Source organism: Aquarana catesbeiana, linkage group LG03 (genome assembly GCF_042186555.1).
Source record: "Aquarana catesbeiana isolate 2022-GZ linkage group LG03, ASM4218655v1, whole genome shotgun sequence".
NCBI classification, from domain to species: Eukaryota; Metazoa; Chordata; class Amphibia; order Anura; family Ranidae; genus Aquarana; species Aquarana catesbeiana.
In genome coordinates, this window is record NC_133326.1 from 721842878 (window position 1) to 721914966 (window position 72089).

A 72089-nucleotide genomic window follows, 5' to 3' on the forward strand; every position below is an offset into this window, starting at 1 on the left:
TCCCAACTACTTTGCACTCATGTAGTTCTGGCTGCTCCCTTGCAGCCATATGGACTCCTTAAGGAGAGAGGATCCCCAAGCCACAGTCACTTCAAACAATAAGGAATTGCGCACAGCTGCATAAGCTGGTTGCTCGCAAAAAAAATTGACCCAGGATTATAGACTTCATCCTTCCCAAGTCTCTATAAAGCCTTTGGGTTCCAGAACCCAAACTGGGTTTTTACCAATCCACCATATGACATTAACATCCCATAGCCCCTCAACCTGAATGGGTGAGAACCCTGGGTGACTCAAAAAAATCTTAAGCTGACCAATTATGATGAGAACCTCAAAATTCCCAAAAGCCGATAAACAATGCTTCCACCACAGTCAAATTACAGGCTTGTTGGAGACTTTTTTAAAAAGGCAGCCACAGTTAGGGATGAGGTTCAAGTTTGTAGCAATTGGGATCTTGCTTTAAACATTAGCTTTTTGGGTTTGAGCAAATGGGCCAACTAAAATGACCTGTTTGCCTACCCACTGCAACAAACCTTCTGCTGTACAAGGTAATATTACTAATGAATGACAGCCAGGATGCTGGTGGCAGCTGAGCAACGAATGGTGCTTTTCCGCTTCCAGTGTGGCTGGGGATGCTAGCTGAAGTCACTGAGCAAATATCACCATGCGATGGCCATATTCGCTTAATGACGTCGCTCGTCATCCCCAGCCTTACTACTTGCATTCAGCTGAATGGGGACCAGTATCCTGCTGTAAATGACAGCACTGAAGCTTAGCTATCATTGAGAGGATGAGGATTGGTGGGAAGGAATCATTGTGGGACATTTAATTTGTGCTGGGAAAAAGTGGGACGTTATTTTTTTTGGACATCATGGGACATCATTTTTTGGATATTGTGGGACTTTATTTTGCTTTGGATATCATGGGTCAATATTTTTAGACATTGTGGGGCATTTCTTTTTTTTTTTTAGACATTATCTTTGAACATTGTGGGGCATTCCTACAGCGCCTTGAAAAAGTATTCATACCCCTTGAAATTTTCCACATTTTGTCATGTTACAACCAAAAACGTAAATGTATTTTATTGGGATTTTATGTGATAGACCAACACAAAGTGGCACATATTTGTGAAGTGGAAGGAAAATGATAAATGGTTTTCAAAATTTTTTTACAAAATAAATATCTGAAAAGTGTGACGTGCATTTCTATTCTTGCCACAGATTCTCTAACAGGTTTTCTTCTAAGATTGTCCTGTATTTGGCTTCATCCATCTTCCCATCAACTCTGACCAGCTTCCCTGTCCCTGCTAAAGAAAAGCATCCCCACAACATGATGCTGCCACCACATTTCACGGTGGGGATGGTGTGTTCAGGGTGATGTGCAGTGTTTAGTTTTCCACCACACATAGCGTTTTGCTTTTAGCCCAAAAAGTTAAATTTTGGTCTCATCTGACCAGAGCACCTTCTTCCACATGTTTGCTGTATCCCCCACATGGCTTCTCGCAAACTGCAAACAAGACTTCTTATGGCTTTCTTTCAACAATGGCTTTCTTCTTGCCACTCTTCCATAAAGGTCAGATTTGTGGAGAACACAACTAATAGTTGTCCTGTGGACAGATTCTCCCTCATGAGCTGTGGATCTCTGCAGCTCCTCCAGAGTTACCATGGACCTCTTGGCTGCTTCTCTGATGAATGCTCTCCTTGCCCGGCCGGTCAGTTTAGGTGGACGGCCATGTCTTGGTAGGTTTGCAGTTATGCCATAACTCTTTCCATTTTCCGATGATGGATTGAACAGTGCTCTGTGAGATGTTCAAAGCTTGTATTAGTTCAAAAGGGTGCTTCTACTAAATACTGAGCAAAGGGTCTGAATACTTAGGACCATGTGATATTTCAGTTTTTCTTTTTTAATAAATCTGTAAAAATGTCAACAATTCTGTGTTTTTCTGTCAATATGGGGTGCTGTGTGTACATTAATGAGGAAAAAAAAAATGAACTTAAATGATTTTAGCAAATGGCTGCAATATAACAAAGAGTGAAAAATGTAAGGGGGTCTGAATACTTTCTGTCCCCACTGTATTTACAGTTATAGTAGAAGATTATTATATGATATAAGAATTGATTTAGATATACAGTGTATATATAGTACAGTTATATTTGAAGATTATTTTAGGCTTTAATATGATGCCATATTGATACATACGGTTTTAGCAGAAGATTATTATAGGATATAATGTGATATAGATTTGATATATATAAAGTTATAGTGGAAGATCCATAATTCAGCTGAATATCACATCAATGAAATATTCAGTCAGAATAATAACATAATATAGGAGATTTGTATGCTGGGGTGGAGCACACAGATGATCTGGGATGAATATACAGGCATACCCCGCTTTTAAGTACACAATGGGGTTTATTTACTAAAGCTGGAAAGTGCAAAATCAGGCTCACTTCTGCATAGAAACCAACGAGCTTCTAACCCTAGATTGTTCAATTAAGCTTTGGTAATAAAACCTGGAAGCTCATTGGTTTCTATGCAGAAGGGAGCCTGATTTTGCACTTTCCAGCTTTAGTAAATAAACCCCATTGTGTACTTAAAATTGGGGTATGCCTGTAAAATGTTTTTATGTGAGATAATAATTCTGGAGGATTATTATACTGTCTGTTACACGCAGGATTATTCACTATTCTCTCTGTCTGTAGAGATTCCGCCTGTGAATAATAGACAGCACAGGATGATGCTGTCCCTGGGGGTCCTCCTAATATTGGCCTTCTTTGTTTTGATCACCCTCACCAGTCTCTTCTTCATTTACTGTGAGTATCTCTATTGTGTTGGTATGTTGAGTTTTTCCAGATTTGGAATCTGATCTTTCATTAAGATTCATTGAACTTAGGCCCAAATCTGAACCTGGGTGTTCAGCCCATCACTAGAAAAAATTATAAAAAGGTAAAAATAAAAAATATAAATCTGTAAATAATTAAAAAAAAATGAAAATGTTGAGTGGAAAAAATGGCTGAGTTTTGACCAGATTTCAGCTCTTGGCACCATCAATGGCCAGGTTTCTGCCCTTTCTAACTTCATAGACTCATTGAATAAGACCTAATCTGGTTCTTCTAATGCCGCGTACACACGGTCGGACTTTTCGTCTACAAAAGTCCAACGGACGCCGACGGACTAAAGCTGGCTGGTAATCCGATCGTGTGTGGGCTTCTCCGGACTTTCAGCAGACTTTTTCAGCCTCAAATCCGACGGACTTTAGATTTGAAACATGCTTCAAATCTTTACGTCGTAACTACGACGGACCCCGAAATCCGCTCGTCTGTGTGCTAGTCCGACGGACAAAAACCCATGCTAGGGCAGCTATTGGCTACTGGCTATGAACTTCCTTATTTTAGTCCGGTGTACGTCATCACGTACGAATCCGTCGGACTTTTGTGTGGTCGTGTGTAGGCAAGTCCGTTCGTTAGAAAGTCTGCTGCAAGTCCGCCGAAAGTCCGCAGGAAGTCTGTCGGACAGGCTGTCGGACTTTTGTAGACGAAAAGTCCGACCGTGTGTACGCGGCATAAGAAGCTTCTGTAATGGCCTTTTCAACCCATTAGAGGGCTTCTTCCCTAATTCTTTCTACATCTCTATATCTTTCTCTTTGTATCTCCCCTATAAGGTGGTAATCCATGTAACTCTCACATCTGCAAGGTGAGTGTCTGAACTTGTGGCCTTAATTTGTGTAGCACTGCCCCTGTAGGGATTGCTGTGTGTGAACTTCCCTGGGCTTCCCCTGATTTTCTTGCTGCCAGTTACTAGGTGTTTTCATGTGACCAACCATCTGCTCGTTATCCAATAATCAATCCAGGGTGTTTGTTTTTTTTGTATTTATTGTTTGAACTTGGATGGGAGAAGGGAATAGTGGGATACTCCAACTGGAACTATTTACAGATGTGGACAACTCTCACTTGGCCTCACCAGGTTGACATCTCTGCTATACCATACTGCACTCGTATGAGAGACATAAGTCCTTTGCTTGCTCTGGCAGCAGACTTGATGAAACTTTTTTTTATCTTCAGGACACTCACTAGCATCCCCGTTGACTGACACCTGTCCACTGGCTCTACTAGCTAAAGGGATGGCTCTCAAGGACAGGCCCCATGACATATATCTGTGCTCACAGTAGGCAGGAACAGATCCTTTCTGGTGTGTCTCCCTTCCAGTCAGCTCTGCAGGACATCTGGGTTGCAGCTTTATTCGGATTCAGGCCTTCAGGTCAACCACCTGAGGTCACATGGCAGCCTGTGAAGAGGAGGGGCAGCCGACCCCAAGAGCCCTTTGGCATATATACAGTCACCCAGCATGCACTGAGGCACTTTCCTTTGCCAATGGCCAGGGCTGTAACTATGCCTATGCTCTCATTTGTCAGGTTTCCTCTCACTGTCCATAATGCCTCAACCTTTTGGACCAGTGTGACACATTCAGACAACATGAGCAGCATCTGAGCACCATGAGCAAACCCTACCAATGGATCCCTGTCCCCTGGTAGGCAAAGAGCATCTAAATTTACCTGGCATCCTTCCTGGTAAGCAGAAAGACCCAAAAACTATACTCTTCTTTTAGCACCTACAGTACCTAGGAGGGTGCTACATTTGCAAGGAACTATTTCTGAATTTGCATAGAGACAAGGTAATGCCCCAGAACTACCTTCTTGCCTAATGTAGTGCCAAGTTTGCATTGCCATGAAAAATAGATAAAAGCAGAGGGATCACTGGCCTAGTGCATTATCCAATGACAGATTTATTAAAAAATGCAACATAAAATATATCTACTCACAAATGTAGATAGTAAATCGCTCATTGCCAAGGCCTCTAGCTAAAGGAGGACCTCAACGGGGTCCCTGCTTCTGATGCTTTTTGAAGGATGTCCTTGGATAGTCCCTGACTATGTTTGCTTGCTTACAGTTGTGATCTGTGATTGGCCTACAGTAATCACATGGTACCTGGATACTTGTACCATGTAATTAGCTGTAGCCAATCACAATCATAAGCAAGCTGTTAATGAATGTTAAAACTAATGCTATACAGTGATCATTACTGTATAAGCAATATCAGTGTAAAAATAAAAATCCCTAATCACCCCCACAGAGTAGATCAGTGTCACTATGGTGACAATGAACTACACTAAAGACAGGGAAAAAATAGTAACAAAAAAAATGAAAAAAAGAAAACAAAATGTTTAGAAAATTGAATAAAAAATGATGTTATGATTTTGATTTTTTTACATACTGTAGTATCCCTGATCACAGCCACACCAGTCAAATGATGATGCTGTACCACAATGGTGACAGAATAAAAAAAAAATTGTGAAAAGAAAAAAAGAAAATTTAATTACATTTTTTCATTTTTCCAAAAATTGTGACCAAAAAAAAAAGACAAATTACAAAAAACTCACCATGCCTCTTACTAAATACCTCAGACTGTCTACTTTCCAAAAAGGGGTCATTTAGTGGGTATTTGAAGTTGTACTGTCCTGGCATTTTAAGGCCTCAAGAAATGAGATTTATATAGCAATGGTGGCGGGTGGTATATTTTTTGGGGGAGCACCAAACAATGCACCCACAGCCACCCCCCTCGGGGGTCACACACCCCCCCATCCCCGGCCGGTCGGTCACCAGCATCACACTTACCCCATCTAGATCGCGGGCAGCGCTTCCTCCGGGCGACAGCTTCCCCTGCGTCTCCTCCTTCTCAGCATCCCGGCGGCTTCTGCCATGCGTCTCCTCCCTCCTTCTCCTAGACCAATAGGATTGCTTCTCCTTTCGGCCAATCAGGAAAACGGGTCTTCCTGATTTGCTGCGAGGTGAATCATGAAGACAATAGCAAATATCAATTTGCTATTGTCACCCAACTGGGTGAGCCTACCATTTTTTGAAGCCAATTAGAGCCTCTAGGTCTAATCATGTGCTTCTAAAAATTCCCATTGGAATCCATGCATCTGACGCCCTTCATGTAGATTAGGGGGCCGGATGCATGGATAGGGGATTGACGCCCCTGCGCCCCTCATTGCGGGCCGCCACTGGTATATAGTCTGTAAATAGTCTTTCAGTACATCAGAATTGGTCAATTTTCAGATACTGAATACAGAGGCGTATTAAAACCTTCAGGGCCCGGTGCAAAAAAAATCACAAAGAGCCTCACTGACCCCCAACCGGGGCCCTTCCCACTGATCCCGTGGACCCTTTATTATGGTCCCACAGTGGGCCACCTTTCTGCAGTCTTGCAGTCCCTCCACGCTGGCAGAACGCCAAAGCCAGTTGCAAGTGCGACCTTAGCGAGTCTGATGGTTCCGCCACTGGTGTTTTTTATTTTTTAACATTTTATTTTATATTTTTTTACAATTTTATTCTTTTGTTTTACAAATTTTTAGAACCCCTGTTGGAGGAGGGGGCACTTTGGTGAAATATCATGGGTCTAAACGGACCTCTGATGTCTCACTTTGAGTCAGAGAAAGGGAATGAGGACAGATTCATGAGTTCCTTTTCTCTGCAGCCTCAGCTGCACAGAATAAATGAGAAGAAATAGCTCTGTACAGAGGCTTCCTGCTCATTCATAAACGGAGGCATAGTAAACATAGTAAACTATGCCCCAGCTAATAATTAATTAATAAAAAAAACAGAGAGTCAACGATTGGTACAGATCACTGACTCTAGTCATTAAGATAAGGAAGGGGCCGGTAAATGACAAATTTACCGACTCCTTCATTGCTCTCCATCTTGACAGATCCCCCGCAACAGCTGGCAGGACGTGGGAGGGGGAAACCCAGCAGTGCTACTTGGGGCGAGGGGAGGCCAGTAAAGCACACAGGGGTCCGGGGCAGCAGGGCGGTGATAGGGAGGTGGTGGGAGCGGCATGTGAGGGAACTGATCCCCTGAATTTCCCTCCTGCAGCAGCCACTGAATGTTTGCGGTAGGGAGAGGAGGAGAAGCAGGCATTCAGCAGCTACATGGAGGGATTGGTTCCTCTTTTTTCTGCCGCCCTCCTTTCCAGGCATACAGGGGGGGCTGCAGGGGACCCCTACACCCCCTGTGCCTACGCCCCTGACTGAATATATACACCATAGTTTGTAGACATTATTATACAATTTTCAGACATATCATAACCAGTAGGGATGAGCCGAACACCCCCCTGTTCGGTTCGCACCAGAACATGCGAACAGGAAAAAAGTTCGCTCGAACACGCGAACACCGTTAAAGTCTATGGGACACGAACATGAATAATCAAAAGTGCTAATTTTAAAGGCTTATATGCAAGTTATTGTCATAAAAAGTGTTTGGGGACCTGGGTCCTGCCCCAGGGGACATGTATCAATGCAAAAAAAAGTTTTAAAAACGGCCGTTTTTTCAGGAGCAGTGATTTTAATAATGCTTAAAGTCAAACAATAAAAGTGTAATATCCCTTTAAATTTCGTACCTGGGGGGTGTCTATAGTATGCCTGTAAAGGGGCGCATGTTTCCCGTGTTTAGAACAGTCTGACAGCAAAATGACATTTCGAAGGAAAAATTCCATTTAAAACTACCCGCGGCTATTGCATTGCCGACAATACACATAGAAGTTCATTGATAAAAACGGCATGGGAATTCAACACAGGGAAACCCCGAACCAAAATTTAAAAAAAAAAATGACGTGGGAGTCCCCCTAAATTCCATACCAGGCCCTTCAGGTCTGGTATGGATATTAAGGGGAACCCCGGCCAAAATTTAAAAAAAAAATGACGTGGGGTTCCCCCTAAATTCCATACCAGACCCTTCAGGTCTGGTATGGATTTTAAGGGGAACCCCGCGCCAAAAAAAAAAAAAAAAGGCGTGGGGTCCCCCCAAAAATCCATACCAGACCCTTATCCGAGCACGCAACCTGGCAGGCCGCAGGAAAAGAGGGGGGGATGAGAGTGCGGCCCCCCCTCCTGAACCATACCAGGCCACATGCCCTCAACATTGGGAGGGTGCTTTGGGGTAGCCCCCCAAAACACCTTGTCCCCATGTTGATGAGGACAAGGGCCTCATCCCCACAACCCTGGCCGGTGGTTGTGGGGGTCTGCGGGCGGGGGGCTTATCGGAATCTGGAAGCCCCCTTTAACAAGGGAACCCCCAGATCCCAGCCCCCCCGTGTGAAATGGTAAGGGGGTACTTACCCCTACCATTTCACTAAAAAACTGTCAAAAATGTTAAAAATGACAAGAGACAGTTTTTGACAATTCCTTTATTTAAATGCTTCTTCTTTCTTCTATCTTCCTTCATCTTCTTCTTCTTCTGGTTCTTCTGGCTCTTGTGGTTCTTCCTCCGGCGTTCTCGTCCAGCATCTCCTCCGCGGCGTCTTCTATCTTCTTCTCCTCGGGCCGCTCTGCATCCATGGCATGGGGGAGGCTCCCGCTCTTCTCTTCATTTTCTTCTTCATCCTCTTCTCTTCTTCCTTCTTCTCTTCTTCATTTTTTTCTCCGGGCCGCTCCGCACCCATGCTGGCATGGAGGGAGGCTCCCGCTGTGTGACAGAGTCTCCCCGTCTGACAGTTCTTAAATAATGGGGGGCGGGGCCACCCGGTGACTCCGCCCCCCTCTGACGCACGGTGACTTGACGGGACTTCCCTGTGATGTCATTAAGAACCGTCAGACGAGGAGACGCCGTCACACAGCGGGAGCCTCCCTCCATGCCAGCATGGATGCGGAGCGGCCCGGAGAAGAAAATGAAGAAGAGAAGAAGAGAAGAAGGAAGAAGAGAAGAGGATGAAGAAGAAGATGAAGAGAAGAGCGGGAGCCTCCCCCCATGCCATTGGTGCGGAGCGGCCCGAGGAGAAGAAGATAGAAGACGCCGCGGAGGAGATGCTGGACGAGAACGCTGGAGGAAGAACCAGAAGAGCCAGAAGAACCAGAAGAAGATGAAGGAAGATAGAAGAAAGAAGAAGCATTTAAATAAAGGAATTGTCAAAAACTGTCTCTTGTCATTTTTAACATTTTTGACAGTTTTTTAGTGAAATGGTAGGGGTAAGTACCCCCTTACTATTTCACACAGGGGGGGCCGGGATCTGGGGGTTCCCTTGTTAAAGGGGGCTTCCAGATTCCGATAAGCCCCCCGCCCGCAGACCCCCACAACCACCGGCCAGGGTTGTGGGGATGAGGCCCTTGTCCTCATCAAAATGGGGACAAGGTGTTTTGGGGGCTACCCCAAAGCACCTTCCCAATGTTGAGGGCATGTGGCCTGGTACGGTTCAGGAGGGGGGGGCGCACTCTCGTCCCCCCCCTCTTTTCCTGCGGCCTGCCAGGTTGCGTGCTCGGATAAGGGTCTGGTATGGATTTTTGGGGGGACCCCACGCTGTTTTTTTTTTTTTTTTTTGGCGCGGGGTTCCCCTTAAAATCCATACCGGACCTGAAGGGTCCGGTATGGAATTTAGGGGGAACTCCACGTCATTTTTTTAAAAAATTTTGGCCGGGGTTCCCCTTAATATCCATACCAGACCTGAAGGGCCTGGTATGGAATTTAGGGGGACTCCCACGTCATTTTTTTTTTTAAAATTTTGGTTCGGGGTTTTCCTCTGGGGAATTTCCATGCCGTTTTTATCAATGAACTTCTATGTGTATTGTCGGCAATGCAATAGCCGCGGGTAGTTTTAAATGGAATTTTTCCTTCGAAATGTCATTTTGCTGTCAGACTGTTCTAAACACAGGAAACATGCGCCCCTTTACAGGCATACTATAGACACCCCCAGCTACGAAATTTAAAGGGATATTACACTTTTATTGTTTGACTTTAAGCATTATTAAAATCACTGCTCCTGAAAAAACGTCCGTTTTTAAAACTTTTTTTTGCATTGATCCATGTCCCCTGGGGCAGGACCCAGGTCCCCAAACACTTTTTATGACAATAACTTGCATATAAGCCTTTAAAATGAGCACTTTTGATTTCTCCCATAGACTTTTAAAGGGTGTTCTGCGGCATTTGAATTTGCCGCGAACACCCCAAATTGTTCGCTGTTCGGCGAACTTGCGAACAGCCAATGTTCGAGTCAAACATGAGTTTGACTCGAACTCGAAGCTCATCCCTAATAACCAGTATAAAAAAAAAAAAATAGTTATAAAAATTCCAGTATATATACATCACAGTTTAATTTTCAGACAGTTAATAATATAAATAAAAATCCACCAAAGTAATAAACATGTCTCACGTTTCAAATGTCATTTTTGATACAGTCCACTACTTGCCCTCTGGAAAGTTTTACTCTCTTCATGATCAGGCCGTTTTTTACTATTCAGCACTGCGCTATTTTAACTGACAATTGAGCGACCATGCGACGCTGTACATAAATAAAATTTAGTCATCTTTTCCCCACAAATAGAGCTTTCATTTAGTGGTATTTGATCACCACTACTTTTTTTTTTTTTTTTGGGTAATAAAAAAAAAAAAGTACTGACAATTTTATAAAAATAAAACAATATTTTTTACTTTCTGCTATAAAACCTATCCAATAAAAAAATGTAAACAATTTAATTTCTTTATCAATTTAGGCCAATATGTATTCTGCTACATGTCTTAGTTAAAAAAAAAAGAAAAATCCTAATAAGAGTATATTGATTGGTTTGTACAAAAGTTATCGTGTCTACAAACTAACGGATATATACTGGAATTTTTATTTAATTTTTATATTAGTAATGATGGCGAACAGCAACTTATAGTGGGACAACGATTTTGCGGCGGACAAATTGACACTTTGAACCCTTTTTGTGAACCAGCGACACTAATACAGGGATCAGTGCTAAAAATATGCACTGTCACTGTACTAATGACACTGGCTGGGAAGGGGTTAAACATCAGGGGCGGTCAAAGGGTTAAATGTGTGCCTAACCTGTGTTTTTGTGTACTACATGTGGTGCTTTTACTAAGGGAAGTGATGGATTTTAATTCCCTGCTTTGCTTGTTCATATAGGCAGAGCTCTGTCCGGTTTCTTTCCTCACTGATCAGCAGGTGCCAGCGGACATCAATTGGCCGGCACCCGCTGATCCACTTGTGCTGGGTCTAATCACAGCACAGCCAGGTAGAGGGCACGTGCCGCTGTCTCACAGAAGAGCCGCTGTGCCACCGCACATCTAAGTGATGCAGTCTCCTCTCACATCTACATTTCCTACATCTCACTGAACTATTTTTATGTGTGTGTTTTTTTTTCCTTCTGCTTAAGGATTGTAGGATGTGGGTCTACCCTGAAGTTTACGGGGAGGATGTGTGGCCATTAGGTTCCTTCCTCCCCAAACTCCTTGGGAGAGCCCCCACATAGTACTCATTGGTCAGCTTTTGGCTGAATACGAAGAGCGGAATCCACCAGACCTTTTGGCCAGGTGTACCTGAGTATGGCACACCCCCTTCAGGAGTCTTGTGCCCCAGGGGGCCAGGGAGGGGTCCTTCCTCTTCAGGAGGGAACCAAAAGACACACTTTTATAAAATATATTTATATATATATATATATATATATATATATATATATATATATATATATATATAGCCTGTTCACACCTATCCATATTCCAGATGCATTTTGCGTTTTTCAATACATGTTTTTGATCCATTGAAGTCTATGGAACCTAAAACCAGAAAAAGTCCCTGGCCCTTCCCATAAAACTCATAGATGTGAACGTGACCTATAGGAAACCATCTTAAATGGACTGTAGTGTGTGTCCGCAAAACTGAAAACGCACTAAAAAAAATGCATAGGTGTGTACTAGGCCTAATGATTTAATGTGATTATATGAAGATCCACAATACCCAGACATCTTTTGTGCAATCTGTTGACCATATCTTTAGGTTTTTACACTGCATTTGCTCATGTGAGTTTTCCAACATCAAAGAACATTTTCTAATATGGTTTTCACATTCCGCCTTAGATAAAAGTGTCGACAAGGAAATGTCACAGCTGAAGAATGGTGAGTGTGTAAGGATTCTGGATTGGTGTTGAGTTGCTTTGGCAATTATTTCCCTCAAATACACATTGTGAAATCTGTGGAGGAGGAAGGTAGTGGAAGGAGATCCTGGATATATAATTCTGTGGAGGAGGAAGGTAGTGGAATGAGATCCTGCATACATAATTCTGTGGAGGAGGGTAGTGGAAGGAGACCCTGCATACATAATTCTGTGGAGGAGGAGGTAGTGGAAGGAGATCCTGCATACAGAATTCTGTGGAGGAGGAGGTAGTGGAAGGAGATCCTGCATACAGAATTCTGTGGAGGAGAAGGTAGTGGAATGAGATCCTGCATACATAATTCTGTTGAGGAGGAGGTAGTGGAAGGAGACCCCGCATACAGAATTCTCCAGAGTAGGAGGTAGTGGAAGGAGAACCCACATACATAATTGTGTGGAGGTGTCAGAGTATCTAATTGACCTGACTGTGTGGACTGCACAGAGGAGACCAGAAACACATGTAAGTGAAATGGTGTTTATTAACAAGTGATAAGTAAAAGGAAAACAGTGCAAAACCCACACAACAACCCACTACAAACAACAATATATATATATAAGTAAATGGATATACCGTAATCGTAAACAAGCCAAGCCAAGGTCATACACAGGGAAGTCAGCAGAAGGGTAAGGACGGGAAACTGAACAGGACAAGGAGAGGATGGATGGATGGGGTACAGGGCAGGGATCCAAGGGAGCCAGGAACAGAAGGGACAGGACTAGGAAGGCCTCAGGATAGGGATTGGATCAGATCAGGACAAGGCAGATAGCAGGCTCAAGGTCAAACAGGCAGCAAGGTCAGAACGCAGGGAGAGAGAGAGATACCAAGGCAAGCCTATGAGGGCTTGCTGGGTATTTGTAAGGCTGTGGTAATTGACCTCATGTCACAGCTGAGCGCAGTGTGAGCTGTTTGCTCCACACTGCCAGAGTGCACCCGCTGGTTGACGCCGGTACTACGGCCCGAGGATGCAACAGTGCCACCAGCAGGAAAGACCTCTTACTGCAGGTCCTAGGTGTTGGAAGACACCTGCTGATGGACACTGGTACTGCGATCCAAGAGACCGATAGCGCCACCAACGGGTAGACCTTCTCATGACAGTACCCCCCCCCCTAAAGGAGCGGCCTCCGGACGCTCCAACAAGGTGCATCTGTTCAAAGTTCATGGCCTCCAACTGAACAGATGAGGGCACATCAGGCCGGGCATCGGGTACATCAACCTGGACAGTGGGTACTGCTGGCATGTCAGAGTCATTAAGCTGGGCAGCAGACGACAGGAACCACTTGAGCTGGGCAGCAGACGGCAGGAACCACTTGAGCTGGGCAGCAGACGGCAGGAACCGCTTGAGCTGGGCAGCAGACGACAGGAACCGCTTGAGCTGGGCAGCAGACGACAGGAACCGCTTGAGCTGGGCAGCAGACGACAGGAACCGCTTGAGCTGGGCAGCAGACGACAGGAACCGCTTGAGCTGGGCAGCAGACGACAGGAACCACTTGAGCTGGAGGGCAGACACCCGAACATCAGGCTGGAGGGCTGGAACATCAGACTGGAAAGCTGGAACATCCGACTTGGAAGCTGGCACATCAGACTGAGAAGCTGGCACATCAGACTGGGAAGCAATCTTCGAGACATCAGGCTGGAAGGCAAGCTGCAAGACATCAGGCTGGGAAGCTGGTACCGCAAACTGGGAAGCTGGCACATCAATCTGGGAAGCTGGCACATCAATCTGGGAAGCTGGCACATCAGACTGGTAGGTAGGCATCAAGACATCAGGCTGGAAGACAAGCTGCAAGGCATCAGGCTGGGAAGCTGGCACATCAATCTGGGAAGCTGGCACATCAATCTGGGAAGCTGGCATATCAATCTGGGAAGCTGGCACATCAATCTGGGAAGCTGGCACATCAGACTGGGAAGCTGGCACATCAGACTGGGAAGCTGGCACATCAGACTGGGAAGCTGGCACATCAGACTGGGAAGCTGGCACATCAGACTGGTAGGTAGGCATCAAGACATCAGGCTGGAAGACAAGCTGCAAGGCATCAGGCTGGGAAGCTGGCACATCAATCTGGGAAGCTGGCACATCAATCTGGGAAGCTGGCACATCAATCTGGGAAGCTGGCACATCAGACTGGGAAGCTGGCACATCAGACTGGGAAGCTGGCACATCAGACTGGGAAGCTGGCACATCAGACTGGTAGGTAGGCATCAAGACATCAGGCTGGAAGACAAGCTGCAAGGCATCAGGCTGGGAAGCTGGTACAGCAAACTGGGAAGCTGGCACATCAATCTGGGAAGCTGGCACATCAGACTGGTAGGTAGGCATCAAGACATCGGGCTGGAAGGCAAGCTGCAAGACATCCTGCTGGAAGGCAGGGACATCGAGCTGGAAGGCAGGCATCGGGACGACAGACTGGGAGGCAGGCACATCAGACTGTAAAGCTGGAACTTCAGACTGCCAAGCTGGAACTTCAGACTGCCAAGCTGGAACTTCAGACTGCCAAGCTGGAACTTCAGACTGCCAAGCTGGAACTTCAGACTGCCAAGCTGGAACTTCAGACTGCCAAGCTGGAACTTCAGACTGCCAAGCTGGAACTTCAGACTGCCAAGCTGGAACTTCAGACTGCCAAGCTGGAACTTCAGACTGCCAAGCTGGAACTTCAGACTGCCAAGCTGGAACTTCAGACTGCCAAGCTGGAACTTCAGACTGCCAAGCTGGAACTTCAGGCTGGAAGGCTGGAACATCAGACTGGAAGGCTGGAACATCAGACTGCAAAGCTGGAACTTCAGACTGCAAAGCTGGAACTTCAGACTGCAAAGCTGGAACTTCAGACTGCAAAGCTGGAACTTCAGACTGCAAAGCTGGAACTTCAGACTGCAAAGCTGGAACTTCAGACTGCAAAGCTTGAACTTCAGACTGCAAAGCTTGAACTTCAGACTGCAAAGCTTGAACTTCAGACTGCAAAGCTTGAACTTCAGACTGCAAAGCTGGAACGTCAGACTGGAAGGCTGGAACGTCAGACTGGAAGGCTGGAACGTCAGACTGGAAGGCTGGGACGTCGGACTGGAAGGCTGGAACATCGGACTGGAAGGCTGGAACATCAGACTGGAAGGCTGGAACATCAGACTGCAAAGCTGGAACTTCAGACTGCAAAGCTGGAACTTCAGACTGCAAAGCTGGAACTTCAGACTGCAAAGCTGGAACTTCAGACTGCAAAGCTGGAACTTCAGACTGCAAAGCTTGAACTTCAGACTGCAAAGCTTGAACTTCAGACTGCAAAGCTTGAACTTCAGACTGCAAAGCTTGAACTTCAGACTGCAAAGCTGGAACGTCAGACTGGAAGGCTGGAACGTCAGACTGGAAGGCTGGAACGTCAGACTGGAAGGCTGGAACGTCAGACTGGAAGGCTGGGACGTCGGACTGGAAGGCTGGAACATCGGACTGGAAGGCTGGAACGTCAGACTGGAAGGCTGGAACGTCAGACTGGAAGGCTGGAACGTCAGACTGCAAAGCTGGAACATCAGACTGCAAAGCTGGAACATCAGACTGCAAAGCTGGAACATCAGACTGCAAAGTGGGAGCGGGTTGGGTTACTGGCAAGATGGTGTGGGTCGGGAAGAATTTTTGTTTCTTTTTTGGTTTAGCCCGTGCAGTCTTGTATGTAGGTGCAGGGCTGTAAGAAAAGAAAGTAGCTGGGCAGAAGGAAGACCAAGGAACTGTAGCTAGAGAGGGGTTTTGTGGGACTGTTACAGTTGAAGGAGAAGAGACAGGTGAATTGAAGGCAGGATAGGTGCGACATTTGGAGACTGGGTGGTAGTATTGGGTAGGGAGCTGGTTAAACTGGGTAGTAGCTGAGGTTGCCATGAGTGACGGGGAGATAGATTTTTTGGAAGGTAGATGATTAATGGCAGGGCTGGAATATTGTGGTTTAGCTAAAGACAGGAGATCTGACCATGCCTGCAGCAAAGGTTGAACAAACGCTGATTTACACACAGCCTGACTAACCAAAGATTGTACTGAATAAATGCAATCAGATAACACCTGCTGGGAACAAGCGGAATAATGTTCATCAAAGGAAGCCGGATCATCCTCTAACAACCATATCAGGGATTCAACCTGGTCACAACTGAAAGGAGGGGAGAAATCGTCACTACCTTCGGGAATGCATGACAAAGCTGACTTTGTACATAATTGGATCAAAGGCTGAACATCCTCAAATAACATATGACCTCGATCTACGAGTAAATGGGCGGTTTGTATCGTTTCCAGCAGTTGGTCTCGGGTCCAATCTTTAAGAGTCTGACAACAATATTCATTATCCTCTGCTGCCAGCAGAGAATAATAGACAATTTCATCAAAGTCCATTTTGCGCGCCCACCGTAACAGGACGGTTTCTCAGTGCAGCCATGTCTGGTCAGGGATGGCCTTGGTATACTGTCAGAGTATCTAATTGACCTGACTGTGTGGACTGCACAGAGGAGACCAGAAACACATGTAAGTGAAATGGTGTTTATTAACAAGTGATAAGTAAAAGGAAAACAGTGCAAAACCCACACAACAACCCACTACAAACAACAATATATATGTATAAGTAAATGGATATACCGTAATCGTAAACAAGCCAAGCCAAGGTCATACACAGGGAAGTCAGCAGAAGGGTAAGGACGGGAAACTGAACAGGACAAGGAGAGGATGGATGGATGGGGTACAGGGCAGGGATCCAAGGGAGCCAGGAACAGAAGGGACAGGACTAGGAAGGCCTCAGGATAGGGATTGGATCAGATCAGGACAAGGCAGATAGCAGGCTCAAGGTCAAACAGGCAGCAAGGTCAGAACGCAGGGAGAGAGAGAGATACCAAGGCAAGCCTATGAGGGCTTGCCGGGTATTTGTAAGGCTGTGGTAATTGACCTCATGTCACAGCTGAGCGCAGTGTGAGCTGTTTGCTCCACACTGCCAGAGTGCACCCGCTGGTTGACGCCGGTACTACGGCCCGAGGATGCAACAGTGCCACCAGCAGGAAAGACCTCTTACTGCAGGTCCTAGGTGTTGGAAGACACCTGCTGATGGACACTGGTACTGCGATCCAAGAGACCGATAGCGCCACCAACGGGTAGACCTTCTCATGACAGGAGGGACCCAAAAGACACACTTATGAAAAAAAATGAATGCTGCCAGGCATTGTGTCTCCATTCACTGGCGATCACACCAACTCTCACACCAGCTTGAAGGAATGGTACATCAGCTTAAACAAAATTGCAAACCTAAAAGTGTTCATCTACGCTATACAAGCCTCTTTAGATAAATAATAATTTTTGCCTATCAAGTGTAGTATCGACTATAGCCTTTAGGGGTGTCTCTGCTTCACAGCTAGGACATTGAGAACCACTTGTATCTATCCAAGCCATTTGGTCCTTGTGGGGTACCCTCTGCTCGGCCTTGTAGGATCGTTGATTCAATTCAGCTTAACCTACTTGCGCTATTGGGCAAAGGCTTAGCCTCCACAGTGAACGAGTTTGCGATCTTCCCTCCTCCCGCCCACTCTGCATTACTACCTTCGGGCAGTAGACACTCTAGGGCCTCTATAAAGGCTGCGAAAAGAGTGAAGACGTCGAGGAACCAAAAAGAAGCCGCCTAAGAACTCCTGAAGCAATATCCAACTCCTTGACGACGGGAAAGAGCGATAAGAAGACCAACAAAATGAAGCAGAACCCCAGAATGTCGCTGCTTCACCCACCACCCCTGCCTTGGCCGGCTCCAGCCTGCCAAGACCAGCCAAGCCGTACCTGCCTGCAAACGGGCTCCCAATCCTGGAACCTTGGATGAAGCAGATGATCGTGGTGCAGCTGAAGGAGGTGGACGGAAGAGTCCCCAACATGACCCCAGAGATCTGTGGAAATACAGAAGATGATCTTGGAGCAAGGGTTCAGCAAAGCAGGTACGCTGCCCGTGCAGACCTTCACAGAAAGTATATTCTTTATCACTTTTGTGTCCTTTCAGGTCTGCAGAAGATACTGGGAGTTGGTGAAGACCTGTGGCCCGGAATCCCCTTTCCATAACTTCATTGCAAACTGTCCCATACCACGGGAGGAAAGGCGGTTGACGGTGGTCATGAGGAACCCCCATACCCAAGGAAAGGACATAGCCACCTACCCCCAGAGGTTCTGCATCATGGTAAAGGACCTGGTCTGAATCCTCGATGCCAACGGCTTCTGGATAGGTAAGTGATCTGTGCTTTGCAAGCTAAGGAAAGACCCTTCGGGGGACCTCCAGCACCTGCAGCCCTGCTTCTCCCTGGGAGCCTCCGCAGGAGTCCTGTTCTACTCCAGCATGCCCCACAACTGTAACAGATGTGGCCATCCTGGACATATGGGTAAGGATTGCACAGAGCTTGTATACAGGTTCTGTCGGTTACAGGCCACAAGACCAAGGACTGTCCAAGGTCCAAAGCCTGCAACCACTGCGGATTGGTAGAGCAAGTCTTCAGAGACTGTCCCCACAAAACCCAGACCTATGCTGGAGCCCTGATCCAGGGTATGTCATCTTCTAGCACTGGGAGGAAACCACCAGAAAACAAGAAGCCAAAGGAGCCTCGAAAGGCCACAGGTAAGTCCCCTCCCTCCCCTGCCTTCGGCACACTCCTACCCACCCCCTCCGTGCCGGAGGAGACCCTGCCTGCCCACCCCGGACCTGTCCTCCCTCGAGGACCTCCCTGCCCTCCCCACTCCCACCCCCACCAGTGGCAAAACAGGAAACCTGAAATGGAAGCCTGAAATCCCAACAGCAGAGGAACCCACCGCCTTCACCAAACGGCCCACCGGGGTCCAGCACGATAGTGCTGGACCGAACCCAGTAGTGGAGGACCTTGAGTCTGCGGGGGAGGAGGAAGAGGAGGAGATCATGGCCGACCCCGAGCCTAACCCCACCCTCAACCTCAACCAAATGATAGAGGATGTTCTTGAGGAGCTGGGTCTAACACAGGACAGGCAGCTGATGCAATGGAAGAGTCACCCCCCCCCTCCAGGGAGGTAAGTTTGGCCCCTTGCTGACTAGACCTTATACCCTTTTTCATTATGGAGGAGAGCTCCATATATTCCATTAAAGTGAGGAGTATCAAGGATAAATCTAGAAGGCAAGCAGTGCTGACCTTTCTTTCTACTCCGCAAAGTGATGTCTACATGCTTCAGGAGTGCGCTCTTCCTCCCTTAATGAGGTACACTCATCTGTCCTCCCAGTGAACCCTCGGTCCCTCCTACTGGTCCAGGGGTGGCGATTGTAAATCCGCAGGGGTACCCATTCTTGTCAGGGGTGGGTGCTTCACGGTTGACTCCATGAGCTAGTCTGTGGCTGTCTTTTGGTCATAGAAGGCTTGTGTGTGGGAGAGCCAGTTAGGCTCATCAACGTGTACTCCCCCAGATAACAATGCGTGGCTGGAACTTTTCCAGACCCTGCGGACCCAACTTGTCACCACCAGAACAGTAGTGATCGACGGTGATTTTAACTTCTCCAATCGAGGAGGACGGGCGCAGCTCCAGCATGAACGTAAAACTTGATGCTACTTCTAGGCTGCTCAGGGAGATGATTTCAGAGGCTTCCTTTCAGGACGCCGTGGGATCCATAGGGAAACTATTTGTGGTGCCGACCCAACTGATCCGTGCATTCCAGGATCGACTTTGTGCTCACTTCAAGGGCAGTCAAGCATTGTGAGTTCTCCATGGTCCCCTGCTTTTTCTCTGACCACAGGGCCATTCACTTTCAGGCTGGCCTGGGCGAGGGCTTTGCCCGCGGCCCAGGTTCCTGAAATCTGAATAGTACCCTGCTAGAAAATGAGGAATTGATGGGGAAACTCTATGAGGGTGAGGGAGGCCTATGCCACCTGGAAGGAGAAAAAAAGATTCTTCGGAAGGGTAAGTGAGTGATGGGAGGTTATAAAAGTTAAGCTGTGCAGCTTCTTTCAGGAAGAGGAAACTCAGGAGACTGCAGGGTTAGTTGCAGTCCCTGCAGGACCTTCATCACTGCGGCTGGGACGTTAGGCAGGACCTGGAAGACACCAAGAAGAGCCTGAAAGGGCACTGCGAGGAAGAATTCAGGCACATTGTCTTCCATGCCAAGGTGGAGAATCTAGAGAAAGGTGAAAAATGCAATTATTTCTTTTTCAGGAAACTTCACTCAGGGCACACACCCTTGTCAGAGCTGTGTGACGAGACTGGAACACTCCAGAAGGGGAAGGAGGCTGTGATGCAAGTGGTCAGCGACTACTACACCAATCTCTACTCCCCGAAAGCCACAGACACGAAGGCGGTCAACAGGTTCCTGTCAGGTATATCTAACTCAGTCAATCCTGCAGGTTCATTGGTCGCCAACGCTCCCTTGGTGTTGGAAGAGCTACACTCTGCCACTAAATCCTTTAGGTGGGACAGGACCCCGGGCTGCAATGGTCTCCCAGTAGAGCTCTATGTAATGCTGTGGGATCTTCTGGGCCCGGACCTGCTCAAGCTGTATGAGGAGATGGTGGTGGAGGACAGAATGCCTCTGTCGCTAAGGGAGGGGACGATCACGATTTGGTATAAGCGGAAGGGGGAGAGATCGGACCTGAAAAACTGGCGTCCGATCTCTCTTTTGAATGTGAACTACAAAATCCTCGCCAAGGTTTTGGCCAACAGGCTGAAGTCTGTCATCGGACGGATCATCCACACGGATCAGACTTGTGGCATTCCTGGCCGCAGGATTCCGGACAACCTTGTGCTTGTCCAGAACATGGTCCAGTACATTCATGGCCACTGTGGGCATGCGACCCGGGTCAGTCTTGACCAGGAGAAGGCCTTTGACCATGTCTTCCATGAGTTTATGTGCAGAGCTCTGCTCAGGTTTGGTCTTGGGGCAATGTTTTGTTCGTATGTGAATGTGATGTGTAATGACATTTGTAGTTTGGTGTTGGTAAATGGATGGAAAAATGACCCCTTTCCGGTTCTCTATGGGGTCAGAAAAGGCTGCCCTCTCTCACCTCTGCTTTTTGTTTGCTGTGTAGAGCTCTTCGCCCAAAGCATCAGATGGAACACAGAGATCAGAGGGATCACCGCACCAGGACCAGACAGACGGGAGGTCAAGTGCTCACTGTATATGGACGACGTGACAGTGTTCTGTGCTGATCGGCGCTCCATCAACACACTTCCAGACCTGTGAGGACTTCGGCAAAGCTTCAGGGGCAAAGGTCAACTGCGGGAAGTTGGAAGTCTTGCTCTTCAGAAAGTGGTTCCTGCCTTCTTCTGCGCCCATTCCATTCAGCATCAAAGCTGACTTCATTAAAATGCTTGGAGTCTGGATTGGAGCTGAGGGCGCAGTCCTGAAGTCCTGGGAGGAGAGACTGGCCAAGATGCAACAAAAGTTTGAACTTTGGAGCCTCAGAGAGCTCACTATCAAAGGTAAAACACTGGTACTCCGCAGCGAGATTCTCCCTGTGTTACAGCTCCTCGCCCAGGCCTGCCCCCCTGGGTTAACACCTGCAAGGCCATCACCAGGGCGGTGTTCTTAACTGGAGCTCCAAAATGGACAGGGTGAAGCGGGCGGTTATGTTCAAGGAACCTCTCAAGGTCGGTAAGGGCGTGCCTGACATCGCCACTCTACTGAGGGTGTTCTTTGCTTGTAACTGCATCCGTAGGACTTTGGTTGACAGAACCGTGGACTCTGGCGGTAACACCATATCCCGTTTTTTCCTCCTGCCTCTTTGGAGGTCACTTGGATGGGACAGTTCCATCCCCTACAACTGGGACACTCCTTGGTATTACTTGGATACTTTATAAGTTTATCAAGGAGCTGGGGCTGCATGGAGTTAAGCCTGGCTTGTGAAAGCCAAAAACTATCCACAAGTTGATTAGAGTATCGGACATTGCTGAGATTGTTCCAGGCCTCCCTTCAGCCACTTGCAAAGTGGTCTGGAGAAATGTTACTTTAAGGAGACTCACCAACAGGCACAGATCTAGTATGGATGGCAGTCCAATGAGGGTAGCCGCTCAGGACATATATGCATGCCAGAAACCTGTGCAGATACAGGCACTGCCCTTTTTGTTTCATCCAGAAAGGAAACTGCTTTGCACATTTTCTGGGAGTGCCCCTTTGCACAGGGCCTGTTAAGGGCCTTGGAACCTGAACTTGAAGACTTTGTACCACAGACTGCAATCACACACTTCGGTGTGTTGAACGGACTCTTCTGTGGAACTCATTCACAGGAGGACATTGACAGCGCCTGGCGGGTGCTGTGCTGTATTAAGGACGCTTTATGGTGTGCCAGAAAGCGCCTCATCCACCAGCGGGAGAAGATGTCCATCAAGGACTGGTGCAGACTGGTTCACTGTCTGCTCAGAGACTATTACTTGATGGACTTTAAGGAGGAAGAGGAGGTCTGAAGATCCCCCCCCCCCCCTGTATCCTTTGGCAGTTCAAAAAAAGCTTCGGGCCTGTGAACTCTCTCCCCCTCCCCTACCCCCCCTTCCTATACCCATCACCCGTTGCCTGTTGAAATGCAATTTGACTGAACGATATATGACCTGCTATCTAGCAACATGTTTTTAAGCTAATACTTTCAGGGTAATGCAGCAACATGCATGACGTGAGGTTTCAGGGTAATAGTACTCTGCACAAAACGTTAGGCATCATACCGCAGGATGAATGTAATTTATTTGTATGCTTGGAACTGTATTGTTATGTAGTGTATTTATTGCGCTGCGTTGCAGTACAGAGTGGAATGTACCCTGTTGAAGTATTTGTTTTTTGTATAGTTTTATGCAAAATAAAGTATACATTTTCAATCAAAAAGAAAATAATAATAATAAACTTGGACAGACTGGATGCATCACAAGTCCATCGATGCTTACAATAAAATGACGCCTTCTGGTGTATGATTTAGAAGTAGAGTATATCCTACTTCTCTACTCTGACTATTGCGCAGGATCAGACTGAAATAGGAACTATTAGATGCTCTACTTTTTGATTACAATAGCATCTTCACTTTGACCAAAACCCTAAAATTCCAGTCACATCTAGATGCCCCTTCTACCCCTATAATCCTAGCAGCACAATGGAATTCTCCTCCCATTCCTCTCCTCTCCTCTACTACCTCCCAGTTTCTTCATACTACCTCCCAGTTTCTTCATACCTCTCAGCTAACCCCTGTTTTTTGTTTGTTTGTTCCCTTATACTTTAACACATTTTCTATAAACTCCCCTTCAGCACCACTTTTCCAGCACTGTACAACTGGTGCCACCAAGAGCCCCACACTTTATCTAATATTGGATGTAAAAAGACTCATTGGTTGCCAGCTTAGCTCCTTCAGCTATATGGGTGGAGGTATATAGGGAGCTTCTGTATGAATGGAACCTCTGGATATCCTGGTTCTCTGAGCTACCATCCAAAGTAAATAAGAACTGGAGGATGCACAGAGGGCACTTGAGCAGCACTCAAATGGGTAGAAGCAAACTCTAGAGGAATATAAAAAGAAAGATAGGTGCTTTTAACTGCAGTAACACCAGTATTTATTAAACAAATGCAATTAAAAACACACACTGAAGGGTAGTGAAAAACTAGCTCATCAGCCCACACAGACGTGGCGGTAGGTCCCCTTTCTTGGCTCTCCTGGATCTTCAGTAGCCAACCAGCAGCAGAGGGAAAGACAGATGCCAGAAGCAAGATGGCTGACAAAGGAGCTTTTTCGCTCCGAAACATGTAACTGCCCCCTTCTGACGTCACCTCTAGTGCATGTGCTCCAAGCTGGACCTGGAATTTGGTCAGCCATCTTGCTTCTGGCATCTGTCTTTCCCTCTACAGCTGGTTGGTCAGCTAGATCCAGGAGAGCTGTGACAGGGGACCTACCGCCATGTCTGTGTGGGCCGATGAGCTTGTTTTACACTACCTTTCTGTGAGTGTTTTTAACTGCATTTGTAAATACCGGTTTTATGGCCCAAAGTGTCAATATTTTGTGTGGCCACCATTATTTTCCAGCACTGCCTGAACCCTCTTGGGCATGGAGATCACCAGAGCTTCACAGGTTGTCACTGGAGTCCTCTCCCACTCCTCCATGACGACATCACGGAGCTGGCGGATGTTAGAGACTCTTCCACCTTCGAGGATGCCCCATAAATGCTCAATAGGATTTAGGTCTGGGTCCATCACCTTTACCCTCAGCTTCTCGGTGTGTTTGGGGTCGTTATGTTGGAATACTACCCTGCGGCCCAGTCTCTGAAGGGAGGGGATCATACTCTGGTTCAGTATGTCACAGTACATGTTGGCATTCATGTTCCCTCAATGAACTGTAGCTCCCCAGTGCCCGGCAGCACTCATGCAGCCCCAGACCATGATACTCCCACCACCATGCTTGACTGTAGACAAGACACACTTGTATTAGTACTCCTCACCTGGTTACTGCCACACACGTTTGACACCATCTGAACCAAATAAGTTTATCTTGGTCTCATCAGACCCCAGGACAAGTTCCAGTAATCCATGTCCTTAGTCTGCTTGGACTAAGGACACAGGCTTTCTTGTGCATCATCTTTAGAAGAGGCTTCCTTCTGGGACCAATTTGATGCAGTGTACGGCGTATGGTCTGAGCACTGACAGGCTGACCCCCCACTCCTTCAAACTCTGCAGCAATGCTGGCAGCACTCATACGTCTATTTCCCAAAGACAACCTCTGGATATGACGCTGAGCAGGTGCACTCAACTTCTTTGGTGGACCATGGCGAGGCCTGTTCTGAGTGGAACCTGTCCTGGTAAACCACTGTATGATCTTGGCCACCATGCTGCAGCTCAGTTTCAGGGTCTTGGCGATCTTCTTATAGCCTAGGCCATCTTCATGTAGAGCAACAATTCTTTTTTTCAGATCCTCAGAGAGTTCTTTGCCATGAGGTGCCATGTTGAACTTCCAGTGACCAGTATGAGAGTGAGAGTGATAACACCAAATTTAACACACCTGCTCCCCATTCACACCTGAGACCTTGTAACACTAACGAGTCACATGACACATGAAATTTGGACATTTTCACTGAGGGGTGTACTCACTTTTGTTGCCAGCGGTTTAGACATTAATGGCTGTGTGTTGAGTTATTTAGAGGGGACAGAAAATTTACACTGTTATACAATCTGTTCACTCACTACTTTACATTGTAGCAAAGTGCAATTTCTTCAGTGTTGTCAAAAGATATAATAAAATATTTTCAAAATTGTGAGGGGTGTACTCACTTTTGTGAGATACAATACATATATATATACTGTATATATACATATATATACATACATACAGTGTGTTTATGTAACGATTTTCTAAAGGTCTTCTGTCTGGCAACATGACTTCACTGTTTGTCTTCTGTCCTCAGCAGTGGGTGGGTCCTGACCTCATGGGTCCTCTTCTGTCCTCAGCAGTGAGTGGACCCTGACCTCATGGGTCTTCATCTGTCTTTAGCAGTGGGTGGATCCAGACCTCATGGGTCTTCTTCTGTCCTTAGCAGTGGATGGATCCTGACCTTATGGATCTTCATCTGTCCTTAGCAGTGGATAGGTCCTGACCTCATGTGTCCTCTTCTGTCCTCAGCAGTGAGTTGGTCCTGACTTCATGGGTCCTCTTCTGTACTCAACAGTGGGTAGATCCTAACTAGAGATGGGCCGAACACACCCCTGCTCGGCCATAAAGAGGGTATGGGGGTCTGGGTACTGCCCTGGGGGACATGTACCAATGCAAAACTAATTTTTTTAAACACAATTGTTTTTTCAGAAGCAGTGATTTTAATGATGCTTAAAGTGCAATAATAAAAATGAAAAATTCCTTTAAATATAGTGCCTAGGGGGCCCCTTAGTGTGCCTATAAAGTGGTGCATCTGTAGCATGCATAGAACAAAATTTCTAAAAAAACAAACAAAAAAAACCCATTTAAAATGTGAAATTACGGTTGCATTTTCCGGCTATTGAAAAAAAAAAATAACTGGACTGGCATGAAGGTGACAGCCCTCCTTTCTTTTGGGTTGAATAGCTGCTCAGTAGCTGGGTGAAAGGAGCAGCAATTTGTGCGAATTTGGGAAAACACCACCGATAGTATCCCACCAGCCCCAGAAAAGAGTGCAGCTCAGTAATAGTCGTTGTGATGCCTGGACTTTGGCCGGGTTGGAGGGAGACCCTTACCTGGCTTCTATTATATGTCCAAGGTACTGGATTTTCTGATGCATTAGGCAGCACTTACTGGGCTTGAGTTTAAACCCATACTGGGTTAAACAGGTAAAGATCAAGTCCAGATGTTGGATATGGTCCTTGAATGTTTTGGAGAAAATTATAATATCGTCCAAGTAGTACAGGCTCCAAATTTAAATCCGCGAAGCACCTCTCCTTCAAATGCTGTAATGTACTGGGACCAATACTCAATCTGAAGGGCATCTGATTATATTCAAATAGTCCCAGGGGCGTGATTAAGGCAGTCTTTTCACGGTCTTGGTTCCTCACTGGGACTTGCCAGTAACCGCTTGTCAGGTCAAGGGTAGAGAAAAACTTGTCATGACCCAGTGCCGTAAGCAACTCCTCCCGCCTGGGCAATGGGTAGGCATCTTAGAGAGGAGACGTTGCTGGAAGTGGCAGCAGAGGAGGAGAGTCAAACCTTTTTACACTATTGGAGCATTTCTTCTTTTTTGGATACTCATTATCGCTGTGAGTGAACTCTTTCCATTGATGACCATCTGCTGTTACTTATTCAATGCTTCCGGAGGAGACCCATCCACAGAAGGGACAACATCCAAAGTAGAGGTTTTTCATGCCTTTTACTAAGGGCTGTCTGGTAAGCCTTTAATCTTCCTATGGTGACGGGTTTATTGCAGTGGAAGTCACGGATTTACCCAACAGGGACTCACATATGTGTATTTATGGACATTATATGACTATTAAGCACGATTTATTTTAGTGTGATAAAGCTTTGTGGTGGGGACAGCCGCGCAGTCAGGAGAGCCCTACAGGAATGAATCAAAGTGCACACACCCTCTCAGTAAACTTATACTGTAGTAGACACGGAACAGAAAAATGTGGGAGCAACCATGGCGGTTACAAAGAGGCATGAACCGCTACGCCTATAAAAGGAGGCCTTGGCTCCTTCACCCCTGCTGGCCATACAGAAGGCCATATGGGAGCTTGCCCCGGATGTGTCTTCCTTGAAGCAAGAAATGTCCACATTCAAACAGAATTCGGCACACCCCTCGAAGAGCAAGAATCCATTCCGGAGGGACGCAGATGAAGCCTGGAAGTACTGGCGGTGTGGATGCTTTGGCATAGTACTAGTTCTATGTCCAGTGGTTCAGCTTATTAATCTGAGGACTTCCCTGCTCCTGTTCCCTACCAATACCACTATAAAGGACCTCTATGTGATGCCCTGCCACTGCATCTCGGAGGCCAATCCCAGGGTGGAACCCGTCTGCGCCCCATTACAGGCAGCCATGACCTCCTTGAACAAGCTGCAATACAAATCACTGCTGCAACAGCTAACCATTCTTTTCCTTAGACATGTGCACACTGAAATATTTTGTTTCGGAATTTCGTTTTCGTCCGAAAAATAAATTTATGTAGTTACTCCCTAAATTTGTTTTTATTTATTTCGTTTTGTTACAAAATGCATTTGTCCGAAAAACCGAAATAATTAAGGTCGAATCCGTCATTGAAGGCTTCTGGTGTCTGTCGAATGTTCTAAGAAGTTATTCTAAAGAAAAAAATTTGCGCTAGGTGTATAAAAAACTGAAAAATGTGAATATAAAACCTATGACATTTGTTTTCTAGGTTCAATCCACTGATTAAGGCTCACCTGGGGTTGGCTGATTGAAAGACCTTTCATAACATTGCCTCCATGTTTGGTTAGGCTCGATTCACACCTATGCATGTTGCTTTTGAGCGTTTTTGGAGGTTTTTTTTTCATGCTTGGCACGTTTTTGAGCAGCGTTTTTGCTGCGTTTTTGCCGCGTTTTTGCCGCGATTTGCGTTTTGCGGTTTTTTTTTTTTTTTTCATTTTTTTTACAGTCTTAAAAAAAAATTACAAAAAAAAAAAATAAAAAAAATAAAAAAAACGGCAAAAACGCACCAAAAACGCACCAAAAACGCATCAAAAACGCTGCAAAAACGGTGCACTTGCGTTTTTGATGCTTGTCCATTGAAAACCATTACATGCAAAACGCTGCTTTTTGCATGAAAAAAAGTCCCCGACCCTTTCCAAAAACGCAGAGATACAAAAAAGCATTGATGTGAACATGTTCCATAGGAACCCATGTTAAAAAATTCCCGTGCATTTCTGCAAAATGCAAAATGCATCAAAAAACGCGCTAGTGTGAATGGGGCCTTAAAGCTGGGTCCAAATCCACTGATTAAGGTTCATCTGGGGTTGGCTGGTTGAAAGACCTTCCAGAACATTGCCTTCATACTGGGTTAAAACTACTGTAGGTCCAATCCACTGATTAAAGCTCACCTGGTGCTGGCTGCTTGAAGGCCTTTTCAGAACATTGCCTCCATGTTTGGTCAAAGATAGGTCAATCCCCTGATAAAAGCTCACCTCAGGTTGGCTGTCTGAGAAAACACTGGTTACATTTTGTTTCTAAGTCTGCCTGCTGTGCCTATTTTATTAGTCTCCCAGCATTTGGATTTTGTATGTATTTTATATTATGGAAAATGCAAGAAAAGCTGTGACACACAAAGTTGGGTGGAGACACAGGTGTGCAGGAACACATTGATGGCATTTCAAAGACAAATACAAATCCAGGGTCTGACTCAGGGATGTGATGTCTTTTATCTGTGATCTCATCCCAGAGCAAGCACTTGTGTTGCAAATTGGAAAATTACTCACTAAGCTATTGCTAGACTTGCTAGGCTTCATGAGCTTGTTGCACAGTTGCAGCAAGTCCACATTGCATGACTCTAGTCTAGATCAACTTTATTTTCAAGCATTCTGCTGCAAGTTCTGATTCAGTTATATTGTCAATAGTCACCTCACCACAGGGGTCACTGTGGTTGAATTTTGATGCTGTAGACTTGCAGAGCTCTTGCTGTAGACTCACCATTGCAACTTTGCTTTTGCTAGAGACTTCCCACTCAAATTTTCTAAAAATTGTAAAAGTGTCAATTAGAACTTCAAGTGCTCTGCAAGTGTACAACTTGCCAGTGAAAATGTGCAGCAAGTTAACAGACTTACAATTCAACACTGCCACAAATGTGTGGCAAGTTATCCTTGCTATCTGGGCTTTTATTATAATTTTACCATCTTGGCTGAACTGTCTGACTATAAGCAAGACAATCCAGCACAACCCTCATAATTCTCTTTCTTGCCCCGTCAGGCTCTTCTAATCCATTATGCAGTGAGAAATGGACACAATATGCACTCAGCTGTTACTACTTGTCTTCAGACTCAAAACCATGGAACTTCTCCAAGAAAGACTGCGAGGACAAGGAGGCCCACCTGATAGTCATTAATAGCGAGGAGGAGATGGTATGAATGCTGAACAGATAGACACTTTACACTGTCAGATCACTCTACTACCAGCAGTATTTGATTACTATGCTCTCAACCTTACCTTGTAAATAGATTTTCCAGTTTGCAGGGCAACAATTTAATGAATGCATGAATGAATGAATGATTTGTAAAGTGATGCAAATGTGAACTGAATCGCCTCAAGGCGCTGGATGCGTTCTGTGTTGTCAGCTTCTTAGTTAATTTAAGCACTGGCAGACTGGGAGTGATTACGGCTGAGGCAGGTTAACTGAATAATTAGCCCTCTGCACACACACGGTAGCCACAACTATAAGTTTTAATAGAAACCTGCACCTTTTATAGAATCTGGTGAAGTTCTGACGTGTATAACATGCTGCCTCATCCAGACAGGAATGTAACAGTTTACTCTACTGTAGCTTCTTCAAAGAGACAAAGTTCTTTCCACACATCTGCTTAAGATCACCACTAGGGATGAGCCAATGGGAGCTGAGCATCATATATAGAGTAGAAGTAGTACTGTTTCTATATGTGACAGCATCCTGATATCACTGGATTCTAAGAAAGTCACGGGTTCTTGCACCCACCTCATTAGTAGGAACCAATGATGTTGCTGGGAATAACCGTCACTTACTCAATAAGCAAGTATACTAGTTACATCAATTATATCACTGCCCAAAATATGACCACTGGCCATGTTTAGGCAATGAAATTGACCAAATATGGCTATAGTCATATGACAGCTCAGGGAAGTTTTGGCATTGCTGATGTATGCTGGGGCATCTTTTGGCAAGTTGCCGGGTGACGGACATCGGGTGGCCTGCATCATGACTGATGGACAAGAGGGACAAATTATTTTATAGCTTTAAATAAAGAGCTTGTCCAACATTTAGGACTTTATGCAAATTGAGTTTGGCTTCGCTGTAACCAGTGGAGCAGGTGCTTTAGACTGTTCAGTGTCTCAGAGGCTCCTGGTTTGAGTATTTCCCTATGTATTCTAGTGGGTTCTAGAATCACAGTGGGTGGAAAGACAGATGGGTGTATGAATATTTATGGTGTTTCAGCCAATCCCTGAGGGGGTGTGCCCAGTAGGTGGCTGGAGAGCCCATCATTAGTCTCATGCCTGGAGCAGTGTGAGATAGTCCTGGGTCTAGTCCTGCTGGAGGAGTCCTTATCCGGTTAGAGCCCCTATGAGCAGGTTGCTTCAGCACTGCAGTTTGTTCAACAAGGTCACAGCTGTGGCATAGTTGGGGTACCTATTTAAAGGTTTTTATATGAGGACCTGGTCTGGGGAGCTCACTGAAGAGTGACTGATGGAAGTTGGAAGGAATTGTCGATCTTTCCTGTGGCATTGTGAGCTTTAATTTCTCCCTCACTGAAGAGTGCCGATGGATATTGGAAGGAGGCATCTGGTGATCCTGCGGCATTGTGGGTACCAACCTGGACTTAGAGCCCCAGTGACTGTGTTCAGTTTTTTTTTTTTACTTTCTTTGGAAGGCCTTGGTATTCACTCTATCAGAGGTGGCCTTCACAAGAAACTGATGCCAGCTATCTTTCCTGCTTCTTTCACAAAGACTGGGGGGGGGTTCTCATGCTACCCTTCACCCCATCCAATTTTTTTCAGCAATAAAACACATACAATTCATCCCCTAGACTATTAATTGAGACAGAAAGAGAGGATAATGCTGTGTGCCTGGCTGCTTCTGCACCAACATTTGGGAAAGAACCAGGTAAGTCTAAGTTTCAGCTCCCTCCGTAAATTTTCGATAGGATAATGGTCTGAAGACTGGCTAGACCACTCCATGTTCTTAACCACTTGACAACTGGGCGCTTAAACCCCCTTCCTAACCAGACCAATTTTCAGCTTTCGGTGCTCTCACATTTTGTCTCAGTCATACAATACTGTATTCATATGAAATTTTTGTCCTTTTTTTCACACAAATAGAGCTTTCTTTTGGTGGTATTTAATCACCATTGGGTTTTTTATTTTTTGCGCTATAAAAGAAAAAAGACTGAAAATTCGGTAAAAACATGAATTTTTCTTTGTTTCCGTTATAAAATTCAGCAACTTCGTAATTTTTCTTCATAAATTTTGGCCAAAATTTATACTGCTACATATCTTTGGTAAAAATAAGTACAAATTGGTGTATATTATTTGGTCTTTGTGAAAGTTATAGAGTCCAAAAGCTTGTGGTGCCAATATCTGAAAATTGATCACACCTGAAGTACTGACGGCCTATCTAATGTCTTGAGACCCTAACATGCCAGAAAAGTACAAATACCCCCCAAATGACCCCTTTTTGAAAAGAAGACATTCCAAGGTATTTAGAAAGATGAATGGTGAGTTTTTTGAAGTTGTCATTTTTTCCCACAATTCTTTGCAAAATCAAGATTTTTTAAAATTTTTTTTTTCACAATATTGTCATATTAGCAGGTTATTTCTCACACACAGCATATGCATACCACAAATTACACCCCAAAACACATTCTGCTATTACTCCCGAGTATGGCGATACCACATGTGTGAGACTTTTACACAGCGTAGCCACATAGAGAGGCCCAACATGCAGGGAGCACCTTCAGGCGTTCTGGAGCACCCAGGCCAATTCTGACATTTCTCTCCTACATGTAAAAATCATCATTTATTTGCTAGAAAATTACATAGAACCCCAAAACATTATATATGTTTTTTTAGAAAAGTCCCTAGATAATACAATGGCGGTTGTTGCAACTTTTTATCTCGCACGGTATTTGTGCAGCAATTTTTTGAACGCGTTTTTTTGGGGAAAAAAAAAACAATTTTGTACTTAAAAAAAAACAAAACAGTAAAGTTAGCCCAATGTTTTTGCATAATGTGAAAGATGAAGTTACCCTGAGTAAATAGATACCTAACATGTCACCCTTCAAAATCCCCATAGGCGACGTTTTAACATTTTTTACTGGTTACATGTTTTGAGTTACAGAGATCTAGGGCCAAAATTATTGCTCTCGCTCTAACGTTCGCAGCGATACCTCACGTGTGGTTTAAACACAGTTTTCATATGTGGGCGGGATTTACGTGTGTGTTCACTTCTGCATAGCACACAGACAGGGCACTTTAAAAAAAAAAAAAAACCTTTTTATTGTTCATTTTACATTATTTATTTTAGTTTGACACTTTTTTCCCCAAAAAAATGTTTTTTGAATGTAAACATCCCTTGTAATAGGAATATGGCATGACAGGTCCTCTCTACAGTGAGATATGGGGTCAATAAGACCCCACATCTCACCTCTAGGCTGGGAAGCCTGTAATAAAAAAAAAACAAACAAAAAAAAAAACGATCCTGGCTTCAATCGTAGCGGTGAGTCGGTAGAAGCACGGGAGGGCGGCAGGAAGGGGGGGGATATCCCCTCTTGCCTCACGTAAGAATGATCAAGCAGAGGAACAGCCACTATGATCATTCTTATGGTGTAGGGAATCGCCGGCTGAAAAAGCTGATATCTGAATGATGCCTGTAGCTGCAGGCATCATTCAGATATCCCCGCACAAAATCAAGGACGTCATATGACGGCCGGCGGGCGGGAAGTGGTTAAAACACATTTTTTTTAACACAAAGTTGTCCATTTATACAATACTTATAACACATAGCATATACACATACCAAAAATGAAACCCCAAAATAGATTCTCCTACTCCTCCTGAGTACGGTGATACCACATGTGTGAGACGTCCACATCCTGGCCACACACAGGAGCCGAGTACATCTGAGTATGGCTGATCATGGCCAAGCATGGCCGAGTATGGCTCAGCATGGCAGGGTATTGCAGGGTATCGCCACATATGGCTGGGTATGGCAGAGTATGGCTGGGTATCACTGAGTATCGCCGAGTATGACTGGGTATGGCAGAGTATGTCTGGGTATCACTGAGTATTGCAGAGTATGGCTGGGTATTGCAGAGTATGGCAGGGTATTTCAGGGTATTGCGGGGTATTGCAGAGTATTGCGTTGTATTGCAGAGTATTGCGGGGTATTGCAGAGTATTGCAGAGTATTTCGGGGTATTGCAGTGTATTGCAGAGTATTGCAGTGTATTGCAGAGTATTGCGGGGTATTGCAGAGTATTGCTGAGTATTGCAGAGTAGTGCAGGGTAGTGCCAGGGTAGTGCAGGGTATTGCAGAGTATTGCAGGGTATTGCAGGGTATTGCAGAGTATTGCAGGGTATTGCAGAGTAGTGCAGGGTATTGCAGAGTAGTGCAGGGTAGTGCAGGGTAGTGCCAGGGTAGTGCAGGGTATTGCAGAGTAGTGCAGGGTAGTGCAGGGTATTGCAGAGTAGTGCAGGGTAGTGCCAGGGTAGTGCAGGGTATTGCAGAGTATTGCAGAGTATGGCTGGGTATTGCAGAGTAGTGCAGGGTATTGCAGAGTATTGCAGAGTATTGCAGGGTATTGCAGAGTATTGCAGAGTATGGCTGGGTATTGCAGAGTAGTGCAGGGTATTGCAGGGTATTGCAGAGTATTGCAGAGTATTGCAGGGTATTGCAGCATATACACATACCAAAAATGAAACCCCAAAATAGATTCTCCTACTCCTCCTGAGTACGGTGGTACCACATGTGTGAGACGTCCACATCCTGGCCACACACAGGAGCCGAGTACATCTGAGTATGGCTGATCATGGCCGAGTATGGCTCAGCATGGCAGGGTATTGCAGGGTATCGCCACATATGGCTGGGTATGGCAGAGTATGGCTGGGTATCACTGAGTATCGCCGAGTATGACTGGGTATGGCAGAGTATGTCTGGGTATCACTGAGTATTGCAGAGTATGGCTGGGTATTGCAGAGTATGGCAGGGTATTTCAGGGTATTGCGGGGTATTGCAGAGTATTGCGTTGTATTGCGGGGTATTGCAGAGTATTGCAGAGTATTTCGGGGTATTGCAGTGTATTGCAGTGTATTGCAGAGTATTGCAGAGTATTGCGGGGTATTGCAGAGTATTGCTGAGTATTGCAGAGTAGTGCAGGGTAGTGCCAGGGTAGTGCAGGGTATTGCAGAGTATTGCAGAGTATTGCAGGGTATTGCAGAGTAGTGCATGGTATTGCAGAGTAGTGCAGGGTAGTGCAGGGTAGTGCCAGGGTAGTGCAGGGTATTGCAGAGTAGTGCAGGGTAGTGCCAGGGTAGTGCAGGGTATTGCAGAGTATTGCAGAGTATTGCGGGGTATTGCACGGTATTGCAGAGTATTGCAGAGTATGGCTGGGTATTGCAGAGTAGTGCAGGGTATTGCAGAGTATTGCAGGGTATTGCAGGGTATTGCACGGTAGTGCAGAGTATGGCTGGGTATTGCAGGGTAGTGCAGAGTAGTGCAGGGTATTGCAGAATATTGCAGAGTATTGCAGGGTATTGCAGGGTATTGCAGGGTATTGCAGGGTATTACATGGTATTGCAGAGTATTGCAGAGTATTGCAGGGTATTGCAGAGTATTGCAGGGCATTGCAGGGTATTAGAGTATGGAGGGATGGCTGAGCATGGATGGATGGATGGATGTGACTGTATTTTTCACAGAGCAGCGCTGTGGGCACTACAGATCCAACCCACAGCGCTGCTGCCATCCACTCTCTCCCCCTCTCCTCTGACACTGTATCGATCGGTACACAGAGGGGAGAGAGAAATCGGCGTCATGATATGACGCCAGTTTGTATACATGTGATCGCTCTGTCATTTGACGGAGCGATCACATGGTAAATGCCCACGATCAGTGGCTGTTTACCATGATCCTTGATGCGCCGGGATATGTTCTCGGGATTCTGGACGCCCTCCATGGACGCCCTTACAGAATAAGTAGACCACGCTGTAGCTGTCTTTCGGCTATGGCCCAGTCGGCAAGTGGTTAATGTGCTTCTTTTTGAGCCACTTCCTGAGCCACTCCTTTGTTGACTTGGCGGTATGTTTTGGGTCATTGTCATGTTAGAAGACCCCTCCATGACCCATCTACAGTGTTCTGGCTGAGGGAAGAAAGTTCTCATCCAAGATTTTACAATACAGGGCCCCATCCATTGGCCCCTTAATGCGGCATAGTCGGACTGTACCTTTAGCAGAGAAACAGCTCCAAAGCATAAGGTTTCCACCTCTGTGCTTGACTGTAAGGATGTTGTTCTTAGAGTCATAAAAAAATCGCAGAGGTGATCAAATACCACTAGCAATTTGATTTATTTACAGCATTCCATAACTGCGCAATTGTCAGTTAAAGTGCTGTATCGCAAAAAAATGGTCTGATCATGAAGGGAGGGGGGAATTTTCGTCAAGTGGTTCATTAGAATTGCACTTATGAGCTTTGTAAACAGACATAGTCACCATCTTAGCTCCATCGCTCCTTCATCTGCTTTGCTCCCATGGGCACAGGCACCTTTTATTCATCGGCAACAAAAGGAAGTGATAAACAGGAAGTCATGGCCCCAACAGCCTATCACTTCCTCCATACAAAATGACATCACAGGAAATGACACTACACAGGAAATGACACTTAAGGGGAGAGCATCCACAGGAGTGGGAGGGAGAAGTGCACATGTCTCATCCACTTGAGGCATGTACACTGCTCTCCGCCCAGCCACATCCCCCTTCTTGGTCGGCATGGAACCCACTCAATACTGCTCAGAGTAACCAGTCACTAGTAAGATCATTCTACTTGTTCTTACAAGCTTGAGAAGATCTGTGGGGACATTGCTACTGGTGTTGTCAATATATGGTACGAGTACACCGACAAGGCAGATATCAATGTCCTCTTATAGAAATAGGTATGTATTCAAAAGGGATAGCATAGCCACAACAGAGATATAATAATATGTTTCTCTCGTTATGCGGACTTCGCTTCTCTAATGTGCATAGACATTTGAAAGCAAGAGCTCAGCGCATTGCGCTTGATACTTACAAACCGACAAAGGCCCCCACACACAGAGAACACGTCTCCGAGCCCATGAGAAGTTTTTCATACTGATGGTTTTAACGCTGGTCCAGATTCAACCCAAGTGTGCTCTGCTAGATCGCTCCTTGGTTAAATCAGACACAGGGAGACAGATGACAACAATCCATAAAATACACATAATAAAATTTCCACAACAGCATGCACGCACTTTTCTTTATTTATCTGTTTTTATGTATATTAATTCATATTACACAGGATCACTCTGCTTGCTGGATAATATCTATTATTTCATATGATTATTCACACAATCTGGTACTGATTATCACTTTTTATGGTTGAAGTATTTGTACTGGATATTGTATACACATATAGGGATATGATAGGTGTGCAGCCCTAAGTTCAAAAGACACTTGCATGTGTATGAGTCTAGGTATACAGTAGGGGTGTGTGTATATATACAGCATATATAATGTTATGAACTTTAATGGCATCCCAGTCTTATGCCCTGTACACACGGTCGGACATCGATCGGACATTCCGACAACAAAATCCATGGATTTTTTTCTGACAGATGTTGGCTCAAACTTGTCTTGCATACACAGGGTCACACAAAGTTGTCAGAAAATCCGAACGTTCTGAATGCGGTGACGTAAAACACGTACGTTGGGCCTATAAACGGGGCAGTAGCCAATAGCTTTCGTCTCTTAATTTATTCTGAGCATGCGTGGCACTTTGTGCATCGGATTTGTGTACACACGATCGGAATTTCCGACAACGGATTTTGTTGTCGAGAAAATTTTATAGCAAGCTCTCAAACTGTGTGTCGGAAATTCCGATGAAAAATGTGTGATGGAGCCCACACACTGTCGGAATTTCCGAAACATGGTTCTATCACACATTTTCCATCGGAAAATCTGACCGTGTGTACAGGGCATTAGTCCTTAGGGTTCAATATTGAGTTGGCCCACCCTTTGCAGCTATAACAGCTTCAACTCTTCTGGGAAGGCTGTCCACAAGGTTTAGGAGTGTGTCTATGGGAATGTTTGACCATTCTTCCAGAAGAGCATTTGTGAGGTCAGGCACTGATGTTCAACAAGAAGGCCTGGCTCGCAGTCTCCACTCTGATTTATCCCAAAGGTGTTCTATCGGTTTAGGTCAGGACTCTGTGCAGGTCAATCAAGTTCCTCCACCCCAAACTCGCTCATCCATGTCTTTATGGACCTTGCTTTGTGCACTGGTGCGCAATCATGTTGAAACAGGAAGGGGCCATCCCCAAACTGTTCACACAAAGTTGGAAGCATGAAATTGTCCAAAATGTCTTGGTATATTGACGCCTTAAGAGTCCCCTTCACTGGAACTAAGGGGCCAAGCCCAAGTTCCTCCACCCCAAACTTGCTCATCCATGTCTTTATGGACCTTGCTTTGTGCACTGGTCCAAATCATTTGGTGGAGGGGGGATTATGTTGTGGGGTTGTTTTTCAGGGGTTGGGCTTGACCCCTTAGTTCCAGTGAAGGGAACTCTTAAGGCGTCAGCACACCAAGACATTTTGGCCAATTTCATGCTCCCTACTTTGTGGGAACAGTTTGGGGACGTAGATAAAATTAATAGATGGTGCTGCGCTCTAAGTGATGGCTAACAGATAAATAAATCAACAATAAAAGTGCTATGTGCTAAAAGGCTGAATATAGGACTCCAAACAATGTACAAAAGTGACAATGCAAACACATACAAATATTGTAAACGATATAATAATGCTACGTGCTGACGAGATGGATATGAACTCCAGAAATCAAATGACAATGTAAGAAAAATAACGAGTGAATAATATCCTATATATGACACATAGAAATAAAGTGCTGGTGACAAAAGTGAAGTCCAGATACACAGAAAGTCCTCAGATGTACAGTAATGAGCAAAGTGAAAACGAAGGGTGCTGCTCCAACTAACACTCTGTGCAAATATGATAATGTGATGGTGGTTTGGTGACTTTTTTCATCAGTGCAATTACACCTCTGTGTGCAATGGCCCCTCACCTTACCGCTGTAAGGTAACAGCATAAACATGTACAATAGAAATCCCGAATCCTGTAATAGGTCACACTGAGGGCTTCTCCTCTGTGCAAATCAATAGCGATGGATGGAAATCTTAATTTGATATATCATAAGACATGTGAGAGTTTGTTGACTTATTAAAAAAAAAAATTGTGTCCAGTGATGATCCTTCTCACCTCTTCATCGGTAGTTAGCACTCGTATATAGGGGTGGTGGTACTGTACTTGTCAGGATAGGAGGGAACTCTGAGTCAGGGCTTCAAATGACAACTGTTGATCGGAATATATCCAATGCAGTCATTATGGTCTGTTTTTCTGTTTTCTTGTTATGTCCTCTGTGAGTTTCCAGGAATGGTCCCTTCCTGTTCTAACATGACTGCGCACCAGTGCACAAAACAAGGTCCATAAAGACATGGATGAGCGACTTTGGGGGGGGAGAACTTGACTGGCCTGCAGACCCGATGGAACAACTTTGGGATGCACTGTGAGCCAGGCCTTCTCGTTGAACATCAGTGCCTGACCTCACAAATGCTCTTCCGGAAGAACGGTCAAACATTCCCATAGACACACTCCTAAACCTTGTGGACAGCCTTCCCAGAAGAGTTGAAGCTATTATATCTGCAAAGGGTGGGCCAACTCAATATTAAACCCGACGGACTAAGACTGGGATGCCATTAAATTCATGTGTGTGTGTAAAGGCAGGCATCCCAATACTTTTGGTAATATAGTGTATATACACATATATATATATATATATATATATATATATATATATATATATATATATATCTCACAAAAGTGAGTACGCCCCTCACATCTTTGTAAATATTTTATTCTATCTTTTCATGTGACAATACTGAAGAAATGACACTTTGCTACAATGTAAAGTAGTGAGTGTACAGCTTGTATAACAGTGTAAATTTGCTGTCCCTTCAAAATAACTCAACACACGGCCATTAATGTCTAAACCGCTGGCAACAAAAGTGAGTACACCCCTAAGTGAAAATGTCCAAATTTGTCCCAATTAGTCATTTTCCCTCCCCGGTGTCATGTGACTCGTTAGTGTTACAAGGTCTCAGGTGTGAATGGGGAGCAGGTGTTTTAAATTTGGTGTTATCGCTCTCACTCTCTCATACTGGTCACTGGAAGTTCAACATGGCACCTCATGGCAAAGAACTCTCTGAGGATCTGAAAAAAATATTTTTTGCTCTACATAAAGATGGACTAGGCTATAAGGAGATTGCCAAGACCCTGAAACTGAGCTGCAGCCCGGTAGCCAAGACCATACAGCGGTTTAACAGGACAGGTTCCACTCAGAACAGGCCTCGCCATGGTTGACCAAAGGAGTTGAGTGCACATGCTCAGCATCAAATCCAGAGGTTTTCTTTGGGAAATAGACGTATAAGTGCTGCCAGCATTGCTGCAGAGGTCAGTGCTCAGACCATACGCCGCACACTGCATCAAGTTGGTCTGCATGGCTGTCATCCCAGAAGGAAGCTTCTTCTAAAGATGATGCACAAGAAAACCCGCAAACAGTTTGCTGAAGACAAGCAGACTAAGGACATGGATTCCTGTGGACCAAGATAAACTTATTTGGTTCAGATGGTGTCAAGCATGTGTGGCAGCAACCAGGTGAGGAGTACAAAGACAAGTGTGTCTTGCCTACAGTCAAGCATGGTGGTGGGAGTGTCATGGTCTGGGGCTGCATGAGTGCTGCCGGCACTGGGGAGCTACAGTTCATTGAGGGAACCATGAATGCCAACATGTACTGTGACATACTGAAGCAGAGTATGATCCCCTCCCTTCGGAGACTGGGCCGCAGGGCAGTATTCCAACATAACGACCTCAAACACACCTCCAAGATGACCACTGCCTTGCTAAAGAAGCTGAGGGTAAAGGTGATGGACTGGCCAAGCATGTCTCCAGACCTAAACCCTATTGAGCATCTGTGGGGCATCCTCAAAGTGGAAGGTGGAGGAGCGCAAGGTCTCTAACATCCACCAGCTCCGTGATGTTGTCATGGAGGAGTGGAAGAGGACTCCAGTGACAACCTGTGAAGCTCTGGTGATCTCCATGCCCAGAGGGTAAGGCAGTGCTGGAAAATAATGGTGGTATTTTGAGGGGACAGCAAATTTACAATGTTATACAAGCTGTACACTCACTACTTTACATTGTAGCAAAGTGTCATTTCTTCAGTGTTGTCACATGAAAAGATAGAAGAAAATATTTACAAAAATGTGAGGGGTGTACTCACTTTTGTGATATATATATATATATATATATATATATATATATATATATAAATTGGGCTCTTTCGCCCGCCAAGATGTATAAGCATTAATTGTCAGCAAAATTTCCTCCCCTCCCCCCAAAAAATAAGCACTAAGTAATCCACATTGTTACCCGCTAAGTAAAGATTCCCACTCCTACCAGTACAAATCAGCTCCATGCTGAAATCCCCACTCCTAGCACAAATCTTTGCCCCCCCCCCCATCCCCTGCAGCTCACATCCTCCCCCAATATGTCCACAGCACAAATACCCCCCCAACAAAAAATAACCCCCCCAGCAGTGGCCGTACGTCCATTAAGGGCGCATGGGAACCGCCCCCTCTATCATCCCACCACCCTATATGACTAATGGATAGTTTCATGCATTGCATGAATCTATCCATGGCTGTAGCCACCCCCCTATCCAAGCCACTGAACCTCCTCTCTGCCACGCAGGAAGCGCGGGTCTAATACCCGCCACCTGATTGGCTGAAGGCAGAAGTAATCCTATTGGACGCCTAGTGGAACAGAAGTAGAGATGCAGGGAAGCATGGAGAACCCGCTGATCGTCCCACACAGCTTACCGCCATCACCCACTGCCTGACCCGCCACCAAGATGGGGGTAAGTGCAAGTCAGACAGCGGGCGGGTGGGTGACAGTGGCTGCATATGATGGGCACAGTGGCTGCATATCATTGGCACATTGGCTGTATATCATGGGGCACAGTGGTTGCATATCATGGGGCACAGTTGGCTGCATATCATGGGGCACAGTTGGCTGCATATCATGGGCACAGTGGCTGCATATGATGGGCACAGTGAGGCTGCATTTGATGGGCACAGTGGCTGCATTTGATGGGCACAATGAGGCTGCAATTGATGGGCACAGTGAGGCTGCATTTGATTTTTTTTTTCAGAATTTTTCAGTTTGATTACGCCAAAAATTTTGAGCACCAGCCGCCACTGCCCCCCAGCACAAATCCTCTATCCCTCAAATTTCCCCTTTGAGCACACATCCTCTCCCCCCTACTCCGAAGCCCCCCTACCAGCACAAGTTGAACTCTCCCATTCCCCCATCCTAGCAAAAATCCCATCCCTAAAATTGCCCCTCCTAGCACAAATACCCCCAATCATCCCTACCCCTCTTAGCACAAATTCCCTCACCCTCTATCATATCACATTTTCTAGAGCAAACTACCTGAATTCCTCCACCTAGGAAAAATCCTCTTCCCCCATCCCCCCTCCCAACACAAATCCCCCCAAGTCACCACTCCTAGCACACCTTCCAAAATGTCCTCTCTATCAGTACAACTCAGCGCCATGCTAAAATCCCCACTCACAGCACAAATCTTTGCCAACCCCCCATCCCCCGGAGCTCAGATCCTCTCCCAATATGCCATCAGCACAAATACCCCCCCTCAGCACAAATCCTCTCCCCCTACTACATATCCCCCCTAACAGCAAATAATTACCTCCAGCATCATCTCCCTACCCTAGCAAAACCCCCCCCTCCCCAAATTGCCCTTAGCACAACCCCCCCCCCCCAATCATCCATACTAGCACAAACCCCCCACCCCACCAAAAACAAATCCCTCTTAGCACAAATTTTATCATATCACATTTTCTAGCACAAACCTCCTGAATCCCCCCTCCCAGCACAAATCCTCTTCCCCATCCCCCCTCCCAGCACAAATGCTCTTCCCCATCCCCCCTCCCAACACAAATCCCCCCAAGTCACCACTCCTAGCACACCTTCCAAAATGTCCCTTCCTAGAACAACTCTTACCCCCTCCTTTCCCCCACATACCCCCTCCAAAAAGGCTCCTTGTGGTGCCCCCCTCCCACCTCAAGTTATACCACAGTGCCCAGGGCGGGGGAGGAGAGGAGGGAATCCAGCAGCACTGCGGAGGGGAGAGACATGGGGGTCCCATGCAGCAGGGGGAATCTGCGCTGCACGGGGTGATTGGAGTGTGCCCAGCACACCCAGTGCGCACGCCTATGAGGGATATTGATATATTACAACATTGAACATCATTTTTTTATGCTCTGAACTTATATGAGTCATATATGACCCAAAAATGAACTGGTAACCCAACTGCCATGTGACCCAATCTGCCATTGTGTGGTATAATAATTCATCTTCTAATAACTACTATATTTTGTCTTTTTAAGAATTTTCTGTGCAGCATTGCAAAAGGCAAATTTCTGTGGATCGGTCTAACAGATCAGGATGGAACCTGGACATGGGTGGATGGAACGCCTTATGACACAACTCCAAAGTAAGATACTGAAACCCCAAATATCAAAACTCTTCTCTCACACACTATATTACCAAAAGTATTGGGACGCCCGCCTTTACATGCACATGAACTTTAATGGCATCCCAGTCTTATGCCCCGTACACACGGTCGGATTTTCGGACGGAAAATGTGCGATCGGAGCGTGTTGTCAGAAATTCCAACTGTGTGTGGGCTCCATCGGACATTTTCCATCGAATTTTCCGACACAAAAAGTTTGAGAGCAGGCTATAAAATTTTCCAACAACAAAATCCGATCGCGTCAATTCCGACCGTGTGTGGACAATTCCGACACACAAAGTGCCACGCATGCTCAGAAGAAATTCCGAGACGGAACAGTTCGGTCTGGTAAAATTAGCGTTCGGAGTGGATAGAGCACTTTCATCACGCTGCAATGTAAAAAATGGTTTAATGCGGCGCACTCTCTTCTTCTTTATAATGTGAGAAGAATGAAGTAGTTTTGCTGCTGATATTCACACAGACTTCACACAAACTTCTTTCTTTATTATTTATCGTGATTCCCTCAATATATTTTGATTTGTCACATCTGACCAAATTTCTTTTTTGTTGTTTTGTTTTTTTGGGGGGGTTGTATTTTTTCAAGGCTAATCTTTGTTTGATTTTAATTTTAGTTTTACTCCATAATATTTTTGTGTGTGTTTTGTGTGTCAAGTTACCACAACACCATTGATATCTTGTATTATTTAATCTCAAGGAGGTTGCTTGGTGTTGGTGTCTCTTGTTAATTTCACATTGTATTTTGAAATGTACCTGAATCCTCACAAACAAACTGTCCTTTTTGAAGGAAAACACACATAGGTGAGTATAATTGAAACAAAAATTCCTTTATTAAGGGCTCAGAAGCAAACAAAGAGGGAGGCAACGCTGGAGAAACATCATGAATTGGCGAAGCCTTGGACCCCCAGGGAAGACATCAATTCTTTTACTGCAAAATTGGTGACCTGAGGAGTCCATATCTAAGGGAGTGCAGTCTGGACCTGGGTCCTGCCCCCGGGGACATGTATCAATGCAAAAAAAAGTTTTAAAAACGGTCGTTTTTTTGGGAGCAGTGATTTTAATAATGCTTAAAGTGAAACAATAAAAGTGTAATATCCCTTTAAATTTCATACCTGGGGGTGTCTATAGTATGCCTGTAAAGGGGCGCATGTTTCCCGTGTTTAGAACAGTCTGACAGCAAAATGACATTTCAAAGGAAAAAAAAGTCATTTAAAACTACTCGCAGCTATTAATGCATTGCCGGTTCGACAATACACATAGAAGTTCATTGATAAATACGGCATGGGAATTCCCCACAGGGGAACCCCGAACCAAAATAAAAAAAAAAAAAAATTACGTGGGGGTCCCCCTAAATTCCATACCAGGCCCTTCAGGTCTGGTATGGATATTAAGGGGAACCCCAGCCAAAATTTTTAAAAAAATGACGTGGGGGGTCCCCCCAAAAATCCATACCAGACCCTTATCCGAGCACGCAACCTGGCAGGCCACAGGAAAAGAGGGGGGGACAAGAGAGTGCCTCCCCCCTCCTGAACCGTACCAGGCCACATGCCCTCAACATTGGGAGGGTGCTTTGGGGTAGCCCCCCAAAACACCTTGTCCCCATGTTGATGAGGACAGGGGCCTCATCCCCACAACTCTGGCCGGTGGTTGTGGGGGTCTGCGGGCGGGGGGCTTATCGGAATCTGGAAGCCCCCTTTAACAAGGGGACCCCCAGATCTCGGCCCTCCCCCCGTGTGAAATGGTAAGGGGGTACAAAAGTACGCGGACATGACGGGACTTCCCTGTGGCATTCCCCGTGACGCCACAGGGAAGTCCCGTCAAGTCACCGTGCGTCAGAGGGGGGCGGGGTCACCGGGTGGCCCCCCCGTTATTTAAGAACCGTCAAAAGAGGAGAAGCGTCACACAGCGAGAGCCTCCCTCCATGCCATCATGGATGCGGAGCGGCCCGAAAAGAAGATGAAGAAGAGAAGAAGATGAAGAAGGGGAGGAGGTGAAGAGAAGAGCGGGAGCCTCCCTCCATGCAATGGATGCGGAGTGGCCCGAGGAGAAGAAAGGAAGAAGATGCCGTGGAGGAGATGCTGGACGAGAACACCGGAGGAAGAACCAGAAGAGCCAAAAGAACCAGAAGAAGAAGGGGGAAGAAACCAAAGGAAGATAGAAGATAGAAGAAAGAAGAAAGAAGAAGCATTTAAATAAAGGAATTGTCAAAAACTGTCTCTTGTCATTTTTAACATTTTTGACAGTTTTTTAGTGAAATGGTAGGGGTACTTTTGTACCCCGTTACCATTTCACACAGGGGGGAGGGCCGGGACCTGGGGGTCCCCTTGTTAAAGGGAGCTTCCAGATTCCGATAAGCCCCCCGCCCGCAGACCCCCACAACCACCGGCCAGGGTTGTGGGGATGAGGCCCTTGTCCTCATCAACATGGGGACAAGGTGTTTTGGGGGGCTACCCCAAAGCACCCTCCCAATGTTGAGGGCATGTGGCCTGGTACGGTTCAGGAGGGGGGAGGGCGCTCTCTCGTCCCCCCCTCTTTTACTGCAGCCTGCCAGGTTGCGTGCTCGGATAAGAGTCTGGTATGGATCTTTGATGGGACCCCACGCAATTTTTTTAAAAAATTTGGCACAGGGTTCCCCTTAAAATCCATTAGGGGGACCCCCCACGTCATTTTTTTAAAAATTTTGGTCGGGGTTGTGGGGGTCTGCGGGCGGGGGGCTTATCGGAATCTGGAATCTCCCTTTAACAAGGGGACCCCCAGATCCCAGCCCTCCCCCCTGTGTGAAATGGTAATGGGGTAGAAAAGTACCCCTACCATTTCAATAAAAAACTGTCAAAAATGTTAAAAATGACAAGAGACAGTTTTTGACAATTCCTTTATTTAAATGCTTCTTCTTTTTTCTTTCTTCTATCTTCTATCTTCCTTTGGTTTCTTCCTCCATCTTCTTCTTCTTCTGGTTCTTTTGGCTCTTCTGGTTCTTCCTCTGGTGTTCTCGTCCAGCATCTCCTCCGCGGCATCTTCTTCCCTTCTTCTCCTCGGGCCACTCCGCATCCATTGCATGGAGGGAGGCTCCCGCTCTTCTCTTCATCTTCTTCCCTTCTTCATCTTCTTCTCTTCTTCATCTTCTTTTCGGGCCGCTCCGCATGCATGGTGGCATGGAGGGAGGCTCTCACTGTGTGACGCTTCTCCTCTTCTGATGGTTCTTAAATAACAGGGGGCCACCCGGTGACCCCGCCCCCCTCTGACGCACGGTGATTTGACGGGACTTCCCTGTGGCGTCACGGGGAATGCCACAGGGAAGTCCCATCATGTCCCCATACTTTTGTACCCCGTTACCATTTCACACAGGGGGGAGGGCCGGGATCTGGGGGTCCCCTTGTTAAAGGGAGCTTCCAGATTCCGATAAGCCCCCCGCCCACAGATCCCCACAACCACCGGCCAGGGTTGTAGGGATGAGGCCCTTGTCCTCATCAACATGGGGACAAGGTGTTTTGGGGGCTACCCCAAAGCACCCTCCCAATGTTGAGGGCATGTGGCCTGGTACGGTTCAGGAGGGGGAAGGGCGCTCTCTCGTCCCCCCCTCTTTTACTGCAGCCTGCCAGGTTGCGTGCTCGGATAAGGGTCTGGTATGGATCTTTGGTGGGACCCCACACCGTTTTTTTTTTAAATTTTGGCACAGGGTTCCCCTTAAAATCCATTAGGGGGACCCCCACGTCATTTTTTAAAAAATTTTGGCCAGGGTTCCCCTTAATATCCATACCAGACCTGAAGGGCCTGGTATGGAATTTAGGGGGACCCCCCACTTCATTTTTTTTTTAAATTTTGGTTCGGGGTTCCCCTGTGGGGAATTCCCATGCCGTTTTTATCAATGAACTTCTATGTGTATTGTCGGACCGGCAATGCATTAATAGCCGCTAGTAGTTTTAAATGACTTTTTTTCTTTGAAATGTCATTTTGCTGTCAGACTGTTCTAAACACCCCCCAGGTATGAAATTTAAAGGGATATTACACTTTTATTGTTTCACTTTAAGCATTATTAAAATCATTGCTCCCGAAAAAACGGCCATTTTTAAAACTTTTTTTTTGCATTGATCCATGTCCCCTGGGGCAGAACCCAGGTCCCCAAACACTTTTTATGACAATAACTTGCATATAAACCTTTAAAATGAGCACTTTTGATTATTCATGTTCGTGTCCCATAGACTTTAACGGTGTTCGCGTGTTCGAACAAATTTTTCTCCTGTTCGCATGTTCTGGTGTGAACCGAACAGGGGGGTGTTCGGCTCATCCCTATTCTAAACTTGTGCAAATACAGGCCTCAATATAGAAGCAGTATAGGCCCAATGTTAAATCTTACATTCGCAATCACGATCAGCGCCCCCGTTACTCCTTCCTCCGCTCACAGATCGTACGTACTACGCACGCGTGTTACGCTTTATAGACACTGCACATGCATGAAACTCTGCCTGCCCCTGACGTTCTTTCTAGTCTATTCCCCGCCCCTTCTCGTTCGTCGCAGTGGGGAAGAGCACATGGCGGAGTCAGAGCAGGTGTCTGATAATTACACCAACGAGGAGGAGGAGGAAAGTCCGGAGGCAGAAACATCCCGATCCAGAAGGTGACGATTTAAGGCATCAAATATGTCCTTTGGGGGAGATGTTGGAGATGGTGGACATCCTGAAGAGGGCCGACTATGACGGGAACTATGGACCTTACCCCAACCCCAATGTCAGAAAGGCCAATATCATGGCGAAAGTGGTCAAAAGTCTGCACCAGAATTTCGGGGTTTGACGATCGAAAGATCAGATCAGGAAGCGGTGGTTGGACCTAAAATGAAGAGAGCACGAGCAGTACAGAAAGATCCGGAGAGTGCTGCAAAAAAGTAAGTAGTTGTGCTGTGTTCCTATTCTTTTTACGTTTATTACGTTTGTGCTGCTCCATGTGCTTTTCTTAACTGTTATCCAGTTTAAAATGTCAACTTTCATGTTCATGGGCACATTATTCGTTCGTATCAAACATTTTTCTTTCGGCCTATAAAACACCATTGTTTTGGCCATATGCATTTGCCCACATTTTTTAGGACCTACTTGTGTAGATGGGTTTGTAACTAGAATGAAATGCAAACTAGATTCTGTGTAAGGAGCAGACACTCAGCAGCTGTTTACACATCTGTACGCTGGAGCACTAGTGTGGGACACAAGAACACCCTTTTTATTAGGGGGCCCACACAGGTGCTCCAGTGTATACTATAGGGGTGTCTCCATCTGTGAAGCTTGTACAAAATAGGTAAGTATTGAAGCTTCACAAAGGACAAGAAAAATGCAACATCTTGGAACTCTGCCAAAACAGACAATTGTACCCCACTTCCAAGCAATGTTTCATATTTATAGTTCTGCCATCAAATATCTGTGTGCTAAGTAGACCTATTTTTTTTACATAGGGGAGAAAAGAGGACACCCCTCATCCGAGGAGACCAGAGACCCCCCACCTCTGGAAGAAGGGGAAATCCACCCAGAACAAGCAGAGCAGGAGGAGGAAGAGGTGGTGAAAATTGGCACCACAACAGGTGAGTGTCTGCGACCACAGGCGCAGGTAAGAGATGAATGCCGGCATATTTATAATACATGGTGTTTTTTGGTTTCTATCTTTTTAGGTGATCGTGATGTTGTGGATCCAGATCCTTTCACCTCGGAAAGTGCACAGATCCTGATCGGGGAGATCATGGGGTGTAATAGGGACTTGGAAAACATCAAGAAAAACATCAATGATGTTCTTCAAAAAATGAAGAACATCAGTGATGTTTTAGGGAGAGTTTAAAACCCCTCAAAATCCCTTTTTTTGTGTCCTACAAATTTTTGACATTTTTTTCAAATTTAAGAAAAGCCAAATTTTGAAGATGCACACAGTGTGTCAACATGTGCTATCTGCCATCACGGGAGATCAATGGACGCGTTTTGGGGGTGCATCCCCTTCCTCAATAATAAAGTAGCTGTGAGGAAGGAGTTGCACCCCCAAAACACGTCCCTTGATCCCCCGTGATGGCAGGTAGCACATGTTGACATTCGGAAATTTGTGTGCATCTTCAAAATTTGGCTTTTCCTGGGGTGACTTCATCCCATCTGAACGCAATATCAAACACAGTTTGTAAATACTCATGTTTGATATTGCCTTCAAGTTCTACCAAATGTGAACTTTGAAAGTTCAAGATTTGTGTCTTTCTTGTTGGTTTTACACATGCCTGTTTTATCTTAAATGGACATTTCTACTTTTTCTAATGTGACCCCAACAATTGTTATGCAACAAACATGTTGGTTTGTTTTAAAAACCTTTTCTAAATGCACATGTGATTGTGCTGGTATTAAAAAGATTGTTATTTAAGAATGTGTGGATTATTGTTTCAACGCTCCAACACTTTTGTGGTGCTCTAATTGGTGTTTTCTGTGACAATGGGTGTTATATCCTAAGGGCAAATCCACTTTGTACTACAAGTGCAGTTTCAAGTGCACTTGTAGTGCAAAGTGCCTTTAGTAAATAACACCCACCAGTGCTTTGTAAGGTTACACAATCACGCCATTTTCAGGACTCATCACATTTCTGTCAGGGTCAGCTAAAACAAACACCAGCAATAAATGCCACCAAAGATTTGAGTAGTTATTTGTTTTTTTTATTTGAAAAAGGTTTCAGACATTGTCTGGCATATTGATGGCCCCCCTACCCGCAAAGTATTAAGGTATCTTAGACGGACCTCACAGGCACTCCGGGAGGGCAAGCCAGGACGGCCACTTTCAAGTGCCGTCAGGGTTGTTTTATTTTGAAGTCCAGCCTTAGGCCCAACTGAGCCAGCATAGTTGGCAGAATGTTGCCGTAAAAAGTTGTGTAGAACACAGCACGCCAGGATAATATGATTCAGTTTGTACTCCGCCATGTGTATGGGTGTAAGAAATAGGCAGAACCGGCTGGCCATGAATCCAAACGTGTTCTCTACCACTCTTCTGGCTCTGGCCAGCTGGTAATTAAAAACCCTCTGGTCCAGGGTGAGGGTCCTCATCGGGAATGGCCGCATAAGATGGTCCCCCAGCGCAAACGCTTCATCCGCAATGAAGACAAATGGGAGTCCTTCCACATTGTCTTCTGGAGGTGGCAAGTCCAAGCTGCCATTCTGGAGATGCCTGTAGAACTCCGTCTGGGCGATGACTCCACCATCCGACATCCAGCCATTCTTCCCCACGTCCACATACAGGAACTCATAAGTAGCCAACACCACCGCCAACATCACAATACTATTGAACCCCTTATAATTATAATAGTACGACCACGAGTTGGGTGGTGGGACGATGTGGACGTGTTTCCCATCAATTGCCCCTCCGCAGTTAGGAAAGTCCCACCGCTGGGCAAAGTGGGAGGCCACAGTCTGCCATTCCTGTGGCATGGAAGGAAACTGTGGAGTCAAACCAAAAAAAAAACAATTATTAATTTTGCACATAAACAGGGAAAGCAGATTAGACACAAACATTCTTGGCCAACATCAAGATAACATTTATTTGAGGGAGTTTTTAAAGACCAAAGTATAAGGTACACCTATCAGATCCCCCCCCCTCTCATGGGCCATTTCTAACATTATAGGGGGGGAGTTCTTGGACAGGTAACCCTCTCCACTTCATTGAGAGACGAATGCCTAAATAATGGGTATTGCTTTGAACAGCCCCTCCTTAGTTACACTATTGGCAGCCCACTGGACAGGTAAGAAGTGTCATAATACAAATATATAAATACACATTGTACACATTTTAGCACATTTGGGCATTCTGCTGTTACCTATCAAGATAATAATAGGATACAAAAACTTTAAACAGTACCATTTGAAAGTATACAGGCAGGCCCTTGCACTACATGCTTTGGGGAATTCATCCATAAATCTGAGCACAAACGAGATGGGTATAGTGTGTATGGGTTTGGCAAAGTCAGCAGATAGATGATTGAGGATAGATAGAGAATTGGTATCAGCTGACTTAGCAGTTGGGGGGAGGGAGGGTTAGAAATGATTTGGGGACACACAAAAAAGCCTCTGGCACTCTGCCTGAATTTAAAGCACAAATCACATTTATAAACATTTTAGGGGGTATTTAGGGTAAAGCACTACTATGGAGCTGATAAAATACATTGTTAAGTGAATACATGAGGTGAATATAGGACCAGGAGACCATACTGGGGAGGTAAGTGAAGGCAAATATGTATGAAGGACGAGGAGTACGCATACGCAACATGGCTAGAAAATGGTCGGCTGCTCAGAACGAAGTAACAGAACGCACTGAAGAACAGCAAGGCCTGTGAAGAGCGACCTGAAAAACAGTAACGAACGAACAAGAACACAATGAAAGAGTCACATGTAGCTTGCTGCACGCACTGAAGAGCAGATACAAACCCACAAGCACAAACTGAACAGCAGAAAATGATCTGAAAACCACGAATCTGAAAAAGCGCGAATCGTCTCTCACCAAACTTTTAATAACACGAGATTAGCAAAAGGAGCCCAAAGGGTGCCGCGCTTGGTTCTGAACTGGCCTTTTCTAGTCTCGTCGTACGTGGTGTATGTCACCGCGTTGTTGGCGATCAGAAATTCCGACAACTTTGTGCGACCGTGTGTATGCAAAACAAGTTTGAGCCAACATCTGTCGGAAAAAATCCTAGGATTTTGTTGTCGGAATGCCCGATCAATGTCCGATCGTGTGTACGGGGCATTAGTCCGTAAGGTTCAATATTGCGTTGGCCCACCCTTTGCAGCTATAGCAGCTTCAACTCTTCTGGGAAGGCCGTCCACAAGGTTTAGGAGTGTGTCTATGGGAATGTTTGACCATTCTTCCAGAAGAGCATTTGTGAGGTCAGGCACTGATGTTCGATGAGAAGGCCTGGCTCGCAGTTCATAAAAAAGTTGTTCCATCGGGTAGAGGTGCAGGCCAGTCAAGTTCCTTCACCTCAAACTCGCTCATCCATGTCTTTATGGACCTTGCTTTGTGCACTGATCCAAATCATTTGGTGGAGGGGGGATTATGGTGTGGGGTTGTTTTTCAGAGGTTGGGCTTGGCCCTTTAGTTCCAGTGAAGGGAACTCTGAAGGTGTCAGCATACCAAGACATTTTGGACAATTTCATGCTCCCAACTTTGTGGGAACAGTTTGGGGATGGCTTCTTCCTGTTCCAACATGACTGCACACCGGTGCACAAAGCAAAGTCCATTAAGACATGGATGAGCGAGTTTGGGGCCTGATAATTTTTAAATAATTATGTCATTTTAAATGTATTGTGATAATGACTTATGGTTCTCTTTATAGAGTTATTAGGATATAATAAAGAGTTTCAGGGTTTATACTTGCCTGATCCCATCTCTAAATTTGCTCAGAAAATGATCTTGCTGTTGGGTTTTTATTGTCTGTTTCCCTGCTGGGTAGATTCATCCTCTTTATTTTTCCTACAGCAAAAATGAAAACACAAAACGTAAATAGAGTCACCCCCCCCCCCCCCCCCCCAAAAAAAATATATACCTTCTAAACCTTTTGAGTCTGGTATGGATATTGAGGGAAATCCTCACAAAAAAAAAATGTTCACGTGGTCTCCCTAATAATCCATTAGAGAACCTTAATCCAAGCATGGAATCTGTTTGGCCAGGAAAAGGGGAAGACAAACGGTTTCCTCCCTCCTGAACCATACCAGCCCACATGATTTCAAAAAGGAAGGGTGCCTTGCCAGAAAAGACCCCTCCCTGGCACAGAACCTTGTCCTCTTATTGCTGAACCATGGCCAGTGATTGTAGAGGGGGAGTTTATCAGAATCTAGTAAAAATATGGAGTCCTACACATACCGTCCTCCCTCCATGTGAACAGTAACTGTATAACCCAGAAAAAAGACACCCACATGTTTTTACAAGTACTTTTTAAGAGAAATGAAAATCCCCTAAAGAGTCCCTCATTGCAAATCCATCATCAATCATTATGCCCGGCGCTTGCCACTTTGCTGGAATTATCGACCTGGTCTTGATCATACCCAATGGCACTCCCTGAGCTGCCATCAGCTATATAAGAGAAGGAGTGGGGAAAGCAATGACATTATTGACCAAAATATGGCCAGTGAGCATATTTGGGCAGTGATGTTGCTGCTATCCCCGTCCCTTTGCTTACATAGCCAGAGATTCCCGCCCATGTGAGTGTAGCAGTCTCCCTGACCTCTAAAGGCTTGGTGGTGACCCCCAGAGTCAGGAAGAGCTGACATTCCTCCTTAGGGAGCAGGTTACTAGGCATGGTGGGTATAGTGCAAGGTGGAAAGATGGGCGCCAGTCACTTTTAAAAATGAATAAATAGAGTTATTTTTCTCTTAACAGGAACAGGGGGAGAGAGGGTAGGGCACAAGACACCCTTAGGCAAACACAATAGCAAATTGGCAGACTCCTTGGACAAAATTAGAATTAGACAGACAGCAATACAGGAAAATGGTCTTTAACCTGAATGCAGCAATCTGTATCTTGTAGCAACTGCTGTCTCCTATGGCAACAACTTCACTCACAGTATCCCACTGTAGATCCTCAAGCTCAACTCACAGTATCCCACTGTAGATCCTCAAGCTCAACTCACAGTATCCCACTGTAAATCTTCAAGCTTAGCTGCCAGCTACCTGCTGGACTTCTCAAGCTTCACTCACAACTACCTGTTGTATTCTTCAAGCTTCACCCACAGCTACCCACTGGGTTCCATGGACTCACAGCTACCCGTTGGACCCCCTTAAGCTTTACTCACAGCTACCCACTGTACTTCTCTTCAAGCTTTACTCACAGCTACCCGCTGTACGTCTTGGATGAGTTCTCTCCTGAAGCTTTCCCACTTACTCCACAGTCCCCGGCTGATGTAGAGTCTGCTCTGGTACTCCTTTAAAACTCCATCCCTTTGACACCTGTCTCTGGTAGTAAGAGTGGTTGACCCTCTGGCAACTTTTTCTCCTATGCCTCTTGGCAATGATCAGGCTCCCCTTGGGCTGAGCCCCTATACACGTGGCTAGGCCTCAGGCTTCAGGTCCACACCTCTGCTGTTGCTCCACACACATCCACCCAGGCCGTAGCCCGGGTAGAAAAGAACCCCGATCACCTGACTCTCTCCAAATAAATAGACTATCCCAGAAGCCTCAGCAGCCAAAAAAACTCCTGCTGATTGGCTGAGAAAGCACATTCACTCATAACCTGAATTAACTGTAATCTACCATAAGGTAACAATGCCACCTATTGACAAAAGAGAGAATCACAGTTCCATTCAAGCTTAGGAGAAAAACATTTGATAAAGCTACAAATTAGCCAGGCTAGTTACCACCTAGCACAACTAAATTTACTAGCAGCACTGTTTAGGACAAGGGTGCTACATGAATGATGTGCCAAAGGTGGTTGCTAGGGATGAAGTGGGTGCCAGCACTTGCTGCTTCTTTAGAAACCACAGTGTATATATATATATATATATATATATATATATATATATATATATATATATATATATATATATATATATATATATATATATATATATATATACCGTATTTATCGGCATATAACACGCACTTTTTCCCCCTTAAAATCAGGGGAAAATCGCAGGTGCGTGTTATACGCCGATCCCCTGCTATCCTGAGCTTCAAAACCGCCAACCGTGATTTGAAAATGGCGCCGCCGGCGCTGAAATACACAGAGCCGGTCCTCGGCTCTTCTCGGCCACTTTTGGCTTCACTCGAGCGCCGCCCGAACCTAGCCGAGTGTACTCGGCTAGGTTCGGCTAGCTCCGCTCACAGTCACGCCCATCCTGTGCGGGACTACGAGTGGAGCCGTAAGGGAACGAGAGCCGTCGAGAAGAGCCGAGGACTGGCTCTGTGTATTTCGGCGCCGGAGGCGCCATTTTCAAATCGCGGTCGGCGATTTTGAAGCTCAGGATCACAGGGGATCACAGGATCGCAGTTTCAAACTGCGAGCTGCAAGGCTGCACTGGGGCAAGGCTGCACTGGGATAAGGCTGCAATGGACACTGGGGAAGGCTGCACTGATGCACTGACAAGGCTGCACTGGGGAAGGCTGCACTGACAAGGCTGCCCTGACAAGGCTGCCCTGACAAGGCTGCACTGACAAGGCTGCACTGACAAGGCTGCACTGACAAGGCTGCACTGGGGCAAGGCTGCATTGAGAAGGCTGCAATGATGGGCATTTAAATGTAAGTTTTTTTCCCTTAAACTTCCCTCCTAAAAGTTTTTTTTCCTTAAAATTCCCTCCTAAACTTGGGGTGCGTGTTATACGCCGGTGCGTGTTATTTGCTGATAAATACGGTATATATATATATATATATATATATATATATATATATATATATATATATATGGTAGAAATAACACTTCTATAGATGAAAACACCTCAGACCATCAGACCAGAGGTTTAAAAATAAAGATTGGATTCCAACTCACTCCGCAGTATGGTGGGGGGATATAATCTATAACAGGGGTCCCCAACTCCCGGGCCATGGACCGGTGCTGGTCCACGGCCTGTTGATAACCAGGCAGCACAGCAGAAGATGATCGGTGACTGCGATTCGCACAGGGCTATCACAGACTGCCACTCACCTCCTGGTGTGCGGTCATGCCTGTTTGTCCTCTCCTGGCTCTTCTGCCCACCCGGCCGATGATGTCATCCAATCAGCAGGGCAGGAAGGAGTTGTATATCAGAATGGAGAGCTCCCTCTGCCCTGCTCATAGGATGACATTGTTGGCTGGGCGGGCGGAGGAGCCGGGAGAGGACACATAGACTGATCATAGCCTCTGCCCTGCAAAAGGTAGGAGTCATGTCTCTGTAACTATTACAGTGCCCCTTTACAGTGAAGTTCCCTTTATATCACAGCCCCCATTTACATTACAGTGCCCCCTTACAGAGCAGTCCCCTTTACATCATAGCCTCCCTTTATATTACAGTGCCCCCTTTACAGAGCAGTGCCCATAACAGTAATGTAAAGGGGCACTGTGATGTAAAGGGGACTGCACTGTAAAAGGGCACTGGGGTGCTGTGATGGGGAACTGAGGACACTCATATAAAGGGGGGACTGTGCTGTAAAGGGGGCTGAGGACAGTCTCTTTGAACAGATACTGCAACTAGCAAACGTGGTTTGAATTTTCAATTTAGGGTTGTTTTGGACTTAATGTTTTTACTGTGATAATAAAGTTTTTCTCTAAGGCTTGTTAAACAGCCTGGTTTATCAGATAGTGATTGGTTAAAATCCACGTGGGGAGTAATAGATCGCTTTCTTGACCCAGGGATCTCTAGCAATATAGTGGGAGGTGAGCCGGAATTGGAAGAGGAGAAGAGAGAGAAGAGGAGTGGCAAACCAGAGGATCAGCAGAGCTGGAAGTTACTACTGAGTGGGAGATCAGAAGAGCTGGAGGTTACTACTAAGATGGGGGTTACTACTGAGTGGGGGGATCAGCAGAGCTGGGGGATAGTACTGAGTGGGGGATCAGCAGAGCTGGGGGATAGTACTGAGTGGGGGATCAGCAGAGCTGGGGGATAGTACTGAGTGGGGGATCAGCAGAGCTTGAAATTAGTACTGAGCAGGGGATAAGCAGAGCTGGGGGTTATTACTAAGTGGGGATTAACAGAGCTGGGGTTACTACTACGTGGGGGATCAGCAGAGCTGGGGGTTACTACTAAGTGGGAGATCAGCAGAGCTGGGTGTTACTACTGAGCGGAGATCAGCAGAGCTTGGGGTTACTACTGATCAGGGAAACAGAAGTCCTGGAAGTTACTACTGAGTGGGAGATCAGTAAAGCTGGAGTATACTACTGAGCTGGGGATTAGCAGAGCTGGGGGATATCTACTGAGCTGGGGATCGGCAGCACTGGGGGTTACTACTGAGCGGGGGATCAGCAGAGCTGGGGATTAGCACTAAGTGGGGGATCAGCAGGGTTATTACTGAGCGGGAGATAAGCAGAGCTGGGAGTTACTACTTAGCGGGCGATCAGGAGAGCTGGGGGTTACAACTGCTCGAGGGATCAGCAAAGCTGTGGGGGTAATACTGAGCAGGGGATCTGCTGAACAAGGGTAATAATAAGCTTGGGATCTGCTGAACAGGGATAATAATGAGTTGAGGATCCGCTGAGTAAGGGGAACTACTGAGCCAGGTTCTACTGGGCCCCTTCACAACAAATAGAAAATTAATACTCACTGGGCATTTGCCAAGCTTCATTAAAGCTTCAAAAAAGCATCACCGAAGCATCAAAAACACATCAAAAAAGCATTTAAAGTGGTAGGCTCTTTAATGTGTGTTAAAGTCGAAGCAAGTGTAAATGAGCCCTAACAGCCTAGGTTCAGGACAAACCATTGGCTCATTCCTAATTCCTACTCCTCACCTTGCCAATTAGGGAAATAATTCCTCACATAGGCCAATAAGTAAAGCAGTGAAACTTAGATCAGGAAGGACCGGGGGGAGAGAAATTCTCACATATTCCATTAGTGAAAGAGGTGGGAGGAAGAACTTTTACATAGTTAATAGGGGCTATGTATGAACAGTATGTAAGTATGGGGTTGGCCACCACTGATCTAACCTCAGTAGATTGTATCATCACATTGTAGCATGTGGTCAGCTCTCTTACAGCCCATCACAGTTGTTGGGCTCACACCTTCTAATTTTATAGCATTTCGGAGGTCCCAGTTCTGCTCAGTCCCTGCCTTGATCTAATCACTATTGTCTCTTCTGTCCTTCAGGTTCTGGGGGAAGGGTCAGCCCGATGATTATAAAGGTCACGGTTACGGAGGAGGGGAAGACTGTGCTGCATTAAGGCCTACAAATGACTGGAACGACGGTCACTGTTCCCGGAAATACCCATACGTCTGTGAGAAGAAGATCCTTTTCTGATATGGACTGATGAACATCAGAGGACACTTGATATCTCTGTCAACCTTCTCTCCTTCTCCATCATACTACGGCCATAAAAAATCTACTACTGCATAAAATAATGCTGGAGGATATGTTGGGACTGAACTCCAGACTTGCCTTTAGTCTTGCACAGCTATATAGGCTCATCTATTTCACCACATACTGTGAGCTCCTCACAATGTGCATTAAAAGCTATAGCAGGTAATATAGAGCCCAGCTTCAGTTCCTGGCTGAAGGGCATCTAGCATCATCTATCTTCTTTCTACACAGACTGGCTGTTCCTGGCCAGCCCAATTCATTCATTGGATTTCACCACAGAGGTTAAACATTGCATGTGTGCATTATCCAGGGCAGTGGTCTCTAAACTGTGGCCCGGGGGCCAAATGCGGCTCTTTACTTGCTTTTATCCGGCCCTTGGGGCACTATTTCATCCACTGATACCAACAATGGGGCATATTCCACCCCCACTGACACCAATGAAGGGGGCATAATTCCTCCCAATGACATCAACGAAGGGGCACACTTCCTCCCAATGACACCAACAATGGTGCCCAATGACCTCAATGATGGGGCACAATTCCTCTTAATGACACCAACGATGGGCCATATATCTTTCCAATGACACCAACATTAGGGCCCAATGACACCAACGATAGGGCACAATTCCTTCCAATGACACCAACATTGGGGTCAAATGACATCAATGATGAGGCACAATTCCTTCCAATGACATCAACGATGGGGCACAATACCTCCCACTTACACCAATAATGGTGTGCAATTGCACTTAATGAAACAAACAATGGCGCCATATTTTTTCTTACCAACTTCAGGACCTTTTCTACTCCTACTGGCCGCATTCTGGTCCTCCTAAAGTCTGAAGAACAGTAAACTGGCCCTTTGGAAAGTTTAGAGACCCCTGATCTGGGGTGGTCTGCATACAAATGTAGTCTGTCTAGGAACATCCACTCCTCCAGACTGACACCCACCCATCAAGGAATTTTCATATATGCATAACTCCTCCCAAGAGCCAGCCCACTGCTTGCATCAGGCCTTCTTACAAGGATTACTGAGAGTGCTGGGATGTTTTCAGGAAGCTTAGTACAGCGCCCTGCCAGCCCCTCCTACCAGCCATGATCTGCCTCCATTGCATAAGATAGTACACAGACTCAGTGATGACATCAGTAGATCTAACATATAGTATTTTTAAAGTTGAACACCAGGAATTCAGCCACTTTTTTTTAAAATGTGTCGGATTACTAGGGGGTTAAGTCCAATTAAGTGCATGCCACCCCATGGACTTATCTCTTTAATTTATAAATGTCGTTTTTACTGAGAACCGGGAGCATAGCTTGCATTATAGATCCGGTGCTCTGACGCTGAAACCTCTGCTCTCAGCTCTAGCAGTTGCAGAATCATATGCAGCCACTCTACCAGCCTCTCCCTTCCTCCTGCCCGATCACAGAGTGTTTTGTATTATGTAAACCCATTCAAAAAAATGTAAAGCCTTCTGCGAATGGACAGCAAAAGGGAGGAGAGGGCAGAGCTGCTGTGTGTGAAAAGACACCCTCTCTCCTGTCAGAGCTCTAGGGGAGTGTAGTGATAGCTGTACTCCCAGTGCTCAATAAAACTGTCAGTTGTAAATAACAGAGATAAGCCCAGGGACATGCAACTCATTAGACGTAACCCTTAGTAAGCCAGTAGATTTTAGAAAAGTGGCTGAATTCCTGCACTTTAGTTTTAAAGTCCTATCTTAATACCTGCCCTGCAACTATAGACGGGTGAGATGAGAACCTCTCAAAACAATGAGTTAGTCCACCAGAGCAAAGATGAGTTTGTACATATAGTAGCCCGGTCACCCGTCTGCTTTCATGTCCGCGCCTCCTTTAATAAACCAATTTGCTAATGACATAGATCATTGTGCTACTTTTATTAAATACAGGAAAATCTGGTTGCGAAATGAGGGAAAAAGAGTGCCTTATATTTTTATGTCTGGTGCTGTAGGATCAGTCAAGTCATGTTTTAGTGTTCACTTGGAAGTACAGTATACATAATGCCTTACTTTCTCTCCAAAAGGATGGCACCATCTTTGCTTAAGCATCATCCAGGGTCACCATCTACTTCCTGGACTGAGATGGTGGCTTAAAGATTGCACAGTCATGTAATTCCTTATCTGTGGGCTAGAGGAAAGTGAGAAAATGCTTACTCCTTCTTGCAGCAGACCGATGTCATCTCAGCCTAGGCAAAGTCACTGGCTGGAGCTTAAAGTGGATCTTCACGTTCACTATCCCCCCTTTTTCTCAACTCCCACTTTCCTGGTTGCAGGTCCTGCACATTTAAGGTAGTCACCCGCCCAGTAGATCCAGCATTTTCCTGCGGAGATCCACTTCTTTTCTCCCCCCCTCGGTCTCATGCCATCTTCCCCTGTGATGTCATCAGAAAGCTGACAGTTCTTCTGGGTTAAGCCAGCGGCTTCCCGATGAAGCTCTGCCCCCCCCGCCTCCTTTCCCAATGAAGGACTTGACTCCTGGGATATGTGACATTCATATCCCAGGGGGTGGAGCGGGCAAAGTGGACGTTGTTCGCTCAGACAAATGATGTGCACAGGAAGTAGGCCAGTTCTTTGTTGAAAAACAAACCTAAATGAAGGACAAAAAAAAATTTCCCGATTTATGTAGCGGAGGGGTAGATAGGAGGCAACATGCCCTGAAGGGTGAAGATGCACTTGAAGGATGGCTTTGCTGAGCAACTGTCCCAACTTTTGTTAGGCAGCTGGTGGCCACCTGCTTGTTCAACAAATTATCAACCCTGGGCATGGGTTAGGCATCAGCCTTAGTGAGCTTCCTGTAGTCCATGCAGAATCTGGTCATCTGATCACTTTGGAGGACCAGAAGTACTTGTGACTCCCAGAAATTGTGGGACTTTGTAATATCCCCTAACTGTTTAATTTCTTCAATCACCTTCTTTAGGTTGATAGAGCAAACAAAAAGTGCACCAGCATCATGTGACACCTTTAAAGACTTTCATTAAACAAAAAATAAGGACAGGTACTCAAACATTTGTTAACAAACACATCTTATGGATGAAACGAGAACTGCTCTGGGTTCAGTTCAAGCCTTGTTCGACAAACCTGCAAAGATATCAAGCCCCGCCACAGGGAGGGGGGTGATAGAGAGATGGGATAATAGAAAGAGAAGGGGGTGAGAGAGATAAATGATGTTGAGAAAAAGAGAGAAGGGGTGAGGGGGTGAGAGTTGGAGGGGGTGAGAGAAAAGGGGGGTGAGAGAGAGGGGGAGAGAAAGGGGTGAGAGTTGGAGGGGGTGAGAGAAAGGGGGTGAGGGAGATAGGGGGTGGGAGGGTGAGAGAGAGGGGGTGGGAGAAAGGTGTTAAAAAGAGAGAGAGTGACGTAAGCCCCCGTGGCGTCAGAGGGGGGCGAGGTCATCCGTTTACGTCACCTGGTGGCCCTGCCCTCAGCTATATAAGAACTGTCACAGAGAAGAAGCGTCACTAGGTGGGAGCCTCACCTGGTGGGAGGCGGAAAGGTCACGGCTTTTTTTTTTTTTTTCAGTCCGTCGGGTGGCGTGATAGAAGATGAAAGGACATCGCTGGACATTTTTTTTTTTTTTAATAAAGGACTTGTCCCAAGCTGTCTCTTGTCTTTTTTACCATTTCTGACACTTTTTTGTGAAATGGTAGGGGTACAATGTACCCCATTACCATTTCACATATGGGGGGAGGCCCTAGATTCTGATAAGCCCCCCGCCCGCATACCCCCACAATCACTGGGCAAGGGTTGTGGGGATGAGGCCCTTGTCTGCATCAACATGGGGACAAGGTGTTTTGGGGTCAGACCCCAAAGCACCCTCCCCATGTTGAGGGCATGTGGCCTGGTACTGTTCAGGAGGTGGGCGCTCTCTCATCCCCCCCTCTTTTTCTGCAGCCTGCCAGGTTGCGTGCTTGGATAAGGATCTGGTATGGATTCTGGGGGGGACCCCTACATCATTTTTTAAAAAAAATTGGCGCAGGGTCCCCCTTAAAATCCATACCAGACCTGAAGGGTCTGGTATGGATTTTGGGGGACCCCTACGCAATTTTTTTTTCATCTTGGTTCGGGGTTCCCCTTAATATTCATACCAGACCTAAAGGGCCTGGTAATGGACTGGGGGGGACCCATGCTCTTTTTTTCAATTAGTTTTATCTATATTGCTGAGACCCGACAATTCATTACAGCCGCGATCAGTTTTAAATGACAATTTTTAGAAATGTAATTTTGCTGTGGTACTGTTCTAAACAAGGGGAAAATGTGCCACTTTGTAGGCATACTATAGACACCCCCCAATCACAATATTTAAAGGAATATTTCATTTTTATTGTTTCACTTTAAGAATGAAAAAAATCACTGCTCCCGAAAAAACGGCCGTTTTAAAAAAAAAATTTGCATTGATACATGTCCCCTGGGGCAGGACCCAGGTCCCCAAACACTTTTTATGACAATAACTTGCATATAAGCCTTTAAAATTAGCACTTTTGATTTTTCATGTTAGTGTCCCATAGACTTTAACGGTGTTCCAGCAGCTTTCGAATTTGCCACAAACACCGCATATTGTTCACTGTTCTGGCTCATCCCTACTATCCCTACTATCCTAGAAGTTTCATGGGTTTTGGTCTTCCACAAGGCAAACTAGGGACATTAAGCTTCTTTTTTTAGGGAGCTTAATGTGGCTTAATGTACAAAATAGAGCTTCAATGTTAACCAATTTCCCCCAAACTTCGCACAATACAAGATTCTGTCTATGTCAACATATTCTGAACTTTTCAGATCATTTGGTAAATCACACCAAAAGTTATTCACATTAAAGTGGATGTAAACCCACTCTCAGCCTTTCTAAACTACTGCCATAGTAGTTATCTATAAGGATATACATGCCTCCTGCATGTACCCTTACCTGTCAAATGTCTCCCCTCTGTCTGTTATGAGACCCGAAAAACTTCAGATTCTTTGGGCGGGTCTGTTGTCCGGAGCTCGATGGGTGGAGTCGTGATGTCAGTAGACTCCCCGCCCACCTCTACACTCCCCTTGTCAACATGAATTTTCTCCTGTGTATTTCTTACGCTGAACTTCTGCTATGATCTCTAACATCCAGTCAAATCCCAGAAAAGTCACCACATGATTTCAGCATGCCCAATCATGCTGAGGTGTGGAGCAGCTAATCCTGGGAGAGCTGGAGAAGAAAGGAGGAGGGGATGAGAATTACACATAATGCCTCTCTAAGGCTCGTGCATGAGATATGTAAATCATCTGTCACTTACAGCAAGAGGGATAAACTGACTGGTATTTCTCTGTCCATTTTTATCTCACTGAAAAAAGATAAGAGGATTGTTCAGAGCTGGATTAACTCTTCGTGGCAAGACTGGGCACAGATGATATGAAATCCTATACTGTACAATTTACAAGCCTAAATTAAAAAAAAAATCGGGTTTACATGTCCTTTAAGCTATATCTTACAATCCTAAAACATTTAATGTGAACAGCTTAATGTAAAAAGAGCTTACCGCTGAGTAAAAAAAATGCTAGAAATTTTTTAGATACATTAACAGTAAAAAGGCAAGATCAAAACACATTGCCCACATAAAAGACAAGCATGGGAGGATGGTTACGGATGACAAGGAGAAGGCAACTGTACTAAATGCCTTCTTCTCCTCAGTTTTTACGCAGGAAGGGGGGGGGTATACCGACCGCGACAGTACTGTTAGTGACACATCACAGGGCATACCCCCGTGGCTAACAGAATCCGGGGTGAAGGAAAGACTTAATACAAATACATCACCAGGACCACATGGCTTACACCCGAGAGTCCTCAGAGAACTCAGTCAGGTTATAGCCAGACCATTGTTCCTAATCTTTGCGGACAGCATACTGACAGGATTTGTATGAGCTGATAGGAGAAAAGGGGATAAGGGACTAGATTCAAAGATTTACTGAAGAAAAAAATATCATAAGTAATTACAGTCAGGTCCACAAATATTGGGACATCAACACAATTCTAATCTTTTTGGCTCTATACACCTCCACAATGGATTTGAAATGAAATGAACAAGATGTGCTTTAACTACAGACTTTCAGCTTTAATTTGAGGGTATTTACATCCAAATCAGGTGAACGGTGTAGTATATGTGCCTCCCACTTTTTAAGGGACTAAAAGTAATGGGACAATTGGCTGCTCAGCTGTTTCGTGGTCAGGTGTGTGTTATTCCCTCATTATCCCATTTGCAAGGAGCAGATAAAAGATCCAGAGTTCATTTCAAGTGTGCTATTTGCATTTGGAATCTGTTGCTGTCAACTGTCAATATGAGATCCAAAGAGCTGTCACTATCAGTGAAGCAAGCCATCATTAGGCTGAAAAAACAAAACAAACCCATCAGAGAGATAGAAAAAACATTAGGTGTGGCCAAATTAACTGTTTGGAACATCCTTAAAAAGAAAGAATGCACCGGTGAGCTCAGCAACACCAAAAGACCCGGAAGACCACGGAAAACAACTGTGGTGGATGACCAAAGAATTCTTTCCCTGATGAAGAAAACACCCTTCACAACAGTTGGCCAGATCAAGAACACTCCCCAGGAGGTAGGTGTATGTGTGTCAAAGTCAACAATCAAGAGAAGACTTCACCAGAGTGAATACAGAGGGTTCACAACAAGATGTAAACCATTGGTGAACCTCAAAAACAGAAAGGTCAGATTAGAGCAGTGATGGCGAACCTTGGCGCACCAGATGTTTTGGAACTACATTTCCCATGAAGCTCTGGCACTCTGCAGTGTAGTGGAGCATCATGGGAAATGTAGTTCCAAAACATCTGGGGTGCCAAGGTTCGCCATCACTGGATTAGAGTTTGCCAAACAACTTCTAAAAAAGCCTTCACAGTTCTGGAACAACATCCAATGGACAGATGAGACCAAGATCAACTTGTACCAGAGTGATGGGAAGAAAAGAGTATGGAAAAGGAAAGGGACTGCTCATGATCCAAAGCATACCACCTCATCAATGAATCATAGTGGTGGTAGTGTCATGGCGTGGGCATGTATGGCTGCCAATGGAACTGGTTCTCTTGTATTTATTGATGATGTGACTGCTGACAGAAGCAGCAGGATGAATTCTGAAGTGTTTCGGACAATATTATCTGCTCATATTTAGCAAATTGCTTCAGAACTCATTGGACGGCGCTTCACAGTGCAGATGGACAATGACCCAAAGCATACTGCAAAAGCAACCAAAGAGTTTTTTAAGGGAAAGAAGTGGAATGTTATGCAATGGCCAAGTCAATCACCTGACCTGAATCCGAATGAGCATGCATTTCACTTGCTGAAGACAAAACTGAAGGGAAAATGCCCATATACAAACCGTTGTAATTCCTACACCATTTACCTGATTTGGATGTAAATACCCTCAAAATAAAGCTGAAAGTCTGCTTGCTGAAGACAAAACTGAAGGGAAAATGCCCCAGGAACAAGCAGGAACTGAAGACAGTTGCAGTAGAGGCCTGGCAGAGCATCACCAGGGATGAAACCCAGCGTCTGGTGATGTCTATGCGTTCCAGACTTCGGGCTGTAATTGACTGCAAAAGATTTTCAACCAAGTATTAAAAAGTGAAAGTTTGATGGATGATTGTTAATCTGTCCCCTGCGGCTTCAGACGAATACCGGTATCTGTAAGCAGGGTTCCAGTCAACACAGTACTCGACACGGTGCTTGCTGGGAACATTCTTGGTCCCATAATTGACTGCATTGCCGAAAAAGACATGGCCACACTCCGATCTTCTCAGCACGATCACGAGGCCTCTCTTCTTCTCTGGCACCAAACACATACATGTGTCCCACGTGGTATCAAGTAGGGTAGGCTCCTCCCACTTGTTCTTCTGATCACGTAGCTCCCGGGCTTTTACTGGCGCCCGCCGCCTACACACTCAGAAATAAAGTCCTGCAACTTTTAATCTTTTCTTCTCCTGAGAAAATGACAAAGTCCAGTTCTCACCGTAAACTCCCGGTGAAACACCTCTCCAGGTTGTGAGAATTGACAGCTAACAAATCCCGGACGAGCCCCCACATGTAGCAATAACTCTCGGTGGAGCTGCTGGTTTAAAGCGAGCCTGTCCTCTTATCTCTTTACACCTCTCAAATTGTTCAATCCCCTTGGCACAGCTGTGGTGCATCATATCCAGAGGTTGTCTTTGGGAAATAGACGTATGAGTGCTGCCAGCATTGCTGCAGAGGTTGAAGGGGTGGGGGTCAGCCTGTCAGTGCTCAGGCCATACACCGCACCCTGCATCAAAATGGTCTGCATGGCTGTCATCCCAGAAGGAAGCCTCTTCTAAAGATGATGCACAAGAAAGCCTGCAAACAGTTTGCTGAAGAAAAGAAGACTAAGGACATGGATTCCTGTGGACCAAGATAAACTTACTTGGTTCAGATGGTGTCTAGCGTGTGTGGCGGCAACCAGGTGAGGAGTACAAAGAAAAGTGTGTTTTGCCTACAGTCAAGCATGGTGGTGGGAGTGTCATGGTCTGGGGCTGCATAAGTGCTAGCGGCACTGGGGAGCTACAGTTCATTGAGGGAACCATGAACGCCAACACGTCCTGTGACATACTGAAGCCGAACATGATCCCCTCCCTTCGGAGAGTGGACCGCAGGGCAATATTCCAACATATCAACCCCAAACACACCTCCAAGATGACCACTGCCTTGCTAAAGAAGCTGAGGATAAAGGTGATGGACTGGCCAAGCATGTTTCCAGACCTAAACCCTATTGAGCATCTGTGGGGCATCCTCAAACGGAAGGCGGAGGAGCCCAAGGTCTCTAACATCCACCTGCTCTGTGATGTCGTCATGGAGGAGTGGAAGAGGACTCCAGTGGCAACCTGTGAAGCTCTGGTGAACTCCATGCCCAAGAGGGTTAAGGCAGTGCTGGAAAATAATGGTGGCCACACAAAATATTGACAGTTTGGGCCCAATTTGGACATTTTCACTTAGGGTGTGTACTCACTTTTTTTGCCAGCGGTTTAGACATTAATGGCTGTGTGTTGAGTTATTTTGAGGGAACAGCAAATTTACACTGTTATACAAGCTGTACACTCACTACTTTACATTGTAGCAAAGTGTCATTTCTTCAGTGTTGTCACATGAAAAGGTAGAATAAAAAAAAATTACAAAAATGTGAGGAGTGTACTCACTTTTCTGAGATAATATATATCGGCCTAAACTGAGGAAGACATTTTTAAAAATCTAAAAAAATTGTGTTTTTTTCAAAATTGTCGCTCTTTTTTTTGTTTATAGCACAAAAAATAAAAAACACAGAGGTGATCAAATACCACCAAAAGAAAGCTCTATTTGTGGGAAAAAAAGGAAACCAATTTTGTTTGGGTACAACGTTGCACCGCTCAATTGTCAGTTAAAGCAACGCAGTGCCGTATTGCAAAAAATGGCCTGGTCAGGAAGGGGGTAAATTCTGAAGTGGTTATAGACGGCCCTGGTGATTTCATTACGAATCAAAAATTTAGAAAACGTTTTCATTATTCTGAGATTCAGATGTATCTGAATTTCTGAATCACAATAGTAACAAATTTCAAACAATCTGAAGTAAACTATAACAAAACAAATTACTCTAATTCAAATTTGAAAATTAATTAGAATTTAAAATTAAAATTTAATTTGAAAATTAATTTGATATCGAAATCGAAACATATTGCAACAAATACAGTAAGGCATATAAGTGAAATAAGATCATGATTCCTACTTAGGCAGCTTTATAGAATAGAATAAAATAGAATATAACAATGGTATACAATACAATACAATACAATACAATATAATAGAGCAGAATGTAACAGAAAATAATAGATTAGAAAAGAATACAATAGAAAAAAATGAATAGTTTAAAATAGAATGGAATAAAACAGAATACAATAGAAAGATATACCGCCACAATGTGTCTTCCAAAATCTATAAAAAAAATTTCTCACTTAACCTGTGCCCTCCCGACCCTACCCCTTTAAAGCGGAGGTCCGCCCATCCCTCCTCAGTGCAGTATAGACTATATATACAGTGCTGGATGAAGGTATATTGCAGTGGGGGATCTGTTGTTGCTGGGGGGGTCTATTGTTGCTTGGGGGTCTATTGTTGCTTGGGGATCTATTGTTGCTGGCTGCAGGGGATCTATTTTACTGCTTTTCTCGATATCATTAACAAATTACTAAACACCACAAAATGATACTTGGGTCTCTAAAAGGGGTGGTACTGGGAGGGGGGTAGGGGTTGGAACCAAGGGACGGTGCTAGGAGGTGAGTGGGGGTGGAGACAAGGGAGGAGTACCTGCACCTATTCTCTGAGAAAAAGACCTGGATATACAGTCGCGCTCAAAAGTTTGCACACCCTTGCAGAAATTGTAAAATGTTGGCATTAATATTGAAAATATGACTGATCATGCCAAAAAATTGTCTCTTATTTAAGGATAGTGAAGACATGTAGGCAGCTGTATTGAAAAGGAGGCACAGGACATACATGACAGGGTGCAAGGAGCTTACTGAGAAGAAGAGCTTAAGAATAGGAGGGGTTGTAAGAAAGAACTGATCTTACCGGACTGGAGGATCCGAGGAGATGGGAGCAGTGATGATGGTATTCAGTTCAGGAGATGGGTGGAGCAGAGACAGCAGTCCGGGCTAGCAAGCGTGGTGGAACGTTCTCTGGGGAGGTCTGCATTCACTGCAAAAGAGAAGAAGATGAGCGGGTAGAACAGCTTTGGGAACAGCTTAGAGATGCAGCAGAGTTGCATGGCACTGAATGGCTGCAGAGCCAGATCGCCTCTACTTTGCAGGTGGTAAGGCAGGGCCCCTCTACGGCGAGGCCTGCTTCTACACGGGCTCGGAGGTCCAGACCTCCGGAGCGCCTTAGCCCGGATAACACCCCCAGGACTCAACGCCGGCTTGGAAGTCCCAGTTGGGCCCCTTCAGGCCCCCCTGGTAAGCAGACCCATTTGTCAGCGGGCAGGGGGCCTGGGAGGAATCCCCGTCCATGGCAAAATCCTAGAGGAGGGGACACTCACCAGGCTGCTAGGCCTCCAGGCGCGTCCAGGTGCAGATTAATTTGGCTGCCACCTCCGACGAGGCTCCGGTCGGGGTGGCAACCTGGCATGGGAGAATGGGTCTGTCGGGCGCCAACCTGGTCCCTGATGTGGGGAGCGGTGGCGCCATCATGCCTCGTGGAGTAGACCCTGCTACAGGGAGAGCACACCAGTCGGGAGGCCCCGCCTCCAGGTACAGGTCGGGGCCTGGGACAGTTGGCCAGAGTGGTGCCTGTGTGCTGGCTGCATTGGCGGCGCAGCATGATGACATCATCGCTGAGGAGCACAGTGATGGAGGACGGAGCCCCCATGGGGATGTCAGCCCCCCACCACTCAACACATCTGCAGTGCCCAGGGGAAGAGGAGGAATGGAAGACAGACGGCAGTGGTCGCATGGGCAGACAGAGAGGTCGTCCAGCAGCAGCGAGGAGGGTGAGCTGAGGGAAGATCCCCAGGAGGAGGCGGTGGTGTCGGGACCGACAGCTGGAGGGTCTTCTCGCCCGATGCAGCCTGGTAAGCAAGCTTTATATACTTCTCCTCTGTTACTGTCTTGTCTCTTGTACCTATGGTTGGGGGAGGCAGTAATATACAGGGTACCCCTGGGGGGGGGGGCCTGTGGGATTCTTTGAGGGAGCTACTGCGCCGCTTGGAGAGTGGAGCGCCGCAGGCCTCAGCCCCGGTTAGCCTCCGGGTCTCACCCCCCACAATAGTTCGGGAGTCCCCGGTCACGGTGGAATCCCCCCAAAAGGCTCCGGTGACAGTGGTAGCAGAGACGCAGATGGAAAAAGACAGCGTGGGACTGGAAACGGGGTTAACGCCAAAGGATAAAGATGCGGAGAAGGTGCGCTCAGCAGATGCAGCACGGTGCAAGGTGTATGTGTGCTACGAGGGACCGCTAGGGGCACATTTGAAGAAAGAAGTGCGAGAAAAAATTTGGAAAGCTGAGTTTGTGGAAATATTTTCCCTGCTCCCATTGGAAAAATTCAATTTAGATAGGGTGAAGCCAGACGAGAGTAAGAAGGAAGAAGAAGAAAAGAGGAGGTATAGGCTTATTCCGCGCATGTTTGCGAACTGGTTGCAAGCATTTGCGATATTTGCGAGCATGATTGGGGAAAAAGCCCCCAAGAATTACTCTGCTTTGTTCCGCTACCTGGAGGCAATTAGTGAGGCGCAGAGGGTGTATGGGGGCTTAGCATGGCTTCAGTATGATGAACAATTTAGTCAGCGGAAGGCCATTCGCCCCTCTATTAGATGGGACCACAAAGATATTAGTCTCTGGATGAAGTTGATGACTTCCTCCAGGATTATGGGTCAGTTTTTTCCAGGTGGGGTCGGCGGCGCCTCCTGCGCGGGTTTAGCCAGCCCCAAAAAAAGAAAGGGGTTTGCTGGCAGTTCAATGAAGGAACATTACAGTTTGGCAACTCATGTCACTACAAACACGAATGCTTCAGGTGCAGTGGCGCACACCCCCTCATGCGCTGTTTCAAGCAAGGAAAAGGTCGCGTGGGGGACATCGCTGGAAAAAGGGGTGACACCGGTGAGACTGGAAAGGATGCTGCCTTTCCTGATTAGGTATCCCGATAGGGCGGCAGCAAGTTTGTTAGAAGCGAAGTTTAGGGAGGGTTTTTGAATTCCAAGCATAGTGAGGGAGGTCCCGTCTGTGTCGGGTAATTTGAGGTCGGCGCTTCTCCATCACGGGGTGGTGTCGGCTAAGTTGTTCAAGGAGGTGGCGCTGGGCGGGATGGCTGGCCCATTTCCTGCCCCGCTGTTGCCAGGGTTGGTAGTCTCCCCGTTGGGAGTGGTTCTGAAGAAGGAGCCGGGGCAGTACAGGATGATACATCATCTGTCTTTCCCCAAAGGCGGCTCGGTGAATGATGGTATTGACCCGCAAGTTTGTGCAGTTACCTATACATCCTTCGATGCGGCCATCTCGTGGGTTAGGAAGTATGGCAAGGGTTCCCTCATGGCAAAAACCGACGTGGAATCGGCGTTCAGGTTATTGCCGGTTCACCCCCAAAGCGTTCACTTATTAGGGTGTTGTTGGCAGGGGTCTTACTTTGTAGATCCTTGCCTTCCTATGGGCTGTTCAATTTCTTGTGCCTTGTTCAAAGGTTTTAGTTCATTTTTGGAATGGGAGGTTGCAGGGGTTAATTCAGTCATCCATTATCTTGATGACTTTCTGTGCATAGGCCCACCAGAATTATGCTGTTGCGGGGTGTTGCTGGGGACCGTACAGCACTTGGCTGAGAGATTCGGGATCCCATTGGCGGCCGACAAGAAGGAGGGCCCAACCTCAGACTTGTTTTTTCTGGGTATCACCATTGAGTCACTGGCCATGGAATGTAGGTTGCCAGAGGACAAATTGGTGGCCCTGAGAAGGGAGGTGAGGCTGGTGAGTAGTAAGCTTAAGATTCGTTTGAAAGAACTACAATCGTTATTGGGCAAATGTAATTTTGCTTGCAGGATTATTCCCATGGGTCGCATATTCTGTCGGCGGCTGTCGGCGGCCACGGCCGGAGTGCGGGTACCCAATCATTTTAAATGACTGACCAGAGAGCTGCAGGAGGATTTGAGGATTTGGGATACCTTTTTGGAATCCTTCAATGGGCGCTCAATGTGGCAGGCGGGACCGGTCAGGAATGCTGATTTTTTCCTGTTCACGGACGCAGCGGGTTCTGTGGGATATGGCGCTTATTGTCAGGGAAAGTGGAGCGCAGAGCCATGGCCTGAGACTTGGAGGGAGGCAGGTTTCCTTCAGAATTTGGTTCTGCTGGAACTTTTTACCATTGTTCTGTTGTTCTGTCTGTGGAGCTATGGGAGCAAAAAGTGCGGTTCAACTGCGATAATAGGGGGTAGTTGGGGCGATTAACACCATCTCGGCTTCTTCCCCCCCCAGTGGTCAGATTGTTACGGTATCTTGTGCTCAGTTGTTTGCGGATAAATGCTTTTGCTTATGCAGTTCATATCCCTGGAGTTGACAACAAGTTAGCGGATGCTTTGTCTCGTTTCCAGTGGGAAGAATTTCGCAAGCTGGCATGGGGGCAGACCGTTTTGGGGAGCCATGTCC

At 45.9% G+C, this 72089-nt stretch overlaps 1 protein-coding gene across 1 annotated transcript; it reads left to right on the top strand.

The window, feature by feature from the left end:
* The first annotated feature begins 21538 nt into the window (after positions 1–21538).
* On the top strand, positions 21539–57977 carry LOC141134374 (asialoglycoprotein receptor 1-like). Its single transcript, XM_073623942.1, has 4 exons — positions 21539–21659; positions 29306–29457; positions 42843–42949; positions 57741–57977. The coding sequence occupies exons 1-4, from the start codon at positions 21539–21541 to the stop codon at positions 57889–57891; spliced, it is 531 nt and encodes a 176-aa protein (XP_073480043.1). The 3' UTR covers positions 57892–57977.
* The last annotated feature ends 14112 nt before the right edge of the window (positions 57978–72089 follow it).

Bases quoted from the DNA above. Each gene is read 5' to 3' on its own strand.
- LOC141134374 (XM_073623942.1), top strand. From the start codon at position 21,539: ATGTTCAAGGAACCTCTCAAGGTCGGTAAGGGCGTGCCTGACATCGCC. The intron at 21,660-29,305 runs GTAACACCATAT...TTGCCCCGTCAG, and splicing joins CAGAACCGTGGACTCTGGCG to GCTCTTCTAATCCATTATGC. The intron at 42,950-57,740 runs GTAAGATACTGA...TCTGTCCTTCAG, and splicing joins CCTTATGACACAACTCCAAA to GTTCTGGGGGAAGGGTCAGC.